At 39.3% G+C, this 72089-nt stretch overlaps 1 protein-coding gene across 1 annotated transcript; it reads left to right on the top strand.

Moving 5' to 3' along the window:
• The first annotated feature begins 44751 nt into the window (after positions 1–44751).
• On the top strand, positions 44752–71343 carry CHODL (chondrolectin). The gene is made up of 7 exons (XM_063150027.1): positions 44752–44839; positions 60002–60314; positions 61004–61161; positions 64870–64917; positions 65287–65370; positions 66690–66792; positions 70798–71343. The coding sequence occupies exons 1-7, from the start codon at positions 44752–44754 to the stop codon at positions 70880–70882; spliced, it is 879 nt and encodes a 292-aa protein (XP_063006097.1). The 3' UTR covers positions 70883–71343.
• The last annotated feature ends 746 nt before the right edge of the window (positions 71344–72089 follow it).

The following is a 72089-nucleotide window of genomic DNA, read 5'->3' as shown; positions in this document are numbered from 1 at the left end:
ATATTCCTTGCCTGCCCTCTCTGCTGACACCTCTGCACAAACAGTTTTTCTTTCAAAGACAGATTCATCAATATTTAACAGCCAGGCTACTGCCAAAGCAAACCTTGAAATAAAGTTTAGCCAGATGATCCGATCGCCTTAAGTTAGCAGTGAGCTCAAACACACAGCTGTTCAGAAACTAAAAGGTATTTTCAGCGAGGCTATAATTTAGGCAGCATTATCTTAAGGGATTTTTAAGCTCATGAGAAGCATGATTTGTGTTCATAGCTCAGGGGATTTGCATAGATAACACATAAATCTATTAGGAAGCAGCAATAGCTGCAGCACTCACAGCCAATTGTGCGCTGCTGTAAAAGCTGGGTAGTATTCACACTATTCACATTTTGACTGGGGAGAGAGGTGGAAAAAGTATAAATAAGTCAGTTATTCTATGATCTGCTTGAAGAAATTAGGGTAGAAAGTCATGATACAATTTTTTTTCTTCATTTTCAGCTAGCAAGGTTTTATTTCAGTCTCTTGCATGTTTGTGTGGTAATTAAGTTGAAGTAGAGCCTGGCACATCTAGCTGGCAGAAACAGATTATTTGTTTGGAAGATGCATTCACAAAATCAATATGAATCCATTTGTGAAAGTGGAGTAATTTAGAGAAATACCCAGTATCCTCATTTCAGTTCTGCCTGTTTACTGAAAACAGTGTGAAAAGGATTGGAAAGGCAATGTACGCTTAAACACCTACATTTAAGGACTTGCCAGACAAAAGATTGTGTAGTTATTAAGCATTTTTTTTTTCCTGGAGCCAATAACTTCCCTGTTTTATATCAAGAAAGTCTTTCAGGAGTTTAATCAAAAATACTTCATGTGAAATCCTGTCATAAATCTTTTGATGACTTAAAGTTTATTTTTAAACTTGTATTCCTCCAATTTTAGCTATATTTGTTAAACTTCAAGTCTGATACCTAGTTCATCCTAGAAGTTTTCAGAACAGTGAACTACATTAAAAACACCAAAAAGCCCAAAAACCCTTTGCAAGAGCGACGAGTTTACAAATGCAAATTTGCATGGTGCAAAGTTTCATTGGTATATATAAATATGCTCTTGCTCCAGTCATGGTCCTTGCCTTTAGACAGGTCCAGCCTTATTATCTGTAGGGCACACAAGGATGATAATGGCACAGCTATATCATCATAAAAAATGGTTTGTGAGCACTAGTACCTGGAAAAATTTGGCCACATGAGGAGGCCTTTTGTGAAGTCCTCCTTATCACACAAAACCTGGAGTTTTCAATTGGCTGAACATTCACTTGAAAGCAGCTGGCATTTGGTCTGCTGTAATTAGTAGGTAAAGGTAATATAATAAAGGAAATATAATAAAGGTAATAAAATTATGTGGTAAAGGGTCTGGAGCACAAAGTCTGGTGAGGAGCAGCTGTGGGAGCTGGGGGTGTTCAGCTGGACAAAAGGAGGCTCAGGGAATCCCTTATCACTCCCTACAATGCCAGATGAGAGGTTGGAGCCAGCACATGAGGAAACAGCCTGGAGTTACACCAGGGAGGGTTGAGACTGGATGTTAGGAAAAAATTTCTCCATTGAAAGAGCTGTCAAGCATTTGAACTGCCCAGGGAATTTGTGGAGTCACCAACCTTGGATGTGTTTAGATGAGTAGATGTGGCACTGAGGGAGATGTTTTGGTGGTGGACTTGGCAGTGTTGGGTTAATAATTTGACTGGATAATTTAGAGCTCTTTTCAAATCTAAATGATGTCATGATTTTGATTCAAAGCCCTCAGGTACTGACTGTTAGCCAGAGCAAAAGGAAAGCAGAATATCAAATGCAAAATTAGGTAATATCTTTGCTGTTTACTTAACTTTGTTATTTACATAACTTTGCTGTTTCACAATAACTGGTCTTCAAAGCTGTGAAATGATCTTAAGAAGCCTATGTTTTGAGCTTTTTTGCCTTATTTTCCTCTGCCTTCCCTGGCTGTGCACCCAGACAACTGCACTGAGCAGCCACCATAATTGCAGTTTGTGAACTGACCTGGGCACTGAGTCAAAAGTGACCTGTCCTGCAAACTCAGTAATATACCACAGAATTCTGTGAGTCAGTTCACTCTGTGGACCTTAAAAGCTACAGTAGGGCAGCACCCAGCACAAAAAGGCAGCTGGAGCACACAGTCAGGGCTGGATTTGTTCCTTTGCTCCAAAAGACACTCAGGCAGCTCTTGGAGCAATGACCTGCCATGGGCATTCCAGCAGCTGTATGAGGACTTTGCTTCAAGGAATTCTTCAGCCTTCCCATTTTTGGCTTTATGGGCACATTTTCCCATTAACATTCAGCTGGAGTAGTAGGAATCCACCAGGTATGATGTAAAAATTTAGTAATTCCCTAGAATGTACCCAGCTTACCTTCCCTGTAGCAGTGTAGCCCTCCTGAGCTGGTTATTCTTTACTGCATACCTCCCATGGCATTGAAATACATTCCCTAAGCAGGTAGATGTTTGAGCCATGACTGTTAGCAGAGGTTGTGAATAATTCCAGGGATAGAGCAGCCACACTTCTCTGGGAAACCTGTCCCAGTGTCTCATTAACCTCTCAGTAAAGATCCTCTTCCTAATATCCAACCTAAACCTACTCTCGTTCAGTTTGAAGCCATTCCCCCTTGTCCTGTCACTACATGCTCTTGTCAATTGTACACAAAAGAAGTTTTCAATTGCCCTTTTTTTTTTTTTTTTTTTTTTTTTTTTGGAGAGGTTAAATAAGGTAAGTGGAGCATGTAGTGAAAGACCATAGAGAAAGAGTTAATGTTGACACATTTATATGAATTCACATAAATGACCATGTCAGGATTGCACCAGTTTTTTCTTTTAGGTTCTGGAGTTCAAAGGTTTTAAGCTACTCTGAAGTGTACTGCCTCTATCCAAGTGAGCATGGAGACTTGGAAGCAAGGGTATATGGGGAACACAAATCCTCTTGTATCTCTTTCAGCTACAAACACTTTGTGTGGCACTTCAGCTCTCTGGACAGCCTGTCCCGTGACAAAGTCACACACTGATCTGAAAACAGGTTTTCCTGACTGCTTCAAAAACTGCCTGTAAAGCAATGGCACTAAGCGGTACATTTGTTCAAGTTCTTTTTCCATATGGGCAGGAAATGAGACCATTCTTTCAGCCCCATCAGTAAGAGACAAATGGTGTGGAAAGCAATTTCTTGTGTACCCCTCAAGAGCTGTCTGAGCTGTGACCTCTTCTCTTGCTATTTTATCTTGCAACTTGTAAATAAAGCAAAGCTTTCCTAAGCAATTAACTTTGCAGCACATTCTGTGCATTCTCCTTAACTTATCCCTCTGTGGAGCAAGAGGATGAAATGGGATGGTCCAGTTAGGGGAATCACAGAGCAGACCTGAGCATCTCTGCTCTGAAATAAGGTTCTTACCTTCCTTTTTCTTGGGGTTGTGATCAATCTTATGGAACTTCATTATATCTGAAAGATGTTTTGGTTTAGTCCTATTAACATTACCTTGACATCCCACATTTCTTCATTGTTGATACATTTTACTCCGTTACCTAAAAATGATAATCAATATGATTCTGAAAAATTAATATTAACTAGATTTAGTACTCATAAAGCACCTTTGGTAATGCAGGTGATCACTACTTTAACACAGATCCTGACACAGCAATCAGGCTAAAGTTTTCAGCTTACACACACCTGACTTGTCTGATTTTGCTAATAATAATAATATAAATTGTTATTGTCCTAGAGCAAAACAAACAACCCTTCCAGTAGGGTTAAGGACTAAAGCTGACCTTGTTCTTTGGAAAAAGGTGTCTAACAGGAGCAAGTGGGTTCACTAGCAGTGCACAGGTTTAGAGACATCTAAATAGTTGAGCAATTTTGACAAGGTAAAAGCAGAGGAATTAAATTCAGCATGGTTTTGACTAAATGTTTTATTTACATGTTTTTTAGATCTTTTAGAGCTTCACTCAGTGTAGTGCAGAGATGAGTGGAGTAGCTACTCAGAGCCCAGGATATTACCTAATTTTGCATTTGATGCTCTGCTCTCCTTTTGCTCTGTGAGGCAACTCTGGGCTACTCTTTCATCTTTCTGTGACTCAGCTTCTCCCTCCATCATCTCAATTTTGAAAAGATCATCTCCTTTTTATAGATTTATGAATTTTCTACAGGTATGCACCTTGAGTTTTGACCTTCATTTCTGCATGATGGCTTTTAATCTATTTTATCACAGAAATGCAAGTAATTCATTGTTAAAATAGAGTGACTTTTTATTCCTTCATAAAGAACAGGATTATGAATGATAGCTGGGCTCCTCAATGGATTTTTAGAGAGATTTCAATGAAATAAGACCCAAAAGTAAAGTAATGCTACTTCTATTATTAATCCAGAATTATACTTCTTGTATATTAAAACAAGAGCTGCTACCACATAAAAATACTACAATTTGAAATTGAATCTATTATTTATTCAGAGATTAGCAGAAACTAAGTCATTAGTGTCCCAAAATTACAAATGAAACTCAAGAGTAATGGAGGGATATAATTTAAATTTCATGAATTATTTGAGTAGCATTACTGAAATTTTAAGAAGAATTCCCCTCACATTATGTAGAAAGCCACATAATGCAGTTGAAGGGATGTGATGAGAATTGGATGTGATGGGCTTGTGGATGAGGTGTGATTAAAAGAAGAAGAAGAAAGGCAGGATCTTGCTTGGGGGAAGAGGCAATAGATTAGCATGTGGTCTAGATGGTTTTAAGTGGTTGATAAAAAGCCTAGATGAGTAGAAATATCTGCCAGGCAAAATGTTGAAATTATAATTGTAGGAATACTAGCTCATCTTTACCTTACATAGATGCTTTTCAAATCAATTAATTATCAGTAAAATAATCCACAGAGAACTTTTGTGAAAAATTGCAGATGAAGCTTCTTTTCCTTGTGCTGTGACATAATTTATACAGAGAATATCAATTCTGTGGGCCACTCAGAGAGGAATTAAATGAGCAGAGTTCCTTTAATTTTCTTTGCTGGAGTAAAATGGAAGACTATCTTACATTCTGCTTTCAAACAGAAACATAGCAATAAACACACCTGAAAAACACTGACATTACATTAGACTACTACAAAAACATTTTTTGATTAACTCATGGCTTATGTGTAAAAAAATATCTACTTCAATTGTGGATAAAATTGAGGTATCAAAATCGATAAGGACTAAAAATTAATACCAATAAATACCTTGGAATGAGTTGATCGCAAGAACTCCATGAAATCTGAAAGGATCTGCTGTCTTTAAACACAGCTTTGGCCAATGTGTTAATTGTTTTTAATTGTTTTTAATTGTTTTAATTGTTTTTAATAACCATACTTTAAAGTGTAAAGCTTGGCCAGTGTTTGATTAAGTCATCCCATAGCTATACTGTTTCCACATGTGGCTTCCTTAACTAAAAAGCAAAGATTCTGTAATAGTACAGTGGGATTAAAAATCTAGTCCTTGGTTTCCAAACTCAGGTGTTGTCTGTTATCAAGCATAAAGCCAAGTGAACTCATCATGTATGGGCACCATAAGGTTTCTAAAGATGAGTTTAAATGTGTGGTTAAAGTTCAGCTTTACTAAGCTGAAGAGCTGAAAAAGAGTTCAGTGAACTTTATGCTTCCAAAGATTTACAGGGACCTGTATACTGAGGAAAGAAGAGTTCAGAAAACCAGTGAATTGATGTTAAATGGGACAGGGACAGTAATCTGTTGCAGAATGATTCTATCCAGAGGCACGTGCTTCCCTAAGCATCCTGCCATATTCCTGTGGCCTTGGATGGACTGAGCACCCATGGCTCACTGCTCCAGCTATATTGCTTCTGGCTCTCCTGGAGGATGTAAATGATCCCACCTCCTGTCATTTTCATTTCTGTCAAATTGCCAGCCTCCTCTTCAGTGCATGGGATTGTTATCCCCATCTCTGCTGAAAGACAGGGAAACTAGGACTTGTGGGAATCAGCAGAAACATTTATGAAAAGCAGGACACTGAAATTCTTGTAACTGATACATGAGAAGATTCCCTGAAAACACTAAATAAATGGTTCAAAAGTAAGCAATATGGGTATTTATTATATTTATGCTAGAGCTCATAGAACATATTCAGTTAGAAAGTCAAGAATGTGCTCCCAAACAGAATATATTCTGTTTCTGCTTAAGTCATTAGCATAGGACATGCTATTCTGATCACCTTTGGCAGAATGCAAGTAAAAACATGCAGTTTCCTATTCTTTCTCTCAAGTTCCACCAATACTGGTTTGCTAATTCACTCTGGCAGAATACCAGGCGTCCCATTGTGTAAAAATGCTTTTGCTCATAAGGTGAATGAAAAGTTCAATTTCCCAGTACTATTTTTCCCATCATTTTTTGTAGTATCATATTTTGCTTTATGCTGCTCTTTCCCACAGCAATAACCCATCTGCAATGCACAGCAAAGGACAGGCAAGGTTTTTCATTTGAGTGTGCCTTAGAATATCCTTGCTTAGGAAACAGAAATTCTCTATTTTGTCAGCAGCTTTACTGATACTGATTGCTTAACTAGACACAATGGAAGATAAAATCTCCTGTATCACTCTTGCAGGAAATACCAGTTCTGTGACATTTGAAAGATTTCTCAATACCGAAAAATAAAAGGCATAGCGATTATAATTCCTTTCAAAATCTCAGACACTTCTTGTCATGAGATCACACAATTGCTGGTGGAAAACCTTGATTTCCTTTTATGAATCTTCTACTTCTTCCCCCATTCCCCTCTAGAACAGCTTCTCTTATAAACAGCATTTTTAGAAAAAGCAATGTTGTTACCAGGTGATGTTAATGATTTGCTAACCAGGTTCACTAAAAATTGTATTTAGCAGGCTAACCAGGCTTTGAGAAATAATTTTAAAAAAATTATTTGTAATAAAACTCTTCAGTGGAAAAGTTCTCCCAAAGTCAAGCACAGCCAAAATTTCCCTCTGTCTCTTGTCTCACTGGGTTCAACTGGATTGTGTGAAGGAGATAGATTTTAAGTTACAAACTTCAACACCTTTCTTTGAGATAGAGATGCCCAAGGCTTTAGTTAACATGTTCATTTAGTTAACACTGAAAAGAGTGGCTTGGGCACTCAAGCTGAGCTCCTTACATCAGTGGGAAAGAAGGGATGGGAAGTGCAGAGAGAGACACAAGGTGCCATTTATCCCAGTCCCGGGATTAATATCTTTCCCTTCTACAAGCATGGTAGGAATCACAAAAGACCAAAATGTTGTTGCATACTGAAATATAATTACAGAGTGGCAATATCTAAGGTATCTGCCACCATCAAAGATTTTGTGAATGCAGTAATAGGAATTGTATTCAGTGAAAGTTTAGTATTTCTAGGATGTGAGCCTTGATATTTAATGCCACAAGGGACACAAATGCCCTGACCATGTTTTTTGACCCAAGCACCTGTGAAAACTTCTTACAGTGCATCCACAGGTTGAAGAACAGTGGAGGAACAGGGCCACTGCCTGTAGTTATGCAGATACTGCCCGGATCTCTGTAACTGGAAAAGCTGAAATGTCATTTATAGTGCAAGGAGACCTCACCACTCAGGTTTCCATTGGGAGGGAATGCTGGGTGGATAGTCATGGGAAGGACAAGCACAGTCTCCTCAGGCTGCATGATCCAGGAACCAGAGTGTCTGGCTCCATCACACACCTGCCTTACAGAAGACACCAATCATCCTTCTTCTGGATTCCTTCCAACGCACAGTTCCCCTCTTTCTTTCATTAACTGGGAAGAAAAAACCCAAGAAGCTAAACTATGCTGTCACTTCTCTGTTTCCAAGGCTTTTTTGTTTGTTTTAAGGTGCCTGGGTTGTTGAAGCTTCTTTTCCATTTCTCTACAATTTCTTAGACAGAAATGCCAATAGAAACCTGGGCTTACTCTTAAAGAAGCTTTATTGATCTCTGCTCAGGCAATTCTAGGAAACTACTTAGGAATAGCTGGAAATGGTGGAAAATGGCATCACAGTGGCTGTTTTGCTCTTTACTGCCCACCCACCAACCCAGCCAACGTGAGGGGGAAATGGAGACGGAGAACGCAGTGCAGAGGTTCCTCATCCAGGTCATATCTGCTGTCCAAAGAAAGCAGCTTGCTTTTCCTCTTGTTCAGTGTGCTAAGTGTATTTTCACATGACAAGTATCTCAAGAGATTCCAAACACACATCATCATCTTGCTCTGTGGATCCAACGACCTTACTCTCGCATCCGTAAGGGTAGATGGATAACATTTCCAACATTTTTCCCTGAAGAAAGAAGACAAAAGACATACTAGAAGTCCTAGGGACATTGCAGGCAGGCTGCAAGCTGAGAAATGTGTGTAAAAATGAGTCAGTTTAGTAGTCACTCCAGGCAGCACCTTTCCCATGGACTGTCAGGGATTAAATCAGAGAAAAACACAGTCAGGAAATAGTTCTGGTCTTACACCATGTGTTACTGCAATACACTCATTAAAAAGGCTCTTTAATACTAGAAAACTTGTTCAAATGTACATCATTTATTATGAATATTTTTATAAACTTCATTATTAATACTGTATTGCATATTGTCTGTCTGGCTTGGCTTGCTTATCCCTAATAATTAGCAAAGTGACCTGGCCTCTACTTCATAAAGACCAAGCACCAAAGAGCATTGACAATCAACTTCTGAAGAGATCAAGTAACAAAATTGCACAGCAAGTGTGTACACTGAAATGATGATAATTTTTACAGCTTGCAAATCACACAGGCAAAAACCCAAACCAAACCAAAACAACAAAAAGGGAAAAACAGAAAAAGAGACTAACAATCCATCAGTTTTTCCATCAGCTAAGGATGAGGAACTCAGATTTGAACTACAGCTTGACTAAATTTACAGACTTTGTCCTAAAACTAAAATTTTGCAAGCACAAAGTGATAAATGGATTTGTTACAGTGTCAGAAATTGTCTTTCACGTAAGAGGTCAAAGAACCAGGATGATTATCTCAAGACAACTTAGTTAATGAAAAGCATTTGTCATTAACTGAGGCCAATCCTCATTTGGAACAGCAAACAATGTGTTTTAGAGGCAAACAGTTGAAAGAAACTGCCTGAAAATTAAAAGCACTTAAAAAGTCCTTTGGGGCCAGTTGGAGTTCATTACATTTTTGTTTCAGACGTTGTTTACTTTGGCACGTTAAGCTATCCAGAATATTCCATCAACTTGAAAGTGTGCCTTAGCAACCTTTACATCTTGGTCCTTGTCTGATCCACAGGGAGGCTGATGGTGCTGTATCACCAGCCAGGGGTCAATGTACAAATCATGAATGGGACAGGACTGCTGGGAACGTGCCTGGAGCTGTTTTATTGTCCAGCAGCAGTCTCATTACATGGTTATGACAATGGGAAGATGCTACCAGCTCACATCTCAGGCAACAGACCAAGAACTTAATTTTACAACTTACTTTATAAGTTTTTTGCCCAATCACACAAAGCAAAAGCACATTGACAGTAGTTCCATCCAACAACTATAAGCACACTCACCTTTGGTTAAAGCAATATTTGCTTATTTCAAATGCAATTCCTGCTTGTAAGCCTTAAAACACAATACACAGAGCTCCATTATTAAGCTTCAAACTTCCTAATATCTTGCTAGATAAACTTTTCTGCAACTTAGGGAGTTATTCTAGACAAGTGTTAATACACAGACCATTGTTGTATTTGTCCTTGCTTTTCTACTTTTTAAATAATTTTTCTGCTGACCTATCTCATGGCTGCTGCTTAGCTCTAATCACAGTTCTGCTGTCTCTGAGGCCTGCCTTTTTCAGCTTTCCCAAAACCCTCTGATTTTGTAGATTCCCACAATGCTGCACATGATAGTGCTCCAGCAATTGCCCCATTTCAGCACCAAATGCTGCCAAAAAGAGCAGCAAACATCTACTCAGTCTTCAAGTACTGATATCTTACACAGTTCTGGATGAAGTAACTACTGTTCCATTGGAGAGAATAAAGGCTACTATGCCAAACACAGCTAACGTTTTCATTTATAATATATTCTTGCAACCTGCTCTTGACATTGACATTATCCTCTATAGTTTATTGCAAAGCTTCAGTGTGTAAAAAGAGCACCAAACATGCTTGAATCATTCTGCTGTTCATATGGATATCCATTTCAGAGTCAAAATCACCCTTTTCCAAGCAGGATTTATATTGTATATGTGACTGCGTTCACAGGGGTCTTAGGATGAGGGAAGAAACATCTGATTCCATGTTTCAGAAGGCTGGATTTATTATTTTATGATATATATTACATTAAAACTATACTAAAAGAATAGAAGAAAGGATTTCATCAGAAGGCTAGCTAAGAATAGAAAAAGAAGGAATGAATAACAAAAACTTGTGGCTCGGACTGAGAGTTTGAGCCAGCTGACTGTGATTGGCCATTAATTACAAACATCCAACATAGGCCAATCCCAGATCCACCTGTTGCATTCCACAGCAGCAGATAATCAATGTTTTCATTTTGTTCCTGAGGCCTCTCAGCTTCTCAGGAGGAAAAAATCCTAAGGAAAGGATTTTTCATAAAAGATGTCTGTGACATATATGAGACAGAGTTACACCACACTCCATCCCAATGAGCAGGTACAGTCCTGGTGTGTGGCTTCAGCACATCTTCCCAAGGTCAGATTATGGCTAGAGCAAAAACCATGTAAATGATCCCATCCATGGCAAATATGCAGAAGCAAATCTCACCTCCTGCATTTAAGAAATTGTATTTTCTGCAGTCTACACAATTCATCTGTATTAATACAATGTTGTGGCTGTCATGTCACATATTGTTATTTCAGTCAATATCACGACTTGTTTGCTAGGTTGGCTCAGTTCATAATTTTGGAAGCCTGATACTGTAAAAACCTACAGGGGATTAAGATTAATTTAAAACCACCTGTGTTGGAAAAAAAAGGTCTTTAAGACTTCTGATCTTAGGTCAAATATTGCTCATCACTGAAGATTTTTCCTGAATAAAGGAGAAAAGATTCACCTGATTGAGCCAAGAGTAGATCAGCATGACTGAGGAGGGGAATGAATGTGCCAGAGAAATTCAGGTACTGTGAAGCAAATGAGCAAATCAGTGCAGAATGGAGGAGTGGAGCAAAACAGCCACCACATCACCTTGGAGAACAGGTGGCTCTTTAGAAAGAATGAAAAAAGACATAAATGATCTTCAGGAAGGAAGGAATATAGGGAACAGGTGTACCTGCTTCACAAAATAACTAAAAGTGGAATTGTAAGCAGAGTAAAAGCTGGAAAGACCTATGAACTGAGAGACAAGAAACATGATATTTGCACAGGAGACTAACAGCTAATAACAGATCTGTCAACAGAAAAGTTATGAACATAAAAGGCTTAGAGGGAGAGAAGTTTGACTGTGAGTTCAGTTGGGACACAGGGAACCAAAGTTCAGTGATTGGAATTACTTCTTGTGGAAGATTTCACTTTGAATGTATAAATACAAAGCAAAACATGCTAGTCAGATCTCAGATAGGACATTTTAACACAGTGCCCACATCAATATATATAGAAATAACTGTAAATAATGTCTAACTCCTATTACTTTACCTGAGAATTAAAAAATCACTGCTACTTATGAAAGATATGTACTATTTATCCTGGGAAAACAACAGAATTAAAAAGGCCTCTCCTATTGTCAGTAAAATTTATGCTAACTAAGCATCATTTATCAAGTCACCAAAGTAATGCTGAAGTGAAAAAAACCCTCCTTCATTTCACTTTCAATGAAAGCAAGATGGAAGAAAGAAAACCTGCCACTGGAAAAACTGATAATTGCCAGGGAAAAAATTACCATCACAATACGTCTGAAATAACTTGTGAACAAAGTATGTTTAGAGCAAAGAAGCCAAGATATTCAGCTCTTGGAAGCAATGTTGATTTACACCACCTGAGAATCTACAATGTCCACAAGGCAACAATCAGACTCTTTCTTCCAAGCACTGAATAGTTCCTTCTACAGTACTGTTGCATTATAATATGACTAGGAAATGTTGCAAATGGATCTAATTATTATTATAATCTTAACAATATAATCTTGAAGTCCTTGTCAAATGTTATTTCCAAGACATAGAGAGATGTCCTACAGGCAAAAGAATTAAAATAAATAGATTAAATAATTTCCTACTGGCGAGATATCCTAAAAAGCTAATAGCTTTAGATTCTGGATTGAATTCTGTAGCAAAGATATTTGATTTACTTGTCAAAATTTAAAGATCTTACAGTCCTCCATCAATCACCGTGAAGAAGATGGGTTAATTAGAAAATCCAAACTTAACAATTACAATTCAGACAATATTTTGGCAGCGTATTAACTAGAGGTCAAGTAGGACTGTACCTTCAGTCTAATATTTTACATCTAGTTAGTACCAGTCCATATGCTCCACTGTTTCAGATACACAGTTGAAATTCTGTTTTTTTTTAAAAAATGGTGACTTCCAGATCCAGTGAACTCTGAAATCCTCCATAATTTGGATGTGTGGCTTTTATTTGTGGCTGCTTGAGTGATGAATACAGAAGTCAAGAAAGTCAATGAATCCCTGTCTGCACTGACTGTATTTCCCCAACTCTCTCAGCCTGCTCTCACCTGTTTTTAGAAAACTCTCCCAATAATTCTTTATCAAAAATCCACTCTCTCTGTAAGAAAAGGTTCATAATTGCTTCAGTGTGAAGGGATCTTATGGTTTGAAGTATATCACTCTGGAAATAAAGACAGTAATTTAATTTGACCTTTGCAATATTTGAATAGTTTCCAGATGACTTCCAGACAACAACAGTGCCTCTTTGGAAGTAATTCTTGCCTGATAAAGGAAATCAAGTTATTAAAAATGAAAAAAAAAAAAAAGAAAAAAGTCTCCAAGTGCATAAATAGTATCAAACAGGTCAGTAGTATTCCAGTATGAGCCAACGTCCCTTATCTGACATTACTTTGATAGTGTTGCCATCTGCTCCACTTAAAAGCTTTCAAGCCAAAAGAGAAGTAGTATTTTATTAGTAAATTCTTTCTGCTAAGGTACCATCTTCATTTCTGCTTGTGAGTCCTGTAAAAAAATCACTTCTGACACCCCTTATCTTGCAGAGAGATAAACAGAGTGTAAGAGGGAGTCTTTGGTGGTGTCAAAGAGATTCCTGGGCAATCTGCTCTCTTCCCTGCCAGAGTACCTCTCCCTGTGAGAGGGAAAAGAAGGAAAACACCCACTCCTTTCTGTGCCATTGGGAGAGAGAAATGGTGAAAAGCAGAAGAGTGGCTGTGGGAGCTGTGGAGATGGACTCTGTCAGCTGTGAAGACTTGCACAAGCACCACTGATCTTGTCAGTGAGGATACTGTGATCTCTTATTGTGACGGTGTTCACAGGGGTCTGAGGATGAGGGAAGAGACGAGGATCTGACTCCATGTTTCAGAAGGCTTGATTTATTATTTTATGGTATATATTACATTAAAACTATACTAAAAGAATAGAAGAAAAGATTTCCTCAGAAGGTTAGCTAAGAATAGAATAGGAAAGAATCATAACAAAGGCTCTGTCTCATACTCTGTCTGAACCAGCTGACTGTGATTGGCCATTAATTACAAACATCCAACATGGGCCAATCACAGATCCCCCTGTTGCATTCCACAGCAGCAGATAATCAATGCTTACATTTTGTTCCTGAGGCCTCTCAGCTTCTCAGGAGGAAAAATCCTAAGGAAAGGATTTTTCATAAAAGATGTCTGCAACATCTTATCAACAGTGATTTTACACCTGCAAGACCTTTTTGCAGCTCTGTAGAGCCTTAACCACAAAACCTTCTCCTGCTCCTGCACAAAACCCTGCTGCACAGAGGCACATGAATCTTTGGACACAAACCACCACATCTGAGGTCCTGAAGACAGATCTTGACTTTGTAAATGACCAGATCCAATTCCAGACCAGGAGTTCCTCTGAGCAACCAATAATCTCAAATCAAGGTCCCTTTGCTGTCTTTGCTCCTAATCCCAAAGCAGGATCCTTTTGCTGTCTCTGCTCCTCTCCATAGTTCCTGATCAGTGTTATGGTCACACATATTTTTAGGAATGGGTGGCATTATGGATGAGCTTTGCTGTTAGTGACAGTAGGTACCTGAACCCTGAGCCTTGCAGTGCCAAGGTTTCATTCCCCGCTCCAAAAACCACTGTAAAGTCACTGTTTCTGTGCCTTGGGTGGTAAGTTATGCAGTTTTCCTGTTTCTCAAGCATTTTGCAAGGATATTGCCCTGGAGTCAGTGAGAAAGTCAGGTATTTGAGATGCTGAACAGAAATATGGCTTGCTGCAGTTCACACGAAAGGAGAACAGGCAGCAAATAATGTCTGAAGGATCCTTAATGCACAAATTAACTGAGGGACAAGGTTGCTTTAACTACTCATCATACAAGAGGAAAAGTTAATCACTTGTGCACTTTCTGGCACAATTTTTTAAACAAATTAATTTTTTATTATAATTATTAGCATCAAACATAAATTAGATGTATTGTCTGTATGTCTTGGGGTATTCTGCGATGACAGTGTGTTCCCTGATCCTCTGCTTTATGCCCCAAAATGGTTGCTGTATCCTTGAGGTGAGCCCAGAGCAGGGATGAGCCTTGCACCTTGTTGGTGTTTTTTCCAAAGCCTCCAGGTGTCCAGGCTGTGCTGTGGTCTGGGTTTTGCTTGGCTACCTTGGTTTTGCTAGCCCAGGTGAGAAGGTTTTCCTTTCCCTGGCCATGGAGAAGCTGCAGCAGCAACCCTTGGGCAATCTTTTGAGGTGAGCTGGACAGCTTGGTTAGCCCAGGACCAGAGAGAGAAAACAGGTCCTGTGGGAGGGGGCAGGAGAGAGGGGCTGCTCCATCCCGGCCCCAAACCTTGGGAAAGCTGACTCTGGGACACAGAGCACACCAAGCCCATCTGGTTGGTGGATTTTTTTGTTTTGTTTGGAAATAGTAATGGGATGCTGAGTGGCAGGCACATCTAACAGTGTAGTTACCAGTAACCTCGTGACAGGAGGAGAAATATTTGAATTTTTGCATGCATGTGAGAACACTTCTACAACAATCTCTCTGCCATGCCTCAGTGTGTGGCACAGAGCCTCTCCTGGTGCCTCTTGGCTTCTGTAGAGCTGCATTCCCCAGAATTCACAGAACTCACAGACCTTGTCTTGGGAAGGCTGCACTTCTCAGGCTGCACCCCACTGCTGTCACAAAGATGAATGCAGTTTGTTACCCAATAAATATGATTTTGTACCTGCCCTGGGCTGAGCTAACTATAACAGGTGTCTCATGGCCAAATCAATGGGAATGGCTCGCAAGGAAAAAAATAAGGTTTAAATTCATAATACAGAAAATAAATTAATATTTCTCAGACCAAATTAATGTATAGCTGGTGAATATTTAATACTAGAGGAATTGTTTATTTGGTGAGTTCTTTTCATGCATGAGTAATGCCCCTTTTCAGATTTAAGTACTGAAATTAGAGAGATTGCTGCTGGAGACCTGCAGAAAAGTGAGAAATAGTTGCTATCTATTTTGTATAGAGCAGGATGTGTTGAAATGAAACAGAAGAGTTGCTGACCTCTGTATTGAAAACCAAATGATTTTTCTGTTAACATTAGCTTATACCACTAAAAGATGAAAGATTTATTATTGAATTACTAGGAAACACAAAGAATACAATTAAGATCTGAATCTGTGGCTGCATGTTTTTAATTCTTCATCACAGGCAGGTCTTTCATAAATCACTCATCTTTTATGAAATACATTATGAGAATATGCGTAATGTTCATTTTCTCAAAAAAGGAATTAGAAGGAAGTAAATTATTTCAGTAGACTATATTATTTTAAAACACTGTTTTCCATCAGTTTTGTCAGTTTGTCAGTACAGAATAGCTGCCCTTCATTTTTTTTTTAAATTAATAATATCACATTGTCACCCAGGAAGTGTTTTACACTTGTCCCTGCTGGGGACAGGGGTGGTTCCCAGGGGTGTCTGGACTGAGAGGGGCTGAACTGGGTTCCCAGAGTGTCCTTGCCCAGCTCCTGCTCTGGGAATGCTGCCAGGGAAGGGGCTGGAGCCCCAGGCAGCTTTCACTCCTTCCTGGGAGCAGGGGGAAGGGAGAAAGCTGAGGGGAGAAGCTGTGGAGTGAAGTGGAATAAGACATGAGATTTAGGACACCTCCACAGGCAAGAGTCAATGACAGGAGGGTGGTTTTGTACATGTAACAACTTTGACTGTATTATTAATAAGGCTTTTTTTTGGTATTAAATAATTTGGAGTATTTGACTGTGAAAATGCTATTTGAACAAGCATACTACACGCTGCCTATTCCCATAACAGTATTTAGAGTGTAAGAGTATTTACTACAGTGTCTCAGTTTAGAGACAAGTTTAGGACAAGACACTCTAAAAAGAGTTGTCTCCTCTGAAAGGGTTTCCACAATCCCTTTCTACCAACATGAAATTAATACTAGTGAAAGAAAGTGGGAAAAAAAAAAAAAAAAAACAACAGTTTGTTAACAAACAGAATGCCCACAAGGCATGGCAAAAAGAAAAGTAAATAAATGCTAGAGATGAAGCTGTCAGACCATATCCCCATAAACAAAGTGGAACAAAAACCAAAAATGCCAGGGAACGAATACCAGCTCACCCCATGCCATAGACGATGAGGGGGACTTCTCTCTCAGGAAAACAAACAAACAAACAAACAAACAAACAAACAGGAGCTTCACACAGCAGTTTGGGCAGACATGAAAACCTCTGGCATTGACCTCCTCTCCACCAGCAGGCTCCTGGTAACTACACTGTCAGATGTGCCTGCCACTCAGCATCCCATTACTATTCCCCAACAAAACAAAAAAATCCCCACTAATACAAACATTGGCTGCATCCAAGGGAAATAGTAGCAAACTATTATTTGTTCTTTGAGTTAAAACCCCTCCTTTTGTTTAAATCTTTGAGCTGCTTTGCTTAGTCTATAACAATTCAATAGTTATTTACATACCATTGATTTTCTTCTAAGGATAAAGTCATCAGGCCTTTGGAACACAGCCAGCTTTTCCAAACCTAGATGAATAGAAACCACTGCATAATTTTTAATGGCAACTAGATTCCAACTCTGAGATTTTCTTCAGTTGTTGGATTGTAAGAATAAATGCTGAACAAACACTCATGTCTCGTATCATTATATTTATTGTTCAGAATTGCTGGTCGATATTTGCTTGCACATTAACTAATAGCACTGACTATTTCACTGCCCATACAATATCATAGTTAATAGCAATTTTGATGCCTTGCACCACAATAAAAATTGGCCTCAAAAAAATCAATAGATTCCTTGTTTTGTATCAGGGAAGAGAGACAAACAGTAAATCATAAATTTTGAGTTGATCATTTAGTCTGACAACACGGTATTCAGGATTTCTTTGAATGATAGTTATGATTCTCTGTAGAGTCAAATTCTAATCTGAAATGCATCTCTGAGTGCCTTTGGTGTTTCTGTTTGGGGAAAAGTCACTGCAGTAGCATCTCAACAGATTTTCTGAGGCAAAGTGTATAATACAAGTTTGGAATTCACACCACCAGTTCTGCCTGGGTGATGTTATTTATGGATTGTTCCAGTTAGAGCAACATGAATTTGACTCTTGGTACAACTTGAATAGCATATCTTACTCTGGTTTGAAACAAATATAATATATATATACACAATAATAGAGAAAGGATTTACCTAAATGAACCTCCCTAAGTTTCATGTACAAGCATTATGAGGTTCTCTCAGAGAAAGGACACTCACAAAGGAAAAAACATATCCAGCAGCACAAATAACCAAGCAGGTATGGCATTCAGGATATGACAGTAGCCTGAGATAAACACAGCAAAATGGACTGGCTTTTTGGAAGCTGTGTAGACTGAAAAATATTGCTGCTTTTAAGGGAAGAGTTCTCTCAGTTTTATCATAATGATCCGATACAGTAGGGTTTTTTTTGATAGTTCAAACCCATTTTTTTTTTCAGAGCAGATATATAAGGATCCAGTATCAATGATGTTTGAGCATGACAAATTATCTTCATTCATACTCTTGGCAGAATAATCCCTTATCTTTTTCTGTCTGAACCAATAATAGCTCACTGTAAGACTAAAGCATTGGTTACATTGTGCAGAGGTTTAATGCATCAAAAATTCAGCATGGACAATTGCAGAATACTCGTTCTTGGTAATCCCCTTAGAATCCCCTCATCAAGGACAACATCTCTCCTGCCTGTATGTGTGTTTACATCTGTAATGTAAATTTGCTGTAATTTGCTTTAAACTCACTCTCTTTATTCCAGAATCATGTGCTGGAGTTTTGTACCAGCAAATAATAGCTGAAGGATAAATCCAGACCTGAAATACTACAGTCTTTGCGGCATAGTTGCTGTTGGTTGGTTAAGCCTACAAAGGGTGGAGGGCTGCTTGGAAGGGGTTTTTAAGAACTGAGTTTACTCCTTATAATCCTACTATGATTTGATTGATAAAAATTGAAACTATTTTCCCCAAGTTAAGTCTGTTTTGCCCCTGTTGGTAACTGGTGAGTGACACTCCCTGTCCTTAGCTTGACCCATGAGCCTTTTTCTGTATTTTTCACTCCTCTGTCCAGCTGAAAAGGGGAGTGATAGAGTGGTTTTGGTGGGCACCCGATGTCCAGCTGGGATCAAATCCCCACAACTGGTTACATTATTAACCTTCTTATTTCTTCATTTTTCTTTCAGATAGAAGACCATGGGCATCTTGGAATATCAAAATAATTTAAGAAAAATTACATACACAATAACATTTAAAAAGTGTGTATAAAAGACATGCTCAAAAATCCAGGCACAAATAAAATTGAACAATGTGTTATTGTTCAACAATAAGGCTTTTATTTTAAATGTCGAGCTGTTGCTGGTGAAAATAAGCAACATGGCAGATGCAGATGAGGAGAAGGAATTGAATAACAAGTAATTTTGATGGATAAATGCTAAAATATGAGAATCAGGAGAGAATGAGGAGAAGGAATTGAATAACAAGTAATTTTGATGGAAAAATGTTGAATTATGAGATTCAGGACAATGGACAAATGAGGTGTTAAAGCAGTGTTTGTGTAAGTGTCTTAGGCGATTTGGAGATTTATATGCAGAGAGAAGGAGACAATAAAAGGACACATGGATATGGAAATAACACAAGGGAAGAAGTAGGGATTATGCAGGAGAATGAAGTGCTAGGATATTGAGAGAGGGCAAAGAATGTGACAAATGGGATGACCAGAGACACAGCAGGTCCCTTTTCTGCCTGTGGATTTCCTGCCAAGCCCAGCACTGTGTGCCTGCACGCTGGCCCCAGCTGTGTGGCAATTGTTGATGCTGTTTTTGAAGGCCATGACTTGAGAATAGCAGTAAAACAGATTCTCATCACTGGTAAAACAGCTTTTGGTGAAGGCTTGAATTGCTTCGCCACACCAGTTTCTAATTGCCTCATTTCTATCACTTAGCCAACATTTCAAATATTTTGTCTCATCATTATTTCTTTAATACCATTGCCAGACTCACTAATTGGATGCTTTGAATACGCCTCTACTTTGCCCTAAGGTTATTTTATTATACATTTACATTCTTCATCACAACTGATGAAAACAAGCAGAATTTTTAATCTTCACTCCTTTCATGGCATTTCTCTTGCGCTCGCGTCAAATAAATAAATTCATCATTTTGAATTTCACAACAGTCTGGCTCATGATTTCTTACTAATTTTCTTAGCAAAAAATATTGAATCATCAATTGCAATTGCTTAAATTTTAATCAGATAAAATCTGCTTTTTTTTTTTTTTGCTATTTCATCCTCACAAACACAAATAAAACTGGGAAATAATTTTCAGGAAAACATGTGCGGACCCCTCCTATCACTTCTTGCTAAACAGACCCTGAAATAAAAGCCACTTCCCTGATGATGTTCTCCAGACTTTTCACTTTATCCCCATGGTCCAGAATCTGGAACTATTAGGAAACAGCTGTGCTATCAAAGCATTCCTGTACAGAGGTCTCAAACACATCAAAACCACCAAACTGGAACTCAATGTTCAGGAAGATTATTCTGAGCAATTCCACCTCAAGCAACAGTTGAAAATGCATTTTTTAATAGAAATGGAGGAATATTCCTATTTTAAAGGACCCAAAAAAATTACTAAGGAGTCAACAAAGTGGGAAGACAGAGTGGATAGTAGCAAGTCTCTAAGAAGGCACTGTATACTACTAGTAGCAACTGGACTTAAATAGAATGAAAATAAATAAATTTAAAAAAATAAAAAATGTGTTCAATTATTAAGGACATCAATTTTATTTGAATGACATCAATTTTTAACTTCTAGTGATAGTGATTAGCAGCAATTCTTTTTACCCTGATGTGCAGGAAAGTGTGTGTGTGTTTCTGAAATGCAAATTGTACAGGGTTAAGGAGTCTGGCTTCAAGGAGCCAAATACATGTTGTTTTTTTTTCTTAATCCATGATGTCCAAAGCACTAAGTAATCAGGAAAAAAAAAGGAACTGGAATAAAATCAGCTTTTTGAGGCTATCAGTGCATTTGCCACATGTGTTTCTATCCCTTCTGTTATTTCTGCCATTTTATAGAAAAACATGCAATTTGACATTAATAAGACCAAATCAAGATCACAGAAAAGGAGAATTTAATGGAACCCACCTATTAGCAGATTCTTCAGCCAGTGATTTACTGTAAGTGAGCATCTCAAACCCATATTTAAGTTCACAGTTTGGAAAGGACCTCTGGAGGTGTGCTGCTCATCCAAAGCAGTGTCAGCTGCAAGGTCATACAGGTGGCTCGGAGCTTTGTCCAGGGAGGTCTTGAAAACCTCAGGGATGGGGTGTGTGAAGTCTGTCTGGACAACCTGCTCCATTGTCTACCTGTCCTCAGGCTGCAGGTACAGATCAAACAGGACAGATCCCAGGATAACCCTCATCAATATCCCACTTGTTAATGCCTACAGTTAAGGTAGGAATAACTGCATCACTCTCTCAGCTGGACCATCCAGCCAGTTTTGGGTGACCATCTGGGCCATAAAACTGTGTTTTGAACTCAAAACTGTGTTTTGAACACAAAAAGTGCCAAAAGCTTTGATAAAATCAAGGTAAATAGTGTTTAGTTGAGCACCTCTCCTATGAGGAAAGGCTGAGAGAATTGGGATTGTCCAGCCTGGAGAAGGGAAGGCTTTGGGGTGATCTGATTATGGCCTTCCAGGTTCCAAGGAAACCAACAAGGAAGATGGAGAGAAACTCTTTACAAGGGTCTGGAGAGACAGGACAAAGGGAATGACTTCAAACTGACAGAAATAAGTTTAGATTAGATTTTAGGAAACAACTCTTCCATGTGAGGATGGAGAGGCCCTGGCACAGGTTGCCCAGAGAAGCTGTGGATGCCCCATCCCTGGAAGTGTTCAAGGCCAGGCTGGATGGAGCTCTGAGCAACGTGGGATAGTGGGAGGTGTCCCTGCAAATGGCAGAGAGACTGGAACTAAGGGGTCTTTAAATTCCCTTCCAACACAGGCCATTCTATGGTTCTGTATCTGCTGCTCTTCCTTGATTCACAGACCAAGGTGTTTCACCTCAGAAGATAATCAGACATGTCAGGCATGATTCACCCTTCATAAATCCACTGCTGTCCTCTTCACCACATTCTGCTCTACATACAGTAAAATACATTTCAAAGTAGATTCTTTCATGGGACTGACCAGCCTGCAGTTCCCTGGGTGGATTTCTTGGCCATTTTTTGAAATGAATGTGAGTTTTACCTTCCTCCATTCATCAGAGGTGCCCCTGTGATTACCATGTCCTTTCAAATATGACAGTGCCTTTGCAAGGACCAGCTCTGTCATCCCCTTTGGATGATTCCATGGACTTGTGCTGGTCAAGTTATCCCTGACTTCACTCACTGCTGTTTCACAGCTGCACAACAACCATTTTATTGCACTAAAGTCTCCCTGGATTTTGATGGGATGCGTGTAACAATTCATCCTTTGATGAACCCTCCTGTGTTTCATGCATCTTCTTCTTGCAGCATAGCTGGCCATAAATAGGTATTCATAAATAGCTATCCCTGAGTAGACAGGAAGAGAATTTAACTACACTTGCTATGAGAAAGCTGATAGACATTTTTAAATAATAGAATTTGTAGAGGAAAAACAGCATTAAAATATCCTTCACAACAACATGTTGTTTTTAAGCAGGGTTTCAGAAAGCAAGTAAGCCAAATTTCTAGCATTCCTACTAAAAAACACGTGCACACAAACACTGGAATAAATGAAAAAGGGGAGAAACAACTGTTCAGTACTGGTCTATGATAGGAAGAACAATATGAGCAATTTAACACCAAATTAGCTACTAGGAGTACCCAGTAGTTAATTCCTTAGAAAGCAAATGAGAGAGGAAATGTAGCAATTATTCTATAGAGTCATCTTTAAATAGATCTGAAAAGCATTACTAATATCCAAAGTGATTTTTTTTTTCATTTTTGTATAAAGAAATGTTGTGTAAGAAATTCTATTTCTCAGAACACTGGGATGTTTTATAGAGCCTTAAAGAAAGCTGGGACAGAATAAGAATCCTTTTACACCACTAAGGACAACAACAAGCACTGTTCAAGCTGGCAATCTCCAGAGTCCTCTACCAGTCACTATTCCTTCACAATCTGGAGTTAAGCTAGAAAATTGTTAGATGGCACAATGATCCAAGTATTTCCACTCTGCTCAACACTTCAGAGGTTGTTTTTGTCTAGAATATGGTTAAAAATATAAAATATTATACAAACAAAGTGAAAAAAGTTTCCTTTAATGAGTTGTTAAATTTAATAATTCTACATCCTTCCTGACACATTAATCAGTGTGATTTATTATGGTAGAGAAGACAAATTCAGAGAAATGGAAAGAAATCCCAACAGCAAATTTGTGCTAAGTCCACTGTTATCATACAAAGATCAAACTCTTTCCTAAGGAGTCTGTCTACAGTGAGATAGGTTTGCTTTAAAAATTTAATATCAGCTTTTATGACTGAAAGAAAAAAACTGAAATAAAACATGAGCATAAAGGAAAGAAATTATACAAAAAATTACTATAATTATGAACATCAAAGTTATTTATCAAAACTCCATCTTCTTTATGCTAATTATTTTCCCAACAGATTATTCTGAATAGGATGAAGCCATCTCAGTCATGAAAGAAAACTAGTGTTTTCCTGTTCCCTGATAATTAGTCATTCATATTTAGATAGCCTTCATTCACTGCTGCACAGGTGCCTCAACCTTTGCCACACAACGTGGAGCTGTATTTAAAGAAATACTCTTTGAATACTTGCATAGGAATAATAGAAAACTGTATTAACAGCTTAATCGCCCTGCTCTCTCTGAACAAGAGATCTGTCATGTGAAATTCATCTTTTTTTTTGTCAGAAACATGCACAAAACAGTTCTGACACTAAAATATGACAACGTTGTATCAGCAAGCCTGCTTCAGCAGCCCTGCTAATTTAACACCCTATTCAGCAGATATTTAATTTCCGTGGCTGTTGGCCATGAAGTTTCAGTGAACTTCTATGGGTTGGCACCTGCAGAGCTTAATTCCAATTCCATAAACATAAATTCCTGCCTTCCTCATTGCAGATATGTTAACTGCTGACTCTGGCTACAATTCTCCTGCATGTCCTATTCCCATAACTATATATAGCAGTCAGCATTACATGTCCATCAGAATGATCAACTTATGTTTGGATAGACCACAAGTAATGACAAAGTTGTGGGAGGAAAATCAGGTAGGAATAATGGAAATACAGGTGTGCTCAGAGGTGTTAAAACTGAAAAGGTTCTCTGATCAATGTATTCGCCTCTGAAAAGGTTATTTACTTACAGGGAGTAGATATCAGAAAAAAAATACCTTTACTCTGAGGGATGACCCATCCCTGGAAGTGTTTGAGGCGTGACAGTGCTCTGAGCAGCCTGGTCTAGGAAGGTGTCCCTGCTCCACGGCAGGGGGATGGAACTAAATAATCTTTAACCTTCCAACCCAAGGTATTCTATGATTATGATCTTCTAATCAGGATCTTCTAAAGGAGAGGGACTGCTAGGGTGCTCCCCTGCCTCAGTAACAATGAGCTTTATTCTCCCACTGATGCTGATTGGCGCATTGTCACCGTCGTATTTTCTGAAAAATCTCTTTGCCCAGGATTTTTTCCTGGGAAGCTGATAAGCCTCAGAGAAAAATGAAAACAGTAATTATCTGATTTGCTTCTCCTGTGTTTTGCTGCTTTGGAATGTGGTTGGAGATTGTTTATCCAGCAGGTGCTTGTTCCATTGGTTTTCTGTGAATTGTTTTGACTTAATGGCCAATCAGGGTCAAGCTGTCTCAGGACTCTGAAGAGAGAGTCACGAGTTTTCATTAGTATCTCTTAGCCTTCTGTCTGTATCCTTTCTGTATTCTTTAGTATAGTTTAGTTTAGTATTCTTTAACGTTATATAGATAATAAAATATTAACTTAGCCTTCTGAGAATATGAAGTCAGATTCATCATTCCTTCTGATGATGGGGGTCCCAGAAAACACAACAGCTCTCCTCTTCAGGCTTCAGCGGGCTTGCACAGCAGACTTCTTAAACAGTGTGGGAAGGCAGGAGTTAAATAAGCACAGTGTGTAAGGTATGGAGAGAGCAATCAAGTTTAAAACAGAAAATTCAAGAGCCTTCATGGATTTGATGAATAATATAGGCATAATTGAAATAAATATTCCCAGATAAAATGGAATTTGAGGTTCATTGTTCTAAATCCCTAATGGCTAGAAATTGAAAACTGTAGCATTATTATTATTATATTAACTTCATTGGCAATTCAGTTTTCCAAAAACCTACCAATCTTCTTGTCTGTGCACAGTAGCTTGCCTTTCTTTCAGATCTCAGCAACAAAGTTCAAACTGCCCTTGCACTGGTTAGCCTGGAAGAATACCACAGGACTCTGTGATCCCCATCATGGTTAATTTAGGTGAGTGCCTCTGTGTCGTGGATGTCATGTGACAGCTATCCAGTCAATATCTGTACAGCCAGCTACAGTCTGTGGATGTACCTGCAGTCAATGTGCATCAATATTGAGTAAATGGATATTGTCTTGTTCCACTGGAATATTGTATGCACCTGCTCAGGAACTGCAGCTGTATTAATGAGAATATTAAAGTGCATATCCAAGGGACTCTTCAAACCTAAGTGCATATTCCAGTCCTGACTGTTGTCACTGATTGAGAAATATGTATTTTGACCAGGGCTCTGTCAGAATTCCAGGGATCTTTGAGCTGGAGAACCTCACTGTGGCTGGGTTCTGCACTGCCAGCTGTGCCCTGAGCATAGATCCTTCTCATACAGCATCACCTCAGGGTTCCCAGCATCAGAAATTAGATTTTATAACTGCTATCACCCCTTTTGGGCTACTAATGAATAGTTATCTGCATTGTGAGTGCATTTCTTATGGGATGTGAAAAGAACTGGCACCTCCTCAGGGCAAAGCAGCTCTTGAGCTTCTTGCTGTGCACATGAGAACAGACCTCTGCCCCTGTGCTGGTAACCTGAGCTAACCTGACTGCAGCAGAAATGTGTTGCATTTTTTTGCTAGCCCTCCTACATCCCATGATGAACTCTGACAGTGAATTTCATCTCTTCAGCCCACTTCTGAGCAGTACCCACAGTAATAAGGAACTGTGGCAAGGAATGCAATGGGATATTTTTGGAAATGGGAAAACCCCTCAATTTTCCATAAGACAATAAAATATACTACTGCATGCACTTCAGCAAAAAATTCACAACCTGGCCTTCAGTGTTTCTTTTTTTTAACTCTTGGAAAATGAACAGTATGCTGAAGTTCCATTTTAACTGGTTTTCCTTATTAATTTGGCCTCATTTCACAAATGCAGGCTGCTTGTACCAAGCTTTTCTACGCTGCTTTTACTTTCTCTCTCTAGTGTGCCAATAAAAGTGTTTTTCATCTGAAGTCTTGTATTTATTACTTTCAGTCTCACTTAAAGGAATAAATCTATCATGGAGCAAAGTGCAAGTCAATAAAGTAATGTACATATATCAGAAAAACTTACCAGCTAAGGTAGCTAGTATGTTAGAGAAAATAGAATTCCTTGAAATATACAGTAAGGTAATATTCTTAACTGTAGTTGTAAATTCTGCAGTGAACCAATAAAAGCTTGCTTTTATGCTCTAATAAAAGTCAGTTTTAAATATCTTAGGATGCCTTAGCCTGTTTCAACCTCATCCCTACAGAATTGCTCCTTTGAATTAAATAGAAAATACATTTTATCAAATTTTCCTTAAAAAAATCTTTATTGTTACTATGGCTTCCACAGAAAATCTGTAATGAAGACCTCTATATCCTAAAAGCTCCAGACTCACTAAAACTATATGGTTACATAAAATAATGACCTGGAGGGGAGCTATAGAAATAAAATAAATATCCACAGCCACTTAAGCTGTGCATCTTCTCCTGTTTTTCTGGATGGCTCAGCATAAGCCAGGATGAGCCAAAGCTTACCTTAATGGAGTGATCCTTTGGCTACCTAATTCAATTGGCAGGAAGGTTTCACTCTCTCTTTTTATTTTTTTTTTTTTTTTCAGATGTTTTGCTGGGAATTTGAAAAGCCCAGACAGCAAAGGGATCTATTTGGTGGACTTATCTCTCATGTGTGGGCTGAGTGGTTGGCTAGACAACCTTCGGGCTGGCTTCTGTCAGAAATTTTGACGGAACCATCACGCCATCCACGGGAACAAAATACCATCTGTAGTGGGCATTATGAGTGCACTAAAAAACAGGCAGATGAACAGGCACACATGGACATTTGTCAAGTAAACTGCATGGCAGTATGAAAGGCAGAAAAGGCCTCGGATCTGTGCAAGCCTCGCTCAGCAATAACAAAAACATCTCTACATTATCAGCCTAGTGTTCAGCACAAACCCAAAGCACAGCCCCACACCAGCCTCTGTAGAGAGAATTAACTCTACCCCAGCCAAGACCAGCACAAACTCCTAGAGTTTTCTTCAAGATAAGGAATGGTTTGCAAGACTTGGGTATTGCAAGTAGCTCCTCTCAGACAGGCCATATGGCCCTGCCACACCACACTGGTTTCAGGATTCTGGGTACGCTGAGCGTCGGTGACTTTCAGATTACATTTGCTCAGTTCACATGCAAAACAGTGTTTTGTTTGGATTTTATTACTAGCAGTTCTGTCACAGCATGCTTAAATCTGAAAGCCAAGCTACTTTTTTCTTCCCAGCTCATGCATTTTCCAGTAGAAATGAGGCCTCTGGTGGCCTAATTTCACCCCTGCTCAAACTGACACTAGTCTTGTCCTTAATAAGGGCTTCAATCTATGCAATTTTGCATAAGGTGTAAGAGATGAGGGGGTTACACATATGTTATGACAGAAGAACTGACAACCAGATGTAAATCATTCTCTTTTTGGATTGGCACAGTAGCAGGAAAAAAAGAAGAAAACACATACCTGGCAACACTTGCTCCATTTAGACATGCAACAGGAACACTCAGACAAAGCAAAATCAGAAGTCATTTCCCCAATCACTTTTCTGACAATTTCAAAATGACACAAATTTTGTGTAGTTTGACTGTTCTTTCTGCACATTCATCAGGTTTTTTTCTAGGGTGTTTAACACCGCACCTCTTTTAGTACTGAATGCATTTTTTGCCATTATCATTTCCAGTTCTTCTGAACCTGACTTTTTTTTCAGATTGAGCTTATTTGTGCAAATGGCATGCTGCAAACAGTCTGTGAGTACACTATGCAATTTTTTAAAAAAATAAAATTATTTTCACTGGTTAGCATTATGGTAAAAGTTTAGATATTGCAGTGACAAAACATGTAAATATTTAGCAGCTAAGTTATGAATATTAAATGTTGATATTTTGTAATATTGAAGACAATAGAAAAACAGAACTGTTTTCACTGCCTTATCTACCAGCTGAAAAGGTTGTCAAGATTTCCAAGTGCTTGATGATGTCCAGTGACACAGCTCAGAAGACTAATTACCAGCCAAGCCAAAAGGCAGATGAAAGGAGACATTTTTCTCTTTGAGGAGAAATGAGACTGACTAATTTGCAGAAGAAACTTATCAAAAGGGAATATTCTGCTCTGATGTTCTGTTTTTGACTATGCACAATGTCTTAGCAAAAACAATACAAACAAAACACTACTGTTAAAATAGAAGCAAAAAGATCCTCTATGCAAGCAGATATCAGCTCCTTGCTGGAATGATTTGTGCCCAGCATTATTATTTATGCTGCTCAGCTGCCCTGAAGCTCTGATTGCTGTTGTTACCACCTTTGCTAGGATGATCCTGAAGGAAATCCTGCCTGCCTCAAATCAGATGCTTCTTTTAAAAGAAAAAAACTGATAACTGGTGTAAGGGCAGTGCTGTCAACCTTACTTTGCTGATTGGGATCTGAAGTACTGCTTGAAACATTCCAGGATTCTGAAAAAGCTAGAAATGAAGCCCATATGGCCACAGTGACAAAACCACCCTTTCTTATCATTGGTCAGGACAAGGGGGAATGCTTTCAAACTTAAAGATATTAGGTTTAGATTAAATATTAGGAAAAAAAATCTTTACTGTGAGGATGGCAAGATGCTGGCATAGTTTGCCCAGAGATGCTGTGGTTGCCCCATGCCTGGAAGAGTTCAAAGCCAGGCTGGATGGAGCTCTGAGCAATCCAGTCTGGTGAAAGCTGTCTCTATTCTAGCAGGGGGGTGGGAATGAAATGATCTTTAAAGTCTCTTCCAAGCCAGGCCATTATCAGCAATTATGGTGGGTTGAAATGAAATAGGAGCTTTGAGCAGTATCTCTGGGCAAAGGTAAAAGAAAAAAGAAAAAAGAGAAAAGAGAAGAGAAGAGAAGAGAAGAGAAGAGAAGAGAAGAGAAGAGAAGAGAAGAGAAGAGAAGAGAAGAGAAGAGAAGAGAAGAGAAGAGAAGAGAAGAGAAGAGAAGAGGTCCAAGTTTCTCTGCTGAACACAACAAGGATGTGTAACAGACCCTTGGGACTCAGCATGTGCTGCAGTTCCAGGGCACATTTCACTGTACATGAATTACAGTCTGACCCAGCACCAGCAATGGCCCTGCGGCTGGGAAGCTTCTGAAGAGCTGCAGCACAGGTCTCTGAGAAGCAGTGAGACACATTCTTGAGCCTCATTTCAATCCTTAAGTTCCTGACTGTGTTTCATTAGAAACAAACCTAAGGCTAAAAGTCTTCCAGAAAAGGGCTACATATGCTTTTATCAATCTCAGTGTAATTTTAGTTTTGTACAGGATTTGTCCTTCCCACCTTCTTGCAGCTGTCCTTGTGCTTATTCTTTGTCACACTGTTCTCACCTGAAATTAGCCACTGTCAAGAGCAGAGGCTCAGAAATGGTCATTGTGGGAGAAAAAAACTTTACTTGTTTTGATTTTCTTAGTAGGTGATTCCACTGCAGCATTTAGTTTCAGGTTAAAAACTTTGCTTTCATTATGAACTAGAAGTAAGGCATTACTGATCAGATCTGTATTTATATATATATATATACATATATATATATATATATATATATATATATATATATATATATATATATATATATATGCTGTGCTACTATTGTAATTATTGGTCTTGAGTCTTCTCACTTACATTTCATTTTAGGACTTGCAGGTAGAAAAATTAGACTATTCCTCCAGAGGGAAAATTCTGCTTTCTGATCAAGTCTATTTAAATTGTCAGAATTGAATCCGCAGCATGCAGAGAAGTCTGTGTTCCAGAAAAGCACCTTCCCTAACTTCAGTACTTTTTATGACCATTTAGTTCACCTTTGTTCTCTTCCTCTATTTCACAAAGATGACGTGAGTAATTATTATTATATTAGCTCTGGTACCATGAATGCTACAGCAGACTTACAGCATAATTCTCTTCCTCCTTAGGGAACTGATATTTTTAATCACAGCATAAGAAAACCTAGTCTGTAGCCAGAATATTTTTCCCTATTTCTGTTTCTTTATTTGTTGTTTTGATGCAATAAATTGATTAGATAGGCTAGCCAGTAGTTTCATAATCCTGTTCTGAGCCTACCAGAATTAATTAATGTTCACATGATACTATTCAGGAAGTATGTTTTAAAAAGCAGAGTACTCATTATGATATAATTGTCAAGGATGCAAATTCACATGGAATAATTGCCAGTAGTTATAGGGATATTGCAAATGGGCAGCACAGCTCTCAGGTGAGGAGGTGTCCAGGGTGCAATGTGTGCTCCTGTGTGAGGCTCTTCTCCCTCATCAGATCTGATTCTCCCTCATCAGATCTGATTTCCCCTGCCCTGGCTGCAGGTATCAGTGTAATATCAGTGCAGAGGATGTCAAACAGCTACAGAATGGGTCTCAGTGAAATGGGAAATAGCATTAACTGGCTTCACCACACCATGTGTCAGGTGTGCTCAGTGTCCAGTCCCAACTCAGTCTGGTGTTTAACACAGTCCTTTGAAAAATGCTTGAGACAGTTTTGATCCAATACTCTTGCCTCAAATAATCCAAAATTAATAAAAAAGGCACGTGAAAGTGTATCTGGAGACCTTTTTAGCAGCTTGGTTGCTGTCTGGTAAACATTTCTCAGCATCCGCAACAGAAGTAACTTGATAGCACTTACAGACTGCCAAACTGGGCTTTATGTCCATCTTGTCCAGCTTGTTTTTGGTGCTGCTCTTTTACCTGGTCTGTCCCACCACAAAAGAAGAGAAAAACCTCAGATTTTGTTAGTGCACAAACACAAGCAGCTTTCATCAAGAACTTTCTAGCACACCCAGAATTTTTTAAAATTTATTGCCGAGGTCAGTGCTGAAGGGTTTTCTCTCAGTCTAATCTCTCTAAGCCCAAAAAGTCAGCCAGTGATGACTCAAGCCCTTCTTATTACAACAACATCACAGAGCTTCTCAAATTTATTAGTGAATCAAAGGGTCATCTGAGGTACTTAAACACTACGAAATTCTGAACACTACAGGATTCTGGAAACCGTGGTGTTCCTACGGATGATTCCTCAGTGTCCTGGCTGCAGAGACTGGGCACAGTTTAGCACCATGTGGGCAGAGCCAAGTGGAAAAAAAATCAGGCTTTGGGACTATCTAATTGCAGCCTTGCTGTGCCTGAAGGGAGTTTGCAAAAAAGATGGAGAGACCATTCACAAGGGGCTGGAGTGACAGGACAAGGGGAATGGCTTCACACTGGCAGAGAATAGATTTAGATTAAAGATAAGGAAGAAATTCTTTCATGTGAGGGTGGTGAGGCACTGGAACAGGTTTCCCAGAGAAGCTGTGGCTGCCCCTGGGTCCCTGGAGGTGTTCAAGGCCAGGTTGGATGGAGCTCTGAGCAACCTGGCCCAGTGGAAGATATCCCTGCCCACGGCAGGGGAGCTGGAATAAGGAGCTATTTAAGGTCCCTTCCAACCATTCTACAATTCAATGAGGAATCTGTGACTTCAAGGTGACATTTAAAGAATTATATTCTTTGTCAAAACACAAAGTCTTGGAATAAACTAACATTTATACTCCTTTGCCACTTTTGTTTTGCACCTTGTATCTGCAGTGGTACATGTGAGTACTGCCCACCTTAGGAGCTCTATAGCCCTGAGTTCCTGAAACACATTAACAGCACTGGAATGGGCTAAGGCATACAAATCATTGTTAAAGGAAAAGTGGTTGCCACAGTGCTGGGATAGAGCTAAATGTGATCTTCAGAGGCTATTAAGTTAATGCTGTATCATATTGAACGAAGTAAAGTTAGCCCCTGATGATTCATGTCCTTTCCACCACAGCTTAATAAATGGATACAGAAGTTATATTGATTTTCATGGATGAGCAAGTAGATCTGAAATCTGAAAACTTGATGAAATATAAATTATGGAATATGGACCATGTGTGATGATCTCATAACCGAGTGAGAAGTCTATTGCTTGAAGAAAGTATGCTGAACTAAAAAGAGTTATTTTGACACACTATCACAATATGTTTTTTCTTTCTTTTTCTTTCTTTCTTTCTTTCTTTCTTTCTTTCTTTCTTTCTTTCTTTCTTTCTTTCTTTCTTTCTTTCTTTCTTTCTTTCTTTCTTTCTTTCTTTCTTTCTTTCTTTCTTTCTTTCTTTCTTTCTTTTTCTTTCTTTCTTTCTTTCTTTCTTTCTTTCTTTCTTTCTTTCTTTCTTTCTTTCTTTCTTTCTTTCTTTCTTTCTTTCTTTCTTTCTTTCTTTCTTTCTTTCTTTCTTTCTTTCAATACAGTTTGTCAAACTTCTCCTTGTTCTCATTGGGATTCTCAGAAGCTTTGACTCTATCTGCAGAAAGTTCTAATGTGGAGTACCTAGTTTGTCTTAAAATGGAAAGTATTAACAGGAAAGTAGCAATGCAAAAAGGGGAACTTCATTCAATACCACTGAATGAAGAAATATGAAGAAAAACTAAGTTTTTGTTGTTTTTTAAATGCGAATTTGACAATCAGGTTCCAGATTCATTGTAATTAGAATCATGAGGAAAAAAATTACGAGCTATTTTCTACACAATAGTTTCCTCTGGATTTACTTTGTGGAGGGTTTCAACCATTATTCCTATAAAATAAATTTACTTTTTCATAATACAGAAGGGAAAACTCTCAAACTTGTAACTCAGATTTTAACCAAAATTAAGAACTTTTCCTAAGTAAATTTTTGCCAGCTTGCCCTGCAACTGTGAAAATATTAGACTTAGTAAAGGCCTGAAGATGAAAGCAGACTCTCTTGTTTATTTTTTGTGTTCTACACGATCAGATCAAAAGTATTAAACAGAGGAGCACTGAATCATCAGAAATGATTCTGCACAGGTTATTCAGAGGTCAGGAATGTGCAAAAGAGAATTTAGTTTCCTTGTGTTGCCTGATGTCTGCAAATTAGTTTAAAAAGTCATTGAGGTGATTTTGAACCTTTTAAAATAGAGGATATTCTCCTTAAATTCATTGCTCATGTTTCACTGTTTTAGTTCTTTTCCCTCTATATCCCTGGAGAATGGCAGTGTAGTGACACTCTTAGAAGGGCCACAATTTTTGCTCAGTATTTATCAGCACTGCTTTTTAACTATTAAAATTAATTTTTAAATAGAATTTTGTCCATGACCTTATTCACATTGACTAAAGACGAATCCACTCTTCTCCAGAAGAACACATCATGTGTCTCAAAACCATCCCACACACAGCTCCATGAGGTCATGGCAGCCTGGGAACATATGCAGGATATTTGGGAATATTTCTGTTGTATCATGTCAATCAAGATAAACAAAGCCCCAAAGAGATATTGAGTTTGAATTATTTGTGGAAAGAGGATTCCAAAGTCTTGGCTCATTCAAGTCATCAGCAAGCACCTCATGGGCTTCAAGGGAAGAAGGGCAAGCTCTGTGACACACATGTGGTGAGAATAGGATGCCTTTACATTTTTCAGATTTTGTTTATAACATCTAGATCAGAAAAACTAGATTTAAGGTGTTCAGGTACTCAAAACTTCTGAAATGTAGCTCCTGTAACAGACAGCAGAAACTCTCATTCCTAGCCTCTGTGTTTCAAGATGGAAAACAATTTTTATGTGAATGGAAAACTAGGAAGAACACTTAAGAAGAGAGAAAAACCACCAAAAGTTAAATTAAAAATTAATTTCCACTCAGGTTTTCCTACAGCAAGGCTGTTGCAAGTTCTCAAAGATGCCTTGTGGTTATATTAATTTCCTTAACATGGTTAGGAGACAGGTAGAAATAAAGTGCCTTGCAGCATATGCAATTTATCTCATACCTTTTTCTGATGTTTTTAAGGCCTAGACAAGAACAATTATTTCCTGAGTTAATTCAGCACCACAACATTCCCATAGCCAACTAAGACCACTAATTCTATCACAGTCCCCATGCATCTACTTGGCTGCAATTCTGTAGTCCATCTTACTGAAAAAACACTCTCAGGTTTTGCATATTAGGCAGCTGGAACAGCCACAAACACTAAGACGTTTTGCATTTAATGATTTAATCAATTTTGCTCCCTGCTCTCTACAGAGAGGAATTGTGTGCAGCCAACATTGGTGGAGTAGAAATTGGGGCAACAAAGAGGGATAAAAGAGAGGTAAAGCAGCATCCAAAGGAAAATATTCATCTAGTGAATGATCATGATGTACTGGAATTATCTCCATGAGTGGGAAATTTACTTTTAACTTGAAGAATAACAAATATTTAATCATGAAAGCAAAAAAAGTCGAGGATAAAACAGTATGGTTCTGTTGGGAGTTGAATTGTTCAATTTGAGTGCAGGACAGGAGATTGGCCTCATGCAAAAATCCAGGAAGAAGGGAAAGGAGAATCTACAAAGAAAGAAGAGGAAAATTGCCTGATATTAATTTTAAAAAAAATAATTATATGGAGGAATAAGAAAGTAGCTGTTGTGCATTTACGGGTGCCAAGACACTTTCCTGACACCCCCCGACCCCAGTAGGCACATTCATAATACTTCAATTACTTGTTTAGCTTTATTTCCTCACAGAAAAACCCAAGTCAACCCAACCAAACAATTCAAACACTTAAAAAAGGCACAAGTACCTAAACCTGATCGCTTGGCTAACGTTAAGCTAGTAAGATACAGCAATCTAACATTCCTGAGTGTATCAGTCAGGACTCTTGAAATTCCAGCAAAAACATGGATACATGCACCAAATGACATGACCAATGTCCTTTTCAGTTTTATGGCTGAAAAAGCTTGTGCAGAACATAGGAATTAGTAGGTTTTTGCATTGCTTTGTGACAGAAAAACTCATGCTTATAGCACTTGATTATTTTATAGATATCATCACTCTATTTCAGTTGTGGGGAATATTATACTCTAATATGTACACACCGGTAGAATATGTACCAACATATATTACTGTATAACTACATATCTCTGTCTATATAATCTATATGCTCTGATACTTGACACATTTGCATCTCTTTGAAACTAAATGTTAAAAAAATATAGTTTTCAAGATTTTTCTCCTATTGAAGTAATCCTAATTAATCAACAACTCCAAAAGAACAGATATTTAGTCCATAATGAGAGCTTTCAAAGATGAATGAGCAGGTTTTCTGTTGCTTCTTATAGGTATAGTTTAATTTCTCATGAGCAGTTCTACTGCTCTGATGCTTCCAGAAGTAAGATAATAGACACCAAAGGCTGACTCCATAGTAACTTTTAGACTTTTTTATTTTACTGTTATTTCTTATTTAGTTTTATTTAGCTGAACTGTGAAAAGTAACTTTTATTGTTAGTTAAATAGTATATTTGCCTCAGCAAAGTACTTGTTAACAATATTTTGATAAAAAGAGAATACAAACCCATTCAGAGACGCTGGCCTTCACTTGGGAAGATAATCCAAAAAGGTTAAGAGTCATCCTTAATTTTCTCACCTGTGGGGCTGCCCATATGGTGGAAGCTTTGTTGGCAAGACCAAGCCAGCAGTTTCACTACATCCATTCCTCAGTAGCTGAGTTGCAAAACTGCAGCTCACTTGCAAAACTGAGGGCAAGGGGTCACACCACATACAGAAGAATGGCCTGGTAACTCCAAAAGAAATAACAAGCATTGTAATGAGTTTTGTGCAGCAAATTTCCTCCAAGAGGACATGAAGCAATTTCCATCCCATCTCCTCATGGATACTACCTGTCATTTGATGTTCAACTGTGGAGACCTGAAGGCATTCCAAGTTTGGAAACTCACAAACCCATGGGTCAGTTTGTGCAATATAGTGTTTGACAAGAATCATTTTAATGAGCATATATCCTTAAGGTATGCCACATATTTAAAGTCAGAGAATGTATTGCACAAGCTTATTAGATGGACCTTTTGTTGTACCAAGTGCAGCCAGCACTCTTGAAGTGCCTGTGTTTGTTTGTACTTAGGTTTGCTTAGGATAAAGTCCCTCTGATGTTTGTTTTTGAAGTAGTGTCCTGGGTAGTATATCCTCTTGCAAGAAAAATAAGCTTTGTTAAATGTTCTTAAGCAACAGAATCTTCTTCTATAAAGATACATATTCTTTTCCAGGCTTTTACTAATCCAACTTTTTGTATAGGAATTTTTATGTTTAATTTCTAGATTTCTTTTTTTGTGATGCAGATTCCATCAATTTGCTTTCCTTGAACAAAGTCTTCAACTTTTGAAAGAATGGAAGCTTTAATTCAACAATGTAGTCTCATGAGATTATTCAGTCTTCTCTGTAACGATGAAGTAAAATCTACTGATTGGACTTGAGAGGCTGTTATTTTTATTATTTCATGTATGTAATCCATTCAACTAGCTGATGCAGAGTATTTTATGTGGATTAATTTCCCCCTTCCCCAAGTGGATGTCAAGAAGTTATAGGGATTAAGTGATGGAAAAGAGGAAAACAGAACAATTTAAGAGCTGTAGTGTTCAGATGGTGTCAGTTGCCAAAGCTCAGTTTTGGACAGAAAGCGAAGTCTCCAGAGTTCCTGGCATCCCTAGCATTGATTAAACCTCATTGGGAATGCAAGAGCAGTAGTTATAACTGGCACTCCTGCTTCTGCAAGGTAGGGAGGATCACAAATAGCTTAGCTCATGAAAAGAGATACCAGATATGTGTCTAGAAGAAAATGAATTCTCTGTCCTGCTGAATCAGCCACCTTATTGCTGCAGAGCTGAATTAGCAACAAGTGACATCTGCAACAGAATTAAGCCCAGCTCTCCAGGAATTAGAATCCTGAAAGAGTGAGGAGTTGCTGCCACCATCATCACCCTCTAAAATACTCAGAGTTGTGAGGCCATGGTAGTTCTCCCCATTGAAGGCACATCTATGATGGAGCAATGCCCTGAGGTGTAAGTAGTGTTTCCTCTGAGAACCCCACAATTTGTTCAAGACAAAAAAATCCATGGGTGTCACTGGTTTAGTGTTACATGTTAGATTAGAACAGCAATACGACATTTGGGACAGCTTCTTCCAGAGCTTCATCATTACAGCTCATTTGCTTCCAGTCAGAGAGCTAGATCATGTTAAGAATGAGCCATACTTTCTTGTCTTTTAAATGAAATGCTAAAAGGCCACTCAACAAGGCAATGTAAGGTATGAATGAAAGGCAGTAATCTTGCTAGAGCTGAACATTTTCCATAATTGGAATTGTAAAGGTTACATGTGCTTGATCTAACAAGTCTATGCTTGTAGGTTTTGCCTAATTTGCATCTAGGTAGCAGCCAGACTCTAGTTTTTCTCTACCCCATCCTCTTCCTCTTCTCAAGCTGTATTCATGTCACTATAGGACATGAAACAACATGAGTGCACACACCGCTGCTCTCAAGGTGAAGAAGAAAAGGGAAGTTTATTTTCTGACTCCAACATTTATAGTTTTCCAAAAGTGACAGTGGATTGAAGGGTGAAAGTGCCACCTCTCCAATGACACTGGACAAACCAACAGTCCATCAAATTTCTCCTCCTCCATGAAAGAATGCAAAACAATGAGTTATTTACAGAAAATGTGTGAGAAAGTTCACTACAAGAATGTCAACATCAGAAGGCTTAGAAAATCTTAAAAAATCAGGGTGACATATTCATACAAGCTGCCCATCTTCATTGCAGAAAACTTTCACTTTTAAACTGTTCCAATACACAAAAAAAATCCCAAATGTACACAAGTCTGAGGCATTGACTGCCCAGACAGAAAGGCCTTGGCACCCAGTTATCAGCAGCTGAAGCACAAGAGGAGGGCAGCATTCTCCTCATCACCTCCTATGCTTCCAGAGAGGGGCAGCTTTGGGGAGCCTTGAATTTCAGCACTTGGGGTTAAAACAAAGCCAAGGCTGTGAAGAAATGTGCAAGAAATGTGTTCTGTGTGGGAATGAAAAGACCAAGGTAGCAAGGGCAGCAGCACCTAACCATTACACTTCAGCAGTGAAGCTTAAGAATTAGGATGATTCCTTCTCATAGAGAGGAATTAGAGAGCTGAGCCACTGGATGTGAAGTCCACAGTTATCCTTCAGTGTTCTGAGGCTTTAGCCTGCTGTTGTACTACAGACACCTGCAGTGTCTCTGGTCTTGGCCTCTCTCCCATCAAATTGGCGTTGAAGAAGTTACACACCAGAGGGTTGTCCTCTCCCTAAATTGAGCTCTTTCTTAGTGGAAATATGGACTTAAATGATAGAAGTTTAACCAGATCTGGTGTCTGCACATGAGGATGTCATGAGCTGGGAGGCAATGTAAAGATTTCAAGCTATGAGCCTTTTCAAGGCCAGCAAGGAAATGCAGGTCAGAGATCCAGGGATTTCTTACTTCTACTTCAGTTCCAGGCAGAGACTGCCAGGCTGGAAGTTCACACAAGGTTGGGAAGCATTGACTACATAACACTAAATATAACCTGACTTTCTTGTGTCAGGCCTCTTGTGTGGAATTTTGGTGTGGCTCTCCAAGAAGGATAATTATTTTTTTCCAGGAAACCTGTTTCTCCTTGAGATTTTAAGTGGTATTTTTATGGCTGGCAAGAGTGAACCAGAAGGGCAGCAGGAAAAACTTGAATCATCAGCTGCTGACATCCAAATAGCCCCTGGAGCCACATGAGATAATCCTGTAGGTTTCTGGTGTCTCTTTTGCTTTGCTCATGTATTTTGGCCTCAGTTGGTCCTGCCTCCATTAACTCGGAGTCCACAAAGCTCAGGCAGCAGATGTGTCAGAAGTCACCACTGCACACATGTTTATTGCACTTTGGGTGTTTTCATCTTGATATTGAGCATATTTGGTCTGCTTTGACACACCACACAACATACTCTCTTTGGGGTGATGTTGCCAGCACCAACATTGCCCCTTCTGCTTGAAGGGGAGAGGAACACATTCACCACAAACTCATAACACAAAGTGTGGTGAGAGTTTTTGCAAAAAAATTGCAAAATTTGATCAGAATGCATTAGAAAACAGGAGAAGGCTGCGAAACAAAGGTCTTATTTTCTCTGCTGACTGAATGCTGATTTTAGCTTAGTTTGTTAAAAAGTTCAGACATTGACAAAACCAAAGACAGGGGAACAAGCAGGACTCCTTGTTCTACTTAAGAAATACTAAGTCCTTTCCAGAGAAGAAGAGAGAGAAGACATCCCTCCCACTCCACAGCAGCCTGAGTACTCTTACTTCTTCATCTGATGGTGGATCCTGTGTGTCAGCATCAGGACTTAACAGAACCTTGCTGTTTGGGACACCAGGACTGAACAGCACTGCAGAGTTGCTTTCATGGCATGTTGGGGCTTGCAGGACGTGGTTCACACTCATCATGAGGAGCAAGAATGAGCTGCAGTTTTATCAGCATCTGCAGAGTTCAGGAGACCAACTGCTGAAGGAAGAGGGTTCAGACAGGGTAGCATTGAAGGATTCTTGCAGAAACACCCTTAGAATTATCAAACTGGGATAAAAGGGTGAAGTGCAGAGGAACAGAATAAGCATTGGTAGAGCCAAGGAGAAGAGAGAAGCTTTGCAATGAAGTGCTAGAAAGAAAAAATCACTATGCACTCAAAAGCAATACATGACATTCCTTTTGTCTCCACAGCCTTGAACCCTTTCTGTTGGTAGGTACAAATGCCTCCAGGGGAAAGAAGAAACAGCAAAACACAACCCACAGCTCAGTTCCACACGGAAAGGGAAGATCCTGAGGCTGTCAGGTGATCTCTACTGCTGAGCAGACCTGAGTCATCTTTATTGGCCAGGGCATCTCCTCTAAATCACATTTTCTTTTCAAATGCCTGAAAGCAGTTTAGAAGGAAAGAATGGGTGTGTTGGCCCAGGAGTCATGTTTTAAGAAACAGAGAAAGTTTTTAGGAGAAAATAAGCACAAAATCAGATTAAACAATCAAAGGGTCTCAGCAAGAGGGAAATGTGCAGTACATATTTCATGCAAGTTACACGTAAATACTGTTAGTGGCTGTAATACATAGCTGTCATCACCTCTGGTAGGCAGAGAAAACAGGATAACACTATGAAAGAGGAATATTAATCTCAATACTTTTACTCTCACAAATTTCCTGTGTGAATTTGACAATCACCAATAACCAGGGCTTGATTTCTCATTCAAGTCAAGGATCAAATAAAGATATGCACATGCTTGTTCTCATCCAAAGACAGAACTTAAATTCCTCCAGTAGAGACCAGCTGGACTTGGAAGCTGGGCATATCTCATAAGAGAATATTGCTATGCACTTGTTGCTTCCACTGAGAAGACAGGAAAACAAAGGGCTAGACATTTGACTCAGCTGTTAATTCCAGTGAACAAGTACTTTTACCCAGAAAAATAAACTTTGAACAATAGTTGTTTTCATTTACCTCCTTGCCTTGAATATGTTTTCGTAGTAAAGTTCAAAAGTTGTCAAAATGTTCTTTTTGGCAGTTTGAAACTCAGTTTACTATCTCAGTTTGGGACAGAACTGCTGCAGACTTAGAATTGCTGCTGGTTTGAGAATCAGCATAATTAACATGCAGAGTTCCATTACTGATCAGTCTGATCCAAACCCAAGAGATATTAATAATTTGGGCCTCTATCCATGAAGATTTTGCTGAGGAACTAGATTTAATGGGACTTTAAGGGGTGGTGCGTGTGGGGGAAGCATGTCATTTTAGTAGATGTAAGATATCACAGTTTAAAAATATTAAAAAAATTTGTGAACTTAAAATTTTTGTGCTGATATATAAAAAAGTCCTGTGGCCTTTAAGAAATCCTGTTTATCTAAAGCGTTTTGTTCTTTCTTTTTCTTTCTTTTTTTTTTTTTTTAAAGCTACTTCTGCTATATGTTACATCTAAATGGATTATAATAGAAGGAAATTCAATTACTTTGGTGCTCCTTGGCAGAGCTCGTTGTAGCTGTCAGTCCTGCTGCGCTGCACGTTCAGCAGGCACAGCGGCATTTTATGCTGTGCAATGCAGCACTCTGCAGAAACACCCGAGGCAGTGCTGAATTGGCTGTCCCGGGAGCTGCACAGCCCCAGGTGGGAACTCTGCCAGGGGAAATGGGGGACCACTGGCCACAGCCAGGCAAACCAGTAGCTACCTGAGATCCAAGTAGTTTGGGAATTCCTAAGCCACACCACATTGTGCAGGGTGGACATAAATTCTGAAGGCACTTGAATACCAAATAATGGTACAGTTCCATTCTCCTCTCCTGTTCCCCTTTTATTTATTTATTTATTTTTATTTTGACTTGCATTAAACTTATGGGTGAATGCTACCTCAGTTAATGCCAAAAGGGGTGAAGGAAACTCAAAATTTTTTGCCATCCCCTTCCCTCCTCTAGTACATCTTATATTTTCTCAAATGTTTTTAGCATCAGTACTGAATTCTTTTCCGTAGCTACAGAATAAATAACCCATTAAAAATATAATGCCATCATGGCCCCCAGAAACTTGGCAGAAGGAGCTAAGTAGCTTAAACCATTTTTGTAAGCCAATGAGATATCAAATTGATGGAGTTCTAGCAAAGTTATCTAATAAATTACCCATGTGCAAGCCACTGCTTTCTCCTCCTACTTTCAGGAGCAGGGCAGCTCCAAAGACTAAACTCATGGGCAAATGCCAGAAGGATTTTACATATGAGTGAGAAAACTAAAAAGAAAATATTCATTGCTGACAAATGAACTCAGGAAACAACTTTAACTCAGATTTTAAACAGAATTTCATGAAAGTAGAGTATAGAGCTCTGCCACTTTGGGGAATCAAAAAGTAGGGGAACTCTTCAGCTGCTGCAAAGAACAACTATTCCAACTTAATGTACTTTTTTTACCCTTCTAGGTTTATTTGAAAACTGATTAGTGATACTGAATAGTAGTAATCTTTTTAAATTGTCCAAATCTGGTCTTTCAAGTTCATAAAGCAATGAGAAACATTTGGTGATCATATTTATAAAAAAAGATTTACCTACTTTTTGGAACAACATTGCTCAATTTTACTTATTTTCTTCTTCGATCTATTAAATAATTTCACTCAGAAGAAAAGTTACCTTAGAAAATTATCTAGCCCTGATTTGAAGATAGCAACATTTTGAAAGCTTCATATTCAGCTAAACTGTTCCCTTTCCAATTTCTTATTTTCTAAATGAGGAAATAAAGGTTTGCAACATGGCAAATTAATGATGCCAGAAAAAACACAGTTCTCCTTCAAAGAGTAATTTCATGGACATACAAGTTGCTAGGATTTAGCCAAAATAATTATAACATTTTAATCCACTGAATGTTATTCATATTCTGGGTACCAAAATCTTGAAATATGTATTGTTAGGCTTCAGAATTACAATGCAATTATTGAATTTCCTAAAATTCTAGGTTGCCCAGTCACTTCACAACACTGTATACAATTTTGGCTAATGAACCAGCACAAAGCATGTCAGAAAGGTGATGCATATTTACTAAAGACAGAATTTGTTGTGTTTCCCTTGCATCCTGCTAATTTGATTGGAAAAGAGGTGGTGTGGATGCCTGGAGCCTTTCTTTAACTGTGCAAATATGCAATTGCTGCATTTCAAAATGACTTTAGGGGCTGGCAAGCTAAGAGAACTTGCAAGGGTGTAAGAAAAAGATAGAGGACGTTTTCAGTATCTATGGGTGGTATTCAATATACGATTCCCATCAGGTTTGTCCCTTATTATCCATTCATCATTTCTGAGACAGTAGGAGACTCAACGTTCCAGAAAACTAGCAACACCTTTCTAAATTCTCCCACCTCCTTTGGCTGGACATCACTTGAGATCCAAGACTATTTGAAGAAACTTGAACTCCCTCATGTTAGCAACTTAGGAGAAGGTTAAAAACATACGGACTGCCAAAAATGCTTTAAAATTCTCATTGTATTCATCCTAGGTCTGGATTGTGCTCTTCTCTTTCTGCATCAGTTTTATATGAAGGAAAGGTTGAATCTCAGATGCCATGGAGATTCAAGGTAACTTCTCCATTTCAGAATTTATTGTTCAGTATGATCACTGCTCAACTTACCTATAGACACAGAGAAAAATTAGTTATTGCTTGGAAGAATAAATTCACTTGGAAAAATATCTGTATCAGTCAAACAAACAAATAACTCTGCTATTAAATCGAAAAAGTTGGTAGCAAAACACAACAGTTCTTGAAAAAATTTTCCAATGCAACTTATGAACCTCAAGGATTTGGGCCTTTTTTTAGTAAAAAACTGATCTTAGGTAGTTTTAAGGCAGCTAGGAATCCATCAAATGTTTTAAAATCCATAATAATCTGAGATGTATTGACTTCTAAACCTGGCTATAAACATCCAAAAGGAAATTGACTTAACAATGTGCCATATATGATTTTTGAGTTCTGAGAAAGATGAAATTAACTGGTAAACCATCTAGTAATTTGCATACAAGATGTCCCTTAAGAACATCTGCAGTGATCTATCACATTTAAAAGCAAAGTAAACGAAGTACACGAGTAACCACAGAAATGTTTGAATTGTATTTGTTGATAAAACATCAGCGTGACTCTGAAGAACGAACAAGTCTTGAAAGTGGTCCTTTGAGGAGATCCAGAGAATTACCAGCGCATTTTTGGAGTGTCAGCAATGTGGATTTAACTACAGTATCCTCTGGGGCAATGAGAAAAGGGGACTTTCCAGTATGTTTACTTCTAGTCTAGAATATGTATGTGCTTTCCAGGTTACCTATATACATATATATAGGTAACATTCTCAAACTGGCAACGGGACATTTTTATTCTTCTTAGACAAAACACGGACCAGGAAGGTCTACAAAGCACTTAACATCTATGAAGTCCAAACCTGGGTATGGATCACACTCCTAAGCCACGGGGACAGTGACTAACCCTAAATGACCCGGCAGCGGGGCTGGGAAGGGACCCGCCGCTCTGCAGCCTCCAAGCAGGAGCGGGAAACAACCGCACACCGGGAACCTGTGCCCGAACTTCTGCGGGGAAGGGGCTGGGCAGGAGGGACTGGGGCTGGATCAGGGGCTGGGGCTGGGACAGGGCCTGGGGCAAGGGCTGGGATAGGGGTTGGGAAAGGGGATGGATCAGAGGCAGGCGCTGGGATAGGGGTTGGGGCAAGGGTTGGAACTGGGATAGGGTTTGGAGCTGGGGGTGGATCAGGAGCTGGGGCTGGGACAGGCGTTGGGGCTGGGACAGGGTTGGGGCAGGCGCTGGGATAGGGGTTGGGAAAGGGGTTGGATCAGGGGCTGGGGCTGGGACAGGAGTTGGGGCAGGGGCTGGAGCAGGGACAGGATTTGGGGCTGGGACAGGGGTTGGGGCAGGGATAAGGGTTGGGGCAGGGGCTGGCGCTGTCGCTGGGGCTGGGATAGGGGTTGGGGCAGGGATAGGGGTTGGGACAGGGGCAGGATCAGGGGTTTGGGCTGGGACAGGGTTTGGGGCAGGGATAGGGGTTGGGGCAGGGGCTGTCGCTGTCGCTGGGGCTGAGGGCGGTGCGGGGGCGGTCCCTCCCCGGGGAAGCAGATAAATGCAGGGCGGCGGGCGGCGGGGAGGTGGCGGAGGGCAGCAGCGGAGCCGGGTGCGCGTCCCTCGCTCCCCGCCGGCATCGCCCTGCCCTGAGCGCCTCTCGGAGCCAGCGGGGCAGCGCCATGGGGGCCGCAGGAGGGCTGGGGCTGGCCGTGCTGGCGGCCGCGGTGCTGTGCGGGCCGGGGGCGCTCGCCGGGCGCGTCCTCAGCGGTGAGTGCGCGGAGCGGGAGCGGTGCGGGAGCGCAGCGCTCCGGGGCGGACCCGGGACCGAGCCCCCCTGGCCGAACCCGGCACCGAGCCCGCTGGCCGGACCCGAGACCGGACCCGGGACCGAGCCCGCTGCCGAACCCCCGCATCGGCGGCGAGCGAGCGCTGGGAGCGCATCCCGGGCGCACCTGGCCCGGCGGAGCGGGGATGCTGCTGCTGCTGCTGCTGCTGCTGCTGCGGGGAACGCGGGGGGATGCGGGGCCAGCGCGGGGGGTGCGGGCTCCCGAGGCAGCCCCAAGCCCTCTCCTGCCCCGGTTCATTGCCGGCTGCGTTGGAATTGCCTGAAAAGATGGAGGGTCTTGCGAGGAGCGTCTGTCTGTGCGCTGAGTTTTGTTGGCGGCTGGACGGGGATGTTTCTTCTTTGTGTGCGCTGTTGTTGGGAGGAGAGGGCAAACTTTTAAGAGCGTGCGGTGTAAAATAGTTTTGTTGGGTGTGGGTGAGTCCGCAACTCTCAAAACCAAAGGGAAGACAATAGTTTAGAAACCTGTGTCTAGCATTGGAGCTTAGGTTTAGTTTAAGAGCTGTAGACTCCCACTGAGTGTTTCCAGTATACAGGTGTATATGCTCAGAAATGGCTAAATTTAGTGAAAAGACCCCTCTTAAGCTTATTTTGGTTCAGACCCTCCAGACTAAAGCTGACAGGCTCTTGGGGACATGTTGTGTGTGTGCTATACATCCATGCATTTGCCTGGAAACAAAGATTTACACTCTCCACTCTGTTTCTTAGCAAGTTGTGTGTGTATATGTGGGTAAGAACGTGGCTCTTACAAACTATCTCCAAATCATTTGTATACTTTTGTTTCAGAGGCTGTAACAGTAGCATATCAACAAAACTTTTTTGTAGGTTTTTTTTGGTTGTTGCAAGCATTTGATTGCTGAATTCAGATAACTTTCTTAGTTGCAGTCACTGGACCATTTTGATGATGCTCCATTTGAAGCAGGTTCTAATGCTACAGCTGAGATGGGCTCTTGGGGGTTTGGTAAAACAGCATCTTCAGGAAATAATAGCTAAGTAGCAGTGCTTCCAACACTTTGAAAAATCTTGTATGCCTCAACAATAACCTGAAATGTTTCATCTACCTCTATTATACTGTGAATTATACTGGCTTGTATGATACATCAAAGCCCTAAGTATTACAATTTCTGTGATTGCTATGTAACACTGGGGTTTTTTAAAGGAATAGTGAAGATTAATTATCTATGAGATGCATTTGGCATTAGCAGCCTCAGTGCAGGAATCCATGTGGCTGAGGAAACCCAGTCCCTTAATCTTCCAGCTGCAGCTTCTGTGTTTAACTGAGACATGGGAAACTGAGGTGCAGCTTTTAAAGCCATGTGTGATGTGTGTATACTGCCTTGTCAGACTGTTCCTAGATGCACATTAGGCTTTGGGGATTTTGGGAGGACACAGACTCTGCCCCATATTTCCCTGAAGCATTTCAAACCATATGATGAGCCTCATGTCACTGAATCATGCTGATAATTCTTGTCTGGTAGAATACAGGAGAGGGTTTGAAGCCACTTACAGATAGAACCATTTTATGTATTATTAGTTTATTGGTTGAAGTTGTATTCATTAGATAAAGGTTTCCTAGACAATAACAGCCACATTTATTTATTTATGCTTATTGCAGATATTCTTATGTACTGGAAGAACTTCTTTCCCCCTCTTTTCTTTCTCTCAAGGACCACACCCATATCCTGGCACATGCACATGGATAGGTGCAGTGCTAGCAGTAGCTGACACTATTTTAGGCAAGAAATAGTACCACTGAATAATTGGGCAGTGTGTGCTGCCACCTGACTCCCATCTATCTTACCTCTCTCTTGCATAAGAACCAGCAGTTTGGACTTAAGCAAGCTTATGTTTGAAACCATAAGTCTATAACTTAAATAGACCTATTCCTAAAAAAAATTTAAATGTTTATGCTTCAGTCATGATTAATAATCTGGCATAGTAGGAAATTCCATTGCTCTCATTCCAAATAAATATATAGCTCCTATCACTCCCCTAAGCTGTTTGTGAGGCTGCTTGAGTGCTGGCTGGACCTTGTGAAGAGTCCCATTGACTGCAGTAAGTTTGCAGCAGACCTAGCAATAACTGCAGATTTACTACCATTTTGATCACAGTGTCAAGAGGACAGAGAAGAAAAGGCTGCCTTTTCATAATGTAATTTTTTTAAAGTAAAGGGTTTCTGTTGCTTTTCCCAAGTATATTAGATTTCCTAGGATATAATTAAAACCATTGTTGGCATCAAGCAATTTGTGTTCTGGTGTTATTTCTTTGCCATCTTTAATTTGGGAAGTCTTAAACAGTGATGCAAAATGCTTTTGAATTTTTAATGTATCTAGATAGATGTTTTGTGAGCAGTGCTCAAAGCCTCCATATCCAACTGTCTAGTGTTGCCAGAGAATTGATTCCTATAGGAAAAAAAAACCCCAAAGCAGTCTCAGGAGAAAGTGCTGAGTCTGCCTTGCTGTCCCATGACATCATAAAGAACATGAAGTGATGATAATGCAGTTTGCAAAGATGCAATTACTTTAAGTATCTATTGGGCAGGAGAGATGCAAGCTAATCTTATTACTAATCATTTAACAGCCTATGTATTAATCATAGATATTATAGCTTAATTACTGCTGTTTGTCTAGTTGTATTTCTGCAGCTTTTAAAGTTTTGCTTTTTGCTATTGCTGTGCATCAATAGCAGATTAAATAGTGATTTATTTTAAAACAGTATGTATCTATTTTGGTGCAAAAGTACTTGGATATATAAAACACTAAATGAGGAAAAACAATTGGTGAGTCAGGAAAATACCAGAGTTGCCCTTAAACTATAGCTTTGTTGCTTCAGATGCCTTTAAGGAAGTGAATATATGAATTCACATGGCTTATGATCAGATTTGAGTTCTGCATAAAGTACTGCAAAGTAAGAGAATTAAAGCAGTGTCTTCATAAATACTGGACTGATGACAGATAACAAACCCTTTCTCAAAAGATGCATAATGTAGTTTAATTTTTTTGGCCGGCTTATTACACCTGAGTTTTGTCTGTCAAAGTGCAAGCGTTTTCTCTAGATGAAACCTTCTACTATAAAGTTGTGGGTTGTATTTTTTTTTTTTTGTGTGAACTGTAAATTTCAAGATACAAATGCAGCTCAGAATTTGAAAGGATAAAACCTGACAAAAAACCTGACATCTCATCTACATGCACAACAGGTGTGTGTTGAACACATTTTGTTGGAAATATGTAGCATTTAGTTCTGTACTACAAAAGATTTTCTTGGATAGGTATACCCAGATAGTACAAGATCCTTTTTCACAGCTGAAGGTCTCAGGAATCACTAAAGCTGAGACTTGGAGAAGTGCAGGAGAAGCTGGGCACTGAATTCCTTTATTATTCCTTGGACTTCTTTATTATTTCTTCTCCTTGTCCAGCTGTGTTGAGCACTGTCTTCTTGGGGGCAAATCAATGAGCTGAGCTCTTAGAGTGAAATGAGGTGATGATTTTGGATATAATAGGTTTTACTGCTAAACACACCTTGCTGCAAACCAAGAAGTTCCACAATATACTGTGGAATGAGAACCCAGTGGTGGAGTCCTTCTGTAGCGGGGTAGAAATATCCAAGTACTTAAATCAGTTTCTAGAGTCAGATTTCTGTATTAGAGGTGATCCCCCTCTCTGTCAGCCATGTATAGCTTACCTTCCCCATGAGTGAGAGTTGTGCAGGTTGGCCAGGCTGCAGTTCTGTTCAAGGATAAGGAAAGGGACGTGGAAAATCCTCGTGCTGTGTCTCAGACCAGCATGCTACTTTTCCAGAAATACAGCTTTTTTGCTCACAGCATTTTGTTCAAAAATAGAAAGGCATTGGAAAGCTCAAACTCAGAATTGTCAAGTCCTAGTTTTCCACTTGGCTAAAGAGCCCAAGAGGAAACCCCTGCCATGGAGGGAGCTATGGTAAAAACCCTGTGGGATGGTATGGACAATCTGCTTGCTTTCACATGGCTTTTCTTGCTCCCAGAGAGAGAAAGCTGGGCTCTTGCCTGGTTCAACTCATGTTCTGTACCTTGATTTTAACTCTCTGTAGGTCAGGTCTGATCCTATGCAGGTCAAACTTCTCAATTAGAAGATGTTTGCAGGGGAACATGCTTTGATTCATAAAGGGTTCTGTACAGCATTATTTTTCTGAAACTAATTCCCATAATGGCTTTCTCTTTGCAAATCTCTGATGGATCAGAAAAGAAGGTAGATGCTAATGTACAATAGGTAAGATGAAACAATCCTTTGATAGTAATTGCTACACTCTAATCCCATTATAATCTAATTCTTACCTCTCACTCTCTAGTTGGAAGTTGAGTTTCTTGCTGTAGCAGTCCCTACTGCCATCACTGACAAACAGTGGGACCTACAGTTCTGACCAATATTAATGAATCCTAACTAAAAGGTTGGCATGTCTCTAAGTAAATCTGAATGTAGCTGCAGTATCCAGCTAATCTAGGCTCACTTTATAAGGAGGGAAGGGAAAAAGTTGATATTTTAAAAGTGAGATTAATTTCATTTAAATTTGGATTTTAAATATACTGCAGATCTTCACTAATGGATGCTGCTGTCTGTGTTTGTTTTGTTCAGCTGTCTACACAGTGAGGTCAGTTTAGCTATGGACAGGTTATTGGGAAGGATTTATGGTTGGTGAGATGAATCCCACACTCATGTATTTCAAGGACTACATGTAATGTGAATTAACCAGTGCTGCTTTACCTCTGAATTTTCTCTTAGTGTAAATTATAATTTAAAATATTCTAACAGACTTCTCCTCCCCTCAAACTTCCCTTCAATTTTTGCCTTAAGTGAACTGTCATCAATTTTAAGATTCCATGTGGATTGGCTTTTCCCACTTTCTTAGGAGCAGTGAATGAGCAAGGCTTTGCTTGTTGCTTTCTCTTTTAATTGTGCAATTGCCACAAAAAGAAAGCACTCTACACTCATGTGCTGAAATGCATAAAGGGTGTTACACCCTAGGAAGCTCTTAAACCAAAGAAATTAATATAATTTGCAGCCATATATATATTACCTAAATCTACTGCAAATACTTTGGTAACAAATTCATGAAAGTACACCTACTTGGAAAAAATGCATTCAAATTTCACTGAAAATTACTGAGAATGGATGATGCTTACTATGAAAAATAATTGAGAAGGAGTATGTTTTCTCTCTTCTTGTTTTTTCTTAATTTGATACGGGGGGATCTGCTGACTGGGGAGATTTGCTTTGACCATCAGGAAAATGTTTTTTTACCCAGAGGGTGGTTGGGCACAGGAACAGGCTCCCCAGGGAGGTGGTCACTGGTCACACCAAGCCTGAGAAACCTCAAGAAGAGTTGGCCAACACTCTTGGTGGGGTTCTTGGGGATGGTCCTGTTCAGGGCCAGGAGTTGGACTTGGTGATCCTTGGGGGTCTCTTCCAAATGAATGACACTCTGTGATTCTGTGACCAAACAGTTGTGAAATATTTCCTTCTGGAGGCAAAAATAAGAAATAAGCCATCAGCAGAAACTGTCAGAAGTGCCTACATTTATGCCTGGGAGAAAACCTGTTGAGGGAACTGACTGATGAGTACAAAAGTGGATATTTGTGAAAATGTCTGCTGGTTTGGGATAGGAGAATAAAACTATTCCCTGCTCCCCTTGGCAGGCACACACACTTAAAGCATTCAGGCTACATTTTTTGTCTATTATGTCTATTCCACAGCAAGTTAACAAAAACTTCTTAGCTGCCATATTATGCCTGTCTAAACTTCTGTGAATTTTGTTCTGGGCTTCATGGATACACAGAAAACTATTGATGAATGGGCTTAATTTGAATCACAGAACTGTTTGGGTTGGAAAGGACCTTAAAGATCATCTCATTCCAACTCTCTACCATGGGCAGGGACACCTTCCAGTAGACCAGATTGCTCAGGGCTCCATCCAACCTGACCTTGAACACTTTCAGGGATGGGACATCCACAGTTTCTCTGGGCCAGTCTTGGCAGTCTTTTTAATAAACAGCTGAAATTGTAGATTACTTGGTGTGTCTTCAGGTTATGATATATAAAAAATTTATTGTGTCACTGTGTTTATAAGAATTAACCCATGTGTTATAAGAATTAAAAAAACCAAACAAAGCAAACCCAGTGCTAACAGCTTCAGCTGTTAAGAGGGTGTTTTCTTTGGTTGTTTTTTTTTGTTCTAAGGTTTTAAAGTTCTGGGTAAAAGAATCCACATCCCAGAGCAGACTTGTAGATATGTAACTCTTTCCAACACACTCTATACCCCCTCTTATGTTGAATAGGTTCAAATAGATGCCATTGACACTTGGGTGTTATCATTTGCCTGATCCTGTCCAAGTTTTTCCTTACAAAAGGGAAGGCAATTGGTAGATTTAGGGGGTTGTTTTAGCAGCTATGTTGCCACTTTTTGTGAGCCCCCAGGACAGTGCAGCTGTGAGCTGGCCCCTTAGAGAAGGAAGTGGCTGACTGCCATGGCGAGCCCTGTGATATACACCTGTAAAGTTCACATGATCAGAAGAAAGGAAAATAGTTATTACAGGAAAAGCTAAATGGATCTCATGCTTGAAATTTATGATGTGTTAGATAGCTGAAACCAGAGCTGATGCCAAAATGAAGATATGTTTCACTTAGAAGAAAGGAAACCTGTCAGGGCTTTAATGATTTGACCTGGGGGGAAAAAGAAATAGTTTTTGGGAAATACTTTAGAGACTTTTTTTTGACTCTGAGTTATGACTTGAATCAGTGACTAAAACTTTTCCCAAAAAATGGATATTAATTTTCCAGCTGAAGACACCCTGTATTGATTAATGTAATTGTATGTTTTCCTGCAATGGTAATTATGGAGGGTGAAGTGTTGATTAGCTTCTAATGAGGTTTAGACATCAAGCTACCTCTTTACAGCTCTGTTGTCAATGGCCTGAGTTCCTTCCATTGTGCACCAGGGCTGAGAAGCTAAGTACAAGAAATAAATGTGTGTTGTTTTCTTTGGGAAATAAGTGAATTGCTGTGTGAAGATGGCAGCTTTCATGCTGGCTGGTATTCCAGTTCCAGTACATCAAGAACAAGCCTGAAGCACCACATCAGGGATTTTGAAAATCCAGACAAATTTTGATCTGCTGTGGAAAAGGCAAATTCTCCCACCAATTTATTCAATACGATGAAGAAGATTTTGCAGGACAAGCAATCTTCCTGCATCCTCCCAAGACATAGAAAAGCACAGGTTCTGAACTCACAGAAGTTTTGACAAACCTCCCAAAAATAACCTGCTTAGATCAATACTTGTCATATGTGTGCTCTTAACCACCCATTTTTGTGACCAGCAATCTTGCTGCATTGTGCAAGCAAGCTCTCAGATCCAGTTTTAATTGCACTTCCATTCAGCTGATGGCAAAATCCAGGTGTTAGGAATGAATAACATTTAATATATAAATGGGCACAGCCAGGTGCTCCTTTGCACTGTCTCCTTTTTGATTGCTTGGTTTTTTTAAAGGTGTAGCTATTATGGGTCTATTGAGGACTGTTGTCATTCAGAAATAAGCCCACTCCCTGTTCCCAAAAGTGCTTAGAAACACAATAACTGATCTAGTAGAGGCTAACATACGGGTGAAAACCCATTTTCAGCAATAAATCTACTGAAAATCACTTGCCATGGCAAAAGGAAAAAATAAAGTCAAGGACTGGACAGGAAAAATGCATCTTTTGTAGCTTCATATTCAAATAACTGTATGGATGGTATAACACAGTAATTTGATTTTACTTAAAACTTCATCATCCCTGTTTTTTTTCTCTTTGCAAAAGTTTCATTAATCCTACAGACACCTGTTTGTCTGAGGACCTCTTGCATCATCTTTGCTAATTCACAAGATATGGGATGGTTAATGGCTGAAGTTACATTATCTGGCTTGTGTTTGAGAGAGAATAGAAAAAAAACCTATTTATCATTTCAGACTTGCTGTCTATGAATGCATCCATAACTTTTACTTGCACAAGAATTTAGCAAGAAGGATGTCCATGACAAGAAGTATTTTAAGAATGGCTGATAGATGAGTTTTGCAGTTTTGAGGCTGGGGGAGCCTCCATTTAGGCACCTTAGACATGGTCTTCATGCTCTGATGTGATGCACACAAACTGTCTGCTGTGCACATCTGCCTGAAGCACAGCTGCTGGACAGGCAAATGTGGCCCTCAGGGGTATTTTTTATATAAGCCATTAAAAGTGAACTGGAACCTTTGAAAATTTTTCACCCTGGGAAATCACTTAAGAAAAAGCTCTATGATGACATTTTAGGCATAATCCTTAATCCAGAATAAATCAATAACAACTTTCTTTTCCCTCAGAAGGCTTGGGTTTTCAGGAGGATTGGAGGAAAAAGTACCTGCTAAGGGATGGAAGAGATTGCTGTGAAGATATCAGATAAAGGCTGGCATGTGATCTGTACAGCAGGTTTTATTTGAATGTCAAATTTATGAGCATGTGGAATTCCTTAAACTGCTCAGGACTGTGAGCTGAGAAACATCAGTGGTTTGAACACTGGCTCAGCTGGAGAATGATGTGTCTTGAGTGTTACAAACTTTAAGAGAAAAGATGGCAGCTTGCTTTTATCATAAATGCAGACAGAATGTAATTATAAAATGTTATCACAGTTTTTTTAAAGTAATATTAATAATAAAAAATATATTTGGTGGATGGACGCAAATATGATACAATAAAACATCAACAGGAGTAATGTAATATAGCAAAATGTGAGCAGCAGCTGAACCCAGGCAAAATCTGACTGGGTGATTCAAAGACCATCTGACAAGATGCATCATCTTTGGAACAAAATGTGATTAGGAAAATTTATTACCACTTAGTCTCTTCCTGGCCATGTTTTGGAGTGCATCATTGGGACTTGATGTGGGGACAGGTGAAAACAAATTGCGCCCAGCGCATGTTGGTTAGTGATCCCTGAGGTCACTGAGCTCATGCAAGCTCAAGGCCAAGACTAGTCTTCATAACACAGGCAGAGAAGATTTTGGTTAATTGCCATAGATTTCTGTTTTGCTATTTCATTATCTCTTTCACTTAAGTCCTTGTGTTTTTGTTTGTCACTTTGTTTTCAGAGGTCTCCATCAGGCTCTTGTTGCTCTGGTTATTGTTAAATATTTCACACTGCTTTTTGCCAAGTGCTCTTCTGATTTTTCTGCTGAATCCATTACCTTGGGGAGAAAAAAAGTCAAAATACAACAACATAATGGCTTTGTGCATTCATTTTTTTCTCTCTTCACATATGAAGTGGCTGACCTAATGTAGGTGGATGCTAATGGTATCAAACCCTGGATTGCAGGTTAGTTTGTAAGGTTCAAGAGGAAGAGGAATGGGATTTATCAGCAGGGAGCTTATCTTCTACCTGATGTCTTCAAAGACTCCAGCTAAGTGAGGTGTGTCACTCAAAATGACCTCTGTGCCCCTCATGGGCCTGTGGGGGTTTAGTTTAGTAATAAGCCTGATGCTCTTAGGGAGAGAAGTCTTTGACCTGGGTATTTTATCAGCAATTTTGCTTCTTAATGACACTTTGCTGTAACTTCTGTCATGACAGTAAACAAGGAACCTATTATTTGTTTAATGAAGCGTGGTTATTAAAGCATAATGGAGATATAACTGATTGAAATAACAGCTTGCTATTTGCTTATTTATTTTTTTTTTCTTGAAGGAGATTTTCTTTCCCCCCTGTACAATTATCTGTAGAAATATTTTAATGAGTAATTTAGTTTAAATATATATTTTTTCTGAGGCTGATATCTAAACATTCTACTATGGAGCTTCTGGGAAACACCCAAAGATGAAAATTGACCCATATAGATGGTAGCTAGCACTTTCTGGAGCAAATCCTGTTCACTTGCTTTCATCAGCTAATGGGATGATGAGACCAAAAAAGGATTATTCACGTTGGTAGTATCTTAGTGTGATTCATTCCAATAGTCTTGCTTACAAATCTTGTTTCTATTCAATTGTGACAGAAAAATTGGAACTCTATTTATACAGCTGAAATAACAAAATGTTGCTTTAGAACTGACTGTGGAGTCTGCTGAAAGATCTTAGAATAAGGTAAAGTAGCACATAGTTGATATTTCCGTGCTTATCTTGTCTCCTGTACAATGTGGTCCATTCTGTCATTTTTTTAGTGGTAAATTATTTCTGCTTTGTAGTTCAGAAATTAGTAGTGAGAGAAAAAAAAATGAAGCTTTAAAACCTGACATCTCAGTGTGTTCCGAGAAGAGCACTAAAATGTCAACTGATTTGCCAGCTATTAAGGCACAACTGCAGATTTCCATTAACACATTTATCTGCCACAGTGGAACTGGTTCAAAGTCTGCTTCAAAAGAAGAAAGAAAAGATTCAGAGTAGGTCACTGCCTAAACACAGGGATTAAATTAACTAGAACAAGAGAAATTCACAGCTTCTTCCAGAAAGCTTACTGCTCTGCCTCACACACTTCATTCACACTCTTTGGATCTATGGGTCCTAATGCCAATTATTTCTTTGTTTCTTGCTGTTTTCTCTGTTGGTTTCTGGAGGTATATTCTTGCAGAAATGATCAGCCTGTGAGGAAGAAATTATTTATTTTGCCACAGGTAGAGAGAGAAAAAGAAATGAAAGAACAGTAATTTAGGAGTTGGATTTCATTCAAATTTTCATTTTTTCAATTCTTTCACTTTGTAAAACTTGATTTTAGAGTTACTTAACCCTGTCCAAACACCTGCAATAAAAACGATGTCTTTAAAAATTATTCTGGTCAGTTTAAGGGAAGAAGGAAAACGTCTTCCACAAAGCCTCCAGGTTTTAACCTGCAAGCCCTTGGATAGAAGTTGGGCCTTCACATCTGTATTCTGATGGCTCTGGGAGGGCTCCCTGCTTTGAGTGCACAATGGGAACAGGCTGGGCACATATTAAGGGCTACAGTAGCTCTTTGCCTTTGTGCATCACAAATGCTTGTCATCCTCCTTGCTGCTCCATAGAGTCCCACCTGGTTTCCTTGTGTGGATGATGAGCATTGATGCAGCCCCTGTATTGGACCAGAACACAGCACCGCTTATGGATACAGGCCTTGGAGCAGGTCAGAAACAGCACTTGCTGTGACCTGATGGTCTTCAAGGTCTTTGCCAGCCTAAAAGATTCTATGATTGTGTTTGAGTCCCTATTTAGCAGCTGACTGGCAGATGAGCATCCTGAGAAAGCTCAGCCAGCAAGGATCCATTTCTTCTGATAGAAGGTTTGGCCCAGATTTTGGGATAGTCATAGAAAAGCAGAGGCTGTGCATGAGAACAGAGTGTGAGTGGAGCACTTCAGCCACCTGAGAAACATGCGGGGATGGGAGTGGATTGTGTGTTATTAAAGGCAAAGTTAGCTGTTTTTCCATGTGTCACAGACATCCTTTATGAAAAATCCTTTCCTTAGGATTTTTTCTCCTGAGAAGCTGAGAGGCCTAAGGGTCAAACTGTAAACAATGATTATCTGCTGCTGTGGAATGCAACAGGTGCATCTGAGATTGGTCTCATGTGGTTGTTTGTAATTAATGGCCAATCGCAGCCCAGCTGGCTCAGACAGAGTCCAAGCCACAAACCTTTGTTATCATTCTTTCTTATTCTATTCTTAGCTAACCTTCTGATGAAATCCTTTCTTCTATTCTTTTAGTATAGTTTTAATATAATATATATCATAAAATAATAAATCAAGCCTTCTGAAACATGGAATCAGATCCTCATATCCTCGATTCTTCCCTCATTCTAAGACCCCTGTGAACACAGTCACACCCATGAGAGGGAGGAACAGCACATGAATATGAGCCATAGTGATCAGTCTGCTCATCACAGTTGGTTGAAAATTCCTGCATGACTGAAACTGTGACCAGGATATTTTGACACCTGAATTTGCTCATAACTTACTACTGGATGTCAAGGGGAAGTATGTGCACAGAATGAAAGGAACCAAGGAAAGTTTATTTCAAAGATTGTCCGAGAAAATAAAAAGAGCAAGACAATGGACAAAGCACTCTTCCTAAATTTACATGTACATCTTGAATTAATGCTTAGAATCAATCTTCAACTACAGGGAAAGGGGTGGCCACTTTTCCTTGGAAGTGATTAATGTCCTGTGCAATTCAGTGCTGGGCTGTGGCTGTTTGTGCTGCTGTGTACACATGTGTACTCTGGCAATGAGCCATTGTCACTCACCCAGCAGTGAGGGTCAAAATGTGATCAGCTCCTCCTTCCCTGTGCACTCTGTCCTGTCAGTGAGACACAGCTCCTGGGGGGAAATCGATCATGTTAGCAAAATTGGAATTTCAGCATTGTAGAGGAAGGGAATGAGCTGGGATTTCATTTCAACAATGAGCTTTCATTGTTGCACTTTGCACGTTGGAACATTTAGACTTATCACTTTGTTACTTTGATAATAGTAGTGTTTTTTGTTGAAGAAGTCCAGGAGGAAGCCCATTATTTCCTATGCACCTCTGTTAAATGGAATGTTCCTTGCTTCAGCATCACTGCCCATCTAGGACTGTGGTCCTTGCTGCATTTATTGGGAGCAAGGCTCCTAACCTATGTGAGTAAAGGGAAATATCAGGAAAGAAATTATGGCATACATTGTGTTGTCAGGACATTATCAGAGAAAGTCAAAATTGGCACTCTCTGCCTGGTCTTGGAGCCTGGCTTTTCCCATATCTGTGGCACAAGCTTGTCCTTTTTTTAGACTGTTCTTGTTCCTGTGTTATTTTGGTAGATTAATTACTGGTAAACAGCTAAATTTTCAGAAGTCTGTCTGCCAAGGTAAGAATGAGATTAAAAAGATGCTTTTCTTCCTGATAGTCCTTTTCCAGATGAACTTTAATAGGGTAAAGTGAAGGTTTCAGAGCTTGTTTTTTTTTTTTTTTTTTTTTTTTTGTTTTTTTTTGTTTTTTTTTGTTTTTTTTTTTTATAGAGATATTACAAGAATTTTAGGAAACCCTAGAAAGTTAAGCATGGTATATCCTTACTGCTCCTATAATTTAGCTTTCTACAACAGAAATGGTTCCAAAAAGATGAGTTATTTTCAGACTTAGCTAAAAGTCAAGAGCTGATCCTGTTTTTCCATTTGTATATTAATGCATCTTTGATGCAATCTGCTTATTCTCTGCAAATACTTGAAACTATGCTCTGTGCAAATACAGAGATGTCTTCAACTCAGCCCTTGTGCTGTCTGCTATTGGAAATATCCTACTTATTAAATACAAAATTAAGCATTGATAATGCAAAAAAATTGAAGTTTATGTAGCTTTTAAAGTTTTTTTTTTTCTTTTTTTTTTTTTTTTTTTTTTTTACTTTGATATTTAGTCTTTGAGCAGAGGAAAACATTGCCTGGGAAAACATAAATATAGCTGAAGTTATGTGAGGATGTTGCTGTTACCCAGTGACAAATTGCAATTTTTTAAGGTGAAACAGAATAAATCATGTTCAGATGTTATTTACATGAATCACATATCTGGTTTTGCTTAAAAGTGAGACTAAATACGAGATTTTCAGATGCAAATCTGATACAGTACAATAAATTGCTGTACTTTGTGCTGGTGTGGCTTTACCTCAAGTGCTGTGAGCAGTTTTGGGTGCCTCAATATAAGAAGGATACAAAGCTCCTAAAGAGTGCCCAAAGGAGAGCTATGAGGATAGAGAAGGGCCTTGAGGGGAAGCTCTATGAGGACTTACTCAGGTCACTTGGTCTGTTCCACCTGGAGGAGTCTGAGGGGAGACCTCATTGTGGTCTTCAACATCCTGACAAGAGGAAGTGGAGAGGCAGACACTGATCTTGTCCCTCTGGTGATCAGTGATAGGACTCAGGGAATGGCCTGAAATTGTGACTGTGTCAGGGGAGATTTAAATTGGATATCAGAAAAAGTTTTTTCACCCAGAGGGTGGCTGGGCACTGGAACAGGCTCCCCAGGGCAGTGGTCACAGCACAAACCTGACAGAGCTCAAGAAGCTTTTGGAAAACACTCTCAGGCACATGGTGTGACTCTTGGGCTGTTTTTCACAGGGCTGGAGTTGGAACTCAGTGGTTCTCAGTGATCCCTTCCAGCTCAGCATGTTGTGTGATTGTCTGATTTTCCAGTAAAATAGTGACTTTTGTTGATTTCTAAACAGTCTAGATAATGCCTGGTAGTTTTTTATTAGTTTGGTATCCTTCAGTCATTCTTACTTAACAAAATAAATTTTCCTACTTTTCTTCTCCAATGATAAATTTCTATACTGGAAAAGCTTGCTTTTATTTTTTTTTTAAAGAGATGGTTATATTTAGAAGCCTTATTCTGTCCCTAAATAAACATACTGGAGTTCAGTTGTGGCTGATAAGTGAGTGTGTTAATTCCTCATCTTGTATATCTTGAATAAACTCTAGAGAGTTGAAAATTATAATTATTTTTCCTTTTTAGGAAACAGACTTTCTAACAGACTTAGGAAACAAATCTTTCTCAGACAAAGAACTGTAAGGAGCAGACTTTCTCCTCCCATAGACTTTACAGGTTGTGCCTCAGCCCATTGAAGTGAAGAGTTACTATGGGTTTCTCTCATATACAGCTTCTCAAAATTAAGGTATCAAAAAAAATTCAGCTGCTTCTTGCCACTAAACATGTGTATTTGAAACTTTTTTTTTTTCAAATTGAATAGCTCTGATTACACAATAAAAGTGAAGTTGGTCCATTAGTATGCAATAGTCAAGGAAATATACTCCAAACAGATCCTGGCTATAACAGAGAGGCCTGATGGTACAGTCATTATAAAGTAAATATTTTTCTAGAGCCTATTGGGAATCTTCAGTGTTTTGGAGAGTTTCACAGGCCATGGCAAGATGGCATAGATTCCCATGAACTGTGTGCTGTTTGAAATTTAAATTAGAGCACAGGATTTCAGTGGTGCTAGGTTATCACCATGAATCCTCTCAGGCAAAAATCTCCCGTCCTTCACCAGCATACGCATGAAGTGCTGTATTCTTTTCTTGCAGCTTTGGTGTTCATCACTGTGCTCTGAACAGCCCCATGTGTTTGTTTTTCAGGCCAGAAGGTGTGCTATGGTGCCTTCAAGCACTCCTGTTACAAGCTAGCCTATTTCCAGGACTTGTCTCGACGCGTGGGCTTCCAGGAGGCCCGCCAGGCCTGTGAAATCGATGGCGGGGCTCTGCTGAGCTTGGAAAGTGAAGCTGAGCAGCAGCTGATAGAAAACATGCTGCAGAACCTCACCAAATCAGGCTCTGGGATTTCTGATGGTGATTTCTGGATTGGGCTGTGGAGGAGTGGCGATGGACTGGCCACGTCGAGTGCCTGCCCCGACCTCTACCAGTGGGCCGATGGAAGTATGTCACCATTCAGGTAAGGCCGTGAAACTGCTCCTTGAGAAGGTTCCAAGGAAAGAAATAGTCCCTGAAATGCTAAACCTTGCTTGACAGCATGAAGTTTGTGGCATCTCCCTGTTGACTTGTGCAGATGAAGGGTAACTGGCAATCGGGGTTTTGAATTTGAAGATGTGACAGGATGGCATTCTGTGTGTGGCTTCAGCCTACTAATTTCTTTGCTCACACCCCCAGAGTTTGCCTCTGCAGGATGTTTGGAGGTTGTTCTGCCACACACAGAGTCCTTCAGGTGTGGTCTGAAAGCAGGCAGCTAAATTCTGCAAGGCTCTGGCCACCTCAAATCAGGGAGCCAGCCACCAAATAAATTACTGTGAGATGCTGAGTGTAAATTGTTCTATTTCTACCCTTTTTGAAAATCCTTTAACTTCCTGATGAGGCCAAAGGCCAGAGTAGCAGCAACTCATAGAACTGAAAACAAGGGGACAGATAAGAGTCTTACAGGGAGGAAAGTAGAGCAGTAGGGTGTTATTTCTGCAGAGGTGCTTTGATCAGAATTGTTTAATATTCAGAGATATTTTTGGGTCTTTCACAGAAGGGTTGTGGGAAATGCAGGATGCCTTTGATGAGGATGGGACTGTTTGGGTTGATATTTCTACATTGATGCAAACTCTGTTCTTTGTCATCCTGAACCTCATCTTCAAAAACTAGAAACTGGTACACAGATGAGCCTTCCTGTGGAAGCGAAGCCTGTGTGGTGATGTATCACCAGCCAACTGCAAACCCTGGTCTGGGAGGGCCATACCTTTATCAATGGAACGATGACAGATGCAACATGAAGCACAATTTTATCTGCAAATATGCACCAGGTAGGTAAAACTGAAGTTATATTTCACTGGTGGGACGTTGTTTAGGAAAACAATTGTCTCTTGATTTGTAAGGGAATCTTCAAGTATCTTTTGGCCTGTGGTACTGGATCCTTTGGTGTGTGCCTGAGCTGGCATTAACAGGGGATATTGCATGTCAATAACAACTATTAAAATACATTTTTAATACATTTAAATAAACCTGTTTATATCTAATAAGAATGATTTGAAAGTTAGCTTCACTATCATGCATTCCCAGGGTATTTTTGATTTAATTAATTCCCTTACAAAGTGTTTTAAGTGAGCATTTTTCTACTTTCTAGGTAGGATGACTATGACATCTTGGTCCTACTGTAAAAGATATAGCACTGTCCTCGTAGTTGCAGCTCTCCCATTTTATACCAACTTACAATTGGTGGTTGTTTTAAGAAGTTATGGCTTGAAGAACGAAGTCCAGAACAGCAGGAAAAATTTCTGCATTCATGCATGTAGACTTAGAGAGATATGAAAAGCAGATGCATGCTAGTTGAGATGGTGACAGAAAAAACAGATCTTAGGCAATTTGGCTGTACTTTCAGACATGACATAAGTTCTGTATATGTCAATAGAGGAAAAGTGAACTATAAACTAGAACAAAAACCAGAAAGGACATAAAAAGTAAACTTTCCAGTTTGAGCCTGTAAAATTTTCTGTTCTTGGCCATACTTAAAGTAAATGCAAACGTGTTTTTCAGCAGGACCATGCAAATGTTTTCAAATAATTTTGGTGTGTTTGTTTTTCAAAACTAAGCTAAAAGAATGCATATGATATTATGGATTTATTTCATTTATTAATTAATAAAAACTCAAGAAGTGGCCCTTGGGAATCTCATGAGGTTTAACAGACCAAGTCCAAGCTGCTGCACCTGGGTCAGGGCAGCCCCAGCACCAATCCAGGCTGGGGATGAGCAGCCCCAGAGCAGCCCTGGGAGAAGGCCCTGGGGGTGCTGTGGGTGAGAGGCTGGCCATGGCCTGGCCATTGGGAGCCCAGAGCCCCCCGTGTGCTGGGCTCACCCAGAGCCCGTGGGCAGCAGGGCAGGGAGGGGATTCTGCCCCTCTGCCCCCTGTGCTGAGAGCCCACCTGCAGGGCTGCATCCAGCTCTGGGCTCCCAGCACAGCAAGGACAGGGACCTGCTGCAGCCAGCCCAGAGCAGGCACCGAGGGCACCAGAGGGATGGAGCAGCTCTGCTGGGAGGAAAGGCTGAGGGAATTGGGATTGTTCAGCCTGGAACAGAGAAGGCTTTGGGATGAGCTAATTGTGGCCTTCCAGCACCTGAAGGGAGCCCACGGGAAAGATGGAGAGGACTTTTTACAGGAGTCTGGAGTGCCAGGATGAGGGAGAATGGCTTCAAACTGACAGAGAGTAGGTAGATATTAGATATTAGGAAGAAATTATATTCTGTGAGGGAGATGAGGCCCTGGCACAGGCTGACCAGTGAATTTGTAGATGCCCTATCCCTGGGAGTGTCCAAGGCCAGGGTGGATGGGGCTCTGAGCAACCTAGGATGGTGGAAAGTGTTCCTGCCCATGGTAGGGGGTTGGAAAAAAGATGTTATTTAAGGTCCTTCCAACCTAAACCATTCTATGATTCTGTGAAATCCTAGTCTTAGCATCTGCTTGAACTATATAATTCTGCAGTTTCCTACCTTCTTTCTCTATGTTGATCAAGAAATAATCACTCTCTTTGTAGAGATCTGTCTACCCATACAGATCCAGACTATTTTGTTCCTCTGGTTTTGGTAGATGCATATATTTTTCACTTTTTGGTCACTTAATGAGGATATTAATGGTAATTGATATTGCCAGCAAATATTAAATATTTGGCAGGGTTGATATACCAATGTGTTTTGGCATACTGCCACCCCCAAAACCTGTTCCTGCCTTTGAAATTGTTAGTGGTTATCACTCTTTATGATGATCAGTAATCATCATAGGCCTTTCAAGGAAATGTGACAATTTTATCACTTTTAGAACTGTTAGAATTATTTTGAAATAATGTAACAAAATAAAAATGTTTCATGTTGTTAAAAGCCCAACATTTTTACGTCAGAAATTGCAGGCTTTATTAAAAAGGTTTGGTTTCAGGTCTATTTTGTAGCTTTAAAAGCAAACAAATTTAAATTAAATAATTATTCTGTACTAGTGAATGGCTTACCATTTTTGTTGAGATGTGATAAAGAATTGCCTTTTCTATTGCTTTTACCATCTGAGAAAATGCTGGATATTTTGGATTGTCAGGAAACAAGGTGATAATAGTAACAATGAAAATACATTAATATTTCTTTCTCTAGGTAGAAAGTGGGTTATTAGTTTATAATGAGGCATATAAGGCAAACAATGCATGGGTAGATTATTGTTAGTATTGACATTGTTATGCAGCTAAATGCAGTACTGCTGAATTGTAGCTATTTATTTTTCAAACTGTTGGAGTTGTACTCTTTAGCAAAACAGAGTATTCTCCAGAAATGTATTTTTCTGTCATACAGAGGAAAGGAGTAGATGCAAAATGTATATAAATAGATATATGTAATTTCTTTCATTGCCTGAAGAAAGTAACACAATGTTTGTAGGAAAATTACATTTGTTATCTCAAACCAAGTGAGACTTACAAACGACCTTTTTCCCCCCTCAAATCACTGTAAAGGCTTCAGTGTCAGCTCTTAGCAGTGCAAAATGCATCCATTTCACCAGGAATGCTAAAGTGCCACATGCATATTGAATTTCAGTTTGTTATCCGAGTATGTTGTTTTTCACAACTCTCCCGTCTGTATCCAGTATAGGGTGCATGACACCAACCACAGGCCAAAACAGGTTGCAGGTGACTTTGATAAAGTTGCATCTAATTGTATCATCAGCAGGTCCAGGACAGTGCTCATTAGGCAGCCTTGCTCAAGCAGCAGCTATATTTCTGGTGGACACTTTTATTTTTCCAAGCCCTCCCCTGACAGCATTTACTGCTGCAGTGTTCAGTCTGGCTTTGGGTCATATTGATCATTCAGCAATCTTAAACTTAATTATAGGTTGGTAATTGCAACCTCATTTAGCTCCTGTCCAGCTCCTGTAGGTTTGATTATGCAATCAAATTAAAAACTCATCTCCTCTTCTGCTGTCAAGATACAGCAGCTCAGTTCTTTGGGGTATCTTGGTGTTTTTCTTTATATAAGACCAAATGTAGCTATTTTTTTACCAGAGTAGGTGAAATAATTGCCTTTATTTAGTAGGCTTTATTGCTGTTTTGATTTCTCCTAGCAATTTGTATTTATCAAGACACTCAGAGCTGTAGTCTCACAGCACTGTTAAGTTAGTACAACCTTATGATAGAGAGAATTTCATATATTGTTCTAGACTTGTCTGCACAAATAAAGCTTTGGATATGTTAGGCAATTTATTCAGCACAAGAAGTTAGGGTTAAGCCGTTAAATCAGAGGCCACCAAAAACTGAATCTAGACTAAACTATAGCCTTCTAAGGAGCAAAAAGTATGAACTAGACGTGATCTGACACTAGTTTGCAAAGAGCCTTTGGTAAGAAGATGAAATGCTGAAGAATTAAGCAATTATTGTTTGGGGAATATATCTATTTCTGTGATACTGCATGAAAAAAAATGGAAACACCTGTTTTATTGCACACATTTTTCATTCTTCAACAATCAATTTCAAATATTGATTTAACAGATAATGTCTTAGAAAAAGAATTAGGAGACAGAGCAGAGCCAGAATACGGTAAGAAATTTTGATGCATTAAATTCCATTGCACTGGTAAATACATAATTATAAGGATACCATTCAAGAGCCTCCAAAATTACTCAAGTTTAACAGGCCCAGTTAAGAACTGGAACATAGGAAAAATTAATTCTTCAGAGAGCAGCAGCTACAAATATATGGCTGTTGTTCAGAATAACACTGCTTGTAATTCTTCTTCCAGATATAATTCCAATTTTGTAATAAAATCCTGTACACATGTATATTTAATAAATAATAAAAATGTTAATTTTACCAATATAAATTAAAATACAATTGCTATTAATTTATTTAACAACATAATGGTAATATTTTTTGCTGTTTTCCTAAAATGTCTGATCTCCTTTTCAGATATTTTTCCAACAGTGCCAGCAGGAAATCCTTATGATACAAGCAAACCAGAAGATCAGTATCATATTATTGCTACTGAAACAGGTAATGTGTTCATATGAATGTAGTGTTCTGCTAAAAATATTAACAGTGGAATTAAATTAATATTTCAGTTTCCATTTTTGTCAATAGGAAGAAACAGTCTGTTTCCCTGGGAAGTGCCCTGAAAATACGTATGTTTTAATAACATTTCAAGAGTCTTAGTCCCTTTTAGTTGCTGTGGAAACAAATTATTTCCTTGTCTCACCAAACTCAGAATGAACACCGTGTCCATAGCTCCCCCAGGTACCCTGTGTTTTTGGAAGACCACATGTTAAGAGGAGTTCAGTGCCTTGCTGAGGTTCCCAGTAGAGATGATATTTGGGAAGTGGATACCTGCTGCCCAGGTTCTGCAATGCCCCTGGCTGCTTCATTCAGCAATTTATCTTCTGAATGAAATCCTGAGGCTCAGGAAGAGTTGTAGGAACTGAACATGTCTAAGGAGCAGCCCTGGATTTTACAGGATTGCACCATGGGGTTATGGAAAGGGGGTGTTTTGTTTGCCCACTGGATTGTCTGGTTTTGAGCCAGCTTCCTAACTGGTGTTTCCATTATTTTTAACTCCAGAGGAATTATTATATGGATGAACTGTGGTTTGTAATCAATTATAGCTTTTAATACAAACTGTGCGAAGACTCTAAAACTCAAACACAACATGAATTTTCACATTTATTCTTGCTAGGGAAAATATTCTCAAAATAGGACAATAGGTATTAAAAGCTCCACAATTTGTACATTAAATGTGTACTAGTGAAAACATGGGCATGTGGTTACAGGGAACAGGACCCTTCTGGAAACTGCAGACCCCATCCTCTATTGTAGGCAGGTTACAGAGTCTCAGCTTGTACCATTTCCCACTCCTTTTGTGCAGGCACCTGCAGAGGAGCACCTTTAGCTCTCCCCATTAGTCAAGGAGAGAATTTATGTGTCTTTTAAGGGGAAAGGGAAGATGAGAGCCAGGTTCATTCTTCCTGTGGTCCTGCATGAGCAGGGAATCCACATACGAAGATGACAAGAGTCTACAGTTGAAATGGATTGCAAAAAAAAATTGGACAGTGAAATGTACTCCATTAGAATGCTTGAATTGTGAATTAAAAAATTGGAAAATATCAGAATTGAAGACCTTAAGATACATTTTGCATATAACTCAAGCACTGCATTATTATTGATACTGCTGAGTTCTCTTTGGAGCTCTTCCTATAGAAGGAATATATGTGTTCTTTTGTGTAAGTTAATGTATTCCTGTTATTTTACTCCAGATTTTTCCTGACATAGTTGAAAGCATTTCAACACAGCAGACATTAATGAGAATTTTTGTCTTGTAGGTATAATTCCGAATTTAATTTATGTTGTAATACCCACTATACCACTGCTGCTGTTGATACTGGTGGCTTTTGGGACTTGCTGTTTCCAGATGCTTCATAAAAGGTAAAATATACTCATCCATAGTGGTTTTATGATGCAGAATTCATATTTCCATTGGCAAGCTATTCCTACTGAAAGACTGCTTACATCTATCCCAAATATGCAAATAAGTGCCTTTTCATCTATTAAAGTGCAAGTAGTTTACAGCTGTTACAGCTGAACATTCACCTTCAGGCTTTTTCCACAACATGCTGAGATAATTCTAGGTCTCAAAGGATGCTGCTGCTGGGACTCCACCTGTTCCTGAAGAAAGTCTCTTTGCAGACCATTTGATAGGCAGGGCTGTTGTCAGCACTTTTATTTCACCTCTTTTATGGTGATTACTGCCTGTAAAGTACCTGGGCTGTGGGCAATAGCAGAGGGGTCCCTCACAGATACAGGGACTCAATTTCTAACCTAAAGTAAAGGGCTCAATTTCTAACCTAAAGTAAAAATTTGTTCCAAGGAGAAAACTTAAGGGCCAGCAGCTGCTTAATCCTGTTCCACTGCACATACCATACAAGCAACAGATGGACCACTGGAGTGCAGAAATTGAAAATGAAAAGCAAAAGCTTGCTCTGAGCCACACACTAGTGTGACATCCTTTGTACATCATGTATGTGCTTAAGAGGATGCATAAAATAAATAGATATGTATTCATAGCAAGGGGTACTATTATGCAAAAAAGAGACATTTCAGCCTTTGAAATACAGTATAATTTGCTTCAGGCTTTAAAATTCTTTGGACTTTTCATTTTTCTCAAAATATGATTTAGATACATAAAGACATGACAGCATATAATTAATATTTTTTCCTGAAGAGAGTGTTTCTGAAACTCTGAAATATCATTTAGCCTTTACTTCAGAAAGTGTTTTCAGCTTCATGTAATCCAGAAGAGTTTAAACTGCAATATGTTTTGTAAATAAATGCTGTTTACCTAAAATATCAAGAACAATAAGCAGATTTGTAAGCTATTTTCCCTCTTGAAGACCAGGAATAACTAAAAGAAATATGATATCACTGTTTTAAGAAATTAAAAAAAAAATCCTCCTTGTTTTTAGCTCTTTATTTTTTCCTTATGGTTTTTACTTAGTATTTCCTGCCAATAGCTGCAGTAACTTATTTCAGGTGAGAAAACACCAAATGTGGAAACTCTTTCTGTCTGTGTGAGTGAATGCACAGTGATATTAGCAGGACTCCTTGGTTCCCTGCCTTATTGAAACAAGTAGCCATAAAGAGCAGATATTACAAGGTCTGCATAACAAACTTGATTTTTTTAAAATGCATTTTCTATAAAGAAAAGGAAATTAAAGACTTTCCATATGACACGCAAATAAGCATTTCACAAAGACTGTGAAAGTTTATGTAGAAACCTTGGTTGGAAGTTCAAAGCAGAAAAGAGTGGTAAAATAATAATATGTATAACTCTAACAATTGCACAGTAATTGAATGCTGGAACCCTTATTACAGTGGTCCTGGATTTCTTGGTAAGTATAGTACATCTTAGTAGCTTTTCTGGCAACTCCTTCATTTCTGAGAAAAGTTTCAGCCCTTGAATACTCCTGGGAAAGCAGTGAGAGATTCATGGCCCACTGAAATCAATAGCAAAAGTAGTGTTGACTTCAGTGGGCTTTGATCAGGCCTTTGATGCTATAGCACTTCATCCAGAAGTAATTTATCTGAACTTCCAAGACTTCAAAAATTGCATGACACAGATATTGGAAATTCACCTTGGAAGGTTTCCCTTTTTTTTTTTTTCTGTCAGCTGATTAGTTTGATAGATGAAATGATACAAAAATCAAGGACAAAATGGTTTTGATGCAACACAGGGTTCTCTTTTTTATTGTTTGTTTTTTTTTGTTCCTAGAATGTCTATTTTGAGTTACGTCAAAACCTGTAATTAAAGAAATGAAACCATTTTAAAAAATCATTTAGATCAAGAAAACTATCACCAAAAATAAAGTATTTTAACTTTTGAAACAAAACTTTGTTTTTTAAAAAATATTTTCCTATCTATTTTTGATTTCCACCTACGACCTGCCTTGCAAACCATTTTTGTTCATCACAAATATGAAGCTCTTGGGCAAAAACCAAATCAGAAGAAGAAACAATCACTTGAACTTATCATCTGGACACTGTAGAACTTTATGAAAGGGATTCTGTCCTGCTGGGGAAGGAGGGACCCCCAACTTTCCACATGAACCTGACTTCTCATTCTTTTTTAGGCTTCCACAACATGGTGACCTTTCCTCTGAAAGCCACAACCCATGGCCAACCAGGACATGCCTAGCTTGAAAGGTCATGACTAATTTTGCCTGTCATTGGGCTCTTGAAGGGTAGTAATGAGGCAGAGCAACACCTCGTCCCTGTAGCTGGCAGAAATGATCAGCTCATTCATGCTTAGATGCTCTCCCTTTCATTTCTTCCAGGGAAGCAAGGAGAAACTGCTTCAAAGACCCATCTCCATTATCATCTGAATGCCTTGCAGAAAGTTTAAATTCCAACCTGGTATATTTCTCAGTTTCTATGATTGCATTTGATGGTCAAAACACCAACATGCTCAAGCTATTTATTGCATCTTACCTTTGTCACTAAAATCTGTTTCCTGAACCAGCTGTGAAAATCAGCGTAGGTTTGTTGAAGATAAGCTCATTTGACATATTTGATCCAAGGTACTTAGAAATTGCTCTTGCTGTGTGGCAAGGACTCTCCATTCAAAGCCTTTCATCTTTAATTTGTGCCTGCTTTTGCTGGATAAATCCAGAGGGAAGTAGTGACTTCGTTTCTTTAAGAAGGAAGCACTGGAACTACTCGATTCATTGCAATTGCTTTGTTTATAGCATTGTGGCCTGATCTAAAGTCCACTGAAGCCAAAGGGAGTCTTTCCAGTTACTCCAATGGGCTCAGGTACATAATGCATTATTTTGTAGGACTTCAGAGGTAAGTCTGGAGGGACTGAAAACTACTGTAGCATTCAGCACCCTCGAAGTGCATTTTAAATCAACTCAGACTCACTTGCAGTTACTCACCAGGAAAGGAGTAAAACTGAATGTATAGGACTGTTGGGACTCTTAGATTTCCACCTTACAGAGTTATGTAGGGTTACTTCTCCTCTTCTGGTTTTTATTTAATTGGGGAAAAAAAAAAAACAAAACAAAAAACCAGAGATTGAAGCATTTTCACAGAAATGCAGCTCCAATGGCTCCTGAAGTGGCTTCTCTTTCAATAGTCTGCAGTGCACTGTTATCTCTCAATCTAAGTGAGGGAGGATGGTGTATTGTGGCCCTTGTAGCCATGTGGAAAGACTGCCATAAACTTTCAGTGTGCCTCAGGGTTCCCTGGAAATTCAGGGAAAACACACTAGCAGTATCGTAGAGAAAGTACTTTTCAGAACCAGTTTTCTCTCTTTTTTTTTTTTTTTAATTGAAAAAACACCAGACACAAAACGTGCTATTGAGAGTTTTGACTGAAAACTAGCCCTCAGGAAGCTTTCTACCAGTCATTCATTGCCAGGAGTCTGATCCACGTGCCATCACTTCATGAGGTGTCAGGTCCAGCCCCGAAGGGAAAGGGGCTCGCTGGCGCAGGGATGCACAGTGACCCCATTGCTGTACCCAGGGTGGGCAGGGGTCTGGTACCCACTGGGGTGGGTGGGCTGCACCTTGGGCATGGGTTTGGGGGTTTGTGTGCTCTGCTTCCCCCCAGAGAAGGGAAGTGCTCAGCTCTCACCAGTCCTGGTCAAACGGAGTCATTCTCTGAAAAGGCTGCTCTGTAAGAGAGGTGTAGTTGGATGGGAACTGGGAAAAAATAAATAAAAAACCATCCAGGCCAGTTCAGTGCAGTTCCTGGGACCAGCACTGCTAAGCAGAGTGGTCTGGTATTTTTGGTAATGGATGGGGAGCCCACACTGTGAGAGCACCAAATGTGGCCTTGTGATCCGGGATGGGACGCTCAGGTCTGATCACAGAGCTGAATCAGGACTGCAAAGGCACACATGCACTGAAAATGGTTTGTATTTTTATTTTTCAGTAAAGGAAGAACAAAAACCAGTCCAAACCAGTCCACACTATGGATTTCAAAGACACCCAGGAAGGACAGTAGCATGGAGGTATAATGATTTACTGACTGAAAATGAGGCAAAAATAACATTTTGCAGTGAGGCTGTATTATAATGTCGTCAAAGAACATTAGCTTGGAATGGCTTGAAAATGCAAAGGATCTACAAGAATGAACTGTAAGCTCCCCCTTGAGGCAAATGTTCAGATCATTTTTATATGATGTTTGTTTATTAATTCAGTAACAAAATATGCCATGCTAAATAAAGGGTATGTGTTTATTTTGCTAAGAGATGTAAGTTAGCTAGTTGTGAGCAATGAAATGAACAGAGCATTTGAAGTTTTTACGGGGAAATATCCACAGTGTATGTCAGTTTTAAGACTGTTTGTAGTTAAACAAACCCCCTCTGTTTCTTTTAGTCTCTCTTGCATTGTATTGTATAGTCAATGTACAGTAAATGGAACTGACAATTTTACAGTGTAACAATTATTTATCTTTGCATAAAAGTTTGATACAAAATATTTGTTTAGTATTTATTTGCACACTTAACACAATTTTTGAACCTTGGGAACAAATATTATTTTATGAAATAATGACATGATTGCTGACAGAAACAGCCACCATATTGTGACATCAACCTGATGTGGCAAAATTCAAGGATTCATCAAAGCCATTTGCTGTCATAGAATGAATTCATTTTGCCAGGGAATGACTATAACTTTTTTTCATATTGGCTCAAGGTCAACATAAAACTTGGAAAGTGATACCTCATTAATGCTGTGCCCTTTAAAGGCAGCTATTAGTTGTTACTTCAGGCAAATATTTTTCTGATGGAAAAAAAATCACATTGGGCAAGAGTTTAAGATTAAAATTACTGTTTCAGTAAGTCTACATAAAAAAGGCATTAAAGGTCATTTAAATATAGCTAATAGTTTTTTAGGAATAATGTAATGTTGGAGAAAGAGAAGAAAAAGGCTTTTTCTTGGAAGTGCCACTCATAGATTGATTTCTACGTTACTCAGACTATTATCTAGAAACACATTAATTATATTAATTGATGGATAGATTTAGAGGTAACTGTGGTACATTTAAAGCTGTCTTTTAGAGTTATGATTAACATCATTGATATCCACTCTCTTTGGTAGCTTAAGAGCTTTCTGTGCCTTAGGAATGGTTGTGCCAGTCATTAGAGCAGCCTGGGGTGGTGGCAGTAGCACTCTGGTTGATTTGTTGGTGACAATCTGGTGTCAGAGCAAAAGTTCAGG

The sequence above is a fragment of the Melospiza melodia genome, chromosome 2, assembly GCF_035770615.1.
Source record: "Melospiza melodia melodia isolate bMelMel2 chromosome 2, bMelMel2.pri, whole genome shotgun sequence".
NCBI classification, from domain to species: Eukaryota; Metazoa; Chordata; class Aves; order Passeriformes; family Passerellidae; genus Melospiza; species Melospiza melodia.
Note: the sequence above shows the minus strand (reverse complement) of the source record. Positions and strands in the feature narration are given on the sequence as shown.

Coding starts and splice junctions, on each gene's coding strand:
- CHODL (XM_063150027.1), top strand. CDS start 44,752: ATGGGGGCCGCAGGAGGGCTGGGGCTGGCCGTGCTGGCGGCCGCGGTG. Junction 60,315..61,003: donor GGAAGTATGTCACCATTCAG/GTAAGGCCGTGA, acceptor TTCAAAAACTAG/AAACTGGTACACAGATGAGC. Junction 64,918..65,286: donor CAGAGCAGAGCCAGAATACG/GTAAGAAATTTT, acceptor TCTCCTTTTCAG/ATATTTTTCCAACAGTGCCA.